Source organism: Helobdella robusta, assembly GCF_000326865.2.
Source record: "Helobdella robusta unplaced genomic scaffold HELROscaffold_12, whole genome shotgun sequence".
Taxonomy (NCBI): Eukaryota; Metazoa; Annelida; class Clitellata; order Rhynchobdellida; family Glossiphoniidae; genus Helobdella; species Helobdella robusta.
Genome location: NW_008703664.1, coordinates 1,413,730 through 1,482,574, shown reverse-complemented (window position 1 = coordinate 1,482,574; position 68,845 = coordinate 1,413,730). Strand labels below are relative to the sequence as shown.

Here is a 68,845-nt window from a genome sequence, read left to right as displayed (position 1 = left end):
TGTCGTTAAGTGTTTACATATTTCGAGTTTGTTTTGTACCTTATTGTTGTTGATGATGAGTTTTGATATTTGTGGAGAAGAATATCTAGTATTTAAAGCTTCTTTGATCAAGTTCCACTGTGATTTAGAATCATGAATTTTATCGAAGCGGTGAATGTAGAAATCACGCTCAGTCTTTCTTTTAATCCGGGTGAAGAAATTACGATACCTTTTATAAGCAGAAATGTTGCACTGCGACGGAATTTTAAGGCTTTTGATGTAGAGTTTATGTTTAATTTTGGATAAATGGATGATGTGTTTGTTGACCCACGTTTTTTTATAAATATAATTGACTGGAAGCAGAGGGGAAACGGAGTCCAGAATATAGAAAAGGAATTAAATTATATATATATATATATATACATACATACATAATCGCATTATTTAAGAACATGGTATGTTAAAGGTTAGGCTAGGCATACATGACACATAATAACAACATCACTAATTGTGAGATGAGCTGGACAATTTTCTTTATGCTATAACATGGGTTATGCATAAATTAAGCTGATCTTTGTGTACAGAATTTGGCGTATCACACAGCTTATTCATATATTTGAATTAATTAACTATTTGCTTGGTGTTATTTTTTGATGTTCAATATGTAGATAACCGTAAATGTGAGTATTTTTTCTAACGCTTGTAAAATGGTAACTAAAATCCAGCCCCGGCTCCGGCCCCGGCCGGTTTTTGAATTTTAAATCCGGCCAAGTCCGGCCCCTGCCGGATTTGAAAAACCTGAATCCGGTGCATCCCTAATAAAAATGGAGATAATTTTAATAATTGCGATATAATATTTACAAATTATTATCATTAGAAACGTTACAAAGGGTATTATAAAAGCCATTGAAACATGATCAAAACCATTCATGCTCATTAAACGCAAAAAATGCAGCGCTTGAACATTTTATTCAATTTTTAATTTTCTAAATGTTAACATTTATATATTGAAAACTTGAAGAAAAAAAAAATAAAAACGAAGCAATAATAATAATAATAAATAATAATCATCGGCGAGATCCACTTATGAAAGTCATTTGATACGTTCAAACTTCAATTAAATTTTGATTGGACTTGCACAGAAGAACGAGCGTACTTCAACGTACACACACAACAGCACATACAACGTACACACAAATCAGCACATACAACGTACACACACACAACAGCACATACAACGTACAAACAAATCAGCACATACAACGTACACACACTTCAGCACATACAACGTACACACATACAACAGCACATACAACGTACACACGCATCAGCACATACAACGTACGCACATATCAACAACATAATAACGCAACATCATCATGCGCACGCTATTTCATTTCAAATAACAAAACTTTTCACATACGTAAGAAGTTACGCATCTATCAAAATTAATTTTCTTTATTATTATTATTATACTTTCAAACGCAAAAGTACCTGTACTGTACAACATTTTTGGGTCTAACTAGTAAACCGGCCGGATATAAACATAAAAAAGATTAATTCTAATAATAACAATCTGATGATTAATAAAATAAATTAATTATTATAAAATCAAATGTTCAAACACGCAAGTAAAATCAATAATGTCAAGTGAACAATTATCTCAATCAAAAATGGACAAAATTATTTATTATTTACCTTTTTATTTTTTGTTATTTTTTAGAGAATTAAAATTGAGAGCCCTTCAAAAATAATTAAGTGCATAAACAAAATAAGGAAAAAAAGACAGTATTAATAATCTATGTGCTAAAAAAATGTATAAACTTTAAAACAGAACTAATGATCAAAGTAAAGTTACCAAAAATATTTTTTTCCACTAAATATAAATTTCGCTTTTTTGAATTGAATACTATTCGACTTATATAAATTTTTCATTACCATCATCATCCATTAGCTGGGTGCAGCCACTGATTTCCTTACGACATCTTTTCAACCATTTCTTCAAGTGTCAATCGGGATCCTCACTTTGTAACTCCATATTTGGACAGTCCTGCCTGCCCGTTGTAGATCTTCGTCCAAGCAGCTGATCCATCTTCGTGTTGGGTGGTCTTTTGCTTCTTCTTGCTCTTTGGGGTTTATGTGGTTAGGGTTGCATATATACATCATGTATACATTATAGTTTCATTAATGGGTCCATTTGAATTTATTTGCCACACGTGTCCTGTCCCTTTCATTCTGATAACCTCGGTTATGTAAGGCTGACCCGTTCTAAGTCTGATTTACTCAATTATAATATGGTTTTGAGAACTGACTTTATGGTTCTTTTCAGCGGCATTCAGTTTACCCTTCATAGTATGTGTAGAACTTCACGATTCTGCACTATGTAACAAAATGAACAACACACGCGCGTTGAAGACTCTCATCTTCAGCTTCGGGCTGAAGTCCTATCGTTTAAAAATCTTCCTATGCAGCTTTTTGAAGGCAGCTCTTGTGACAGTCATCTTTTCACTTCCCTATCAGATCTTTCCTGCGCATTTATCTCGCTTTCTACCTAGGTAGACAACATTGTCGACCATCCCTAGTAACCGCCAATTTTTTTGTTTTCTTTAGCCAGATGTTCTACCAAAATTTTAAATTTATCAAATGAGTGCTCTTAGACAAGTATCATCTGAATATTCTAAATCCTGACAGCATGAGGGAAAATATATATATATATATATATATATATATATATATATATATATATATATATATATATATATATATATATATAATTTTACTGTTTTCCTGATGTTAATAAGAAATAATTAATTAACTAAAAGATTTTTTGTTTCAGATTTGAGTATAAAAAAAATGATCCGTTAGATTGGAGAGAGCACATAATGTATGGTATGTGACTGACGTGAATGACTGCCTGATTATAGCCGCTCACCGCCTGTTTGTATGTAGGATGGGAGGCGCACTGACAATGTATTTGTCATGTATCAATAGAGTTAAATGCTAGATGCTTTCAGACTTGCACAAGAAAGCACGAGACATCTTTTATTATTTGGCGCGAAAACTTATCACCGATGAGAGAATACATCCCCTGCAATTGTTGCTCTGCGGACGTCTGTTTGTTTGTTTGTCTGTCTGTTGTTTATTTGTTGTTTGTCTGTTTGTTTGTTGTTTATTTGTTTGTTTGTTCGTTTGTCTGTTTTTTGAGCTCATGTTTTCTCTTTAAATTCATTTTGTGATTTTTGTCCGAATGTTTTGAAAAAATAATCCGCGTTATTTTCGTCACGTGTCCTCGCTGAGGTGAAAGTTAAATATTCATTTAATTGTGTGTTGGAACATCTGTTATCATCTATCTACATAAAACAAACAAATTTATTTGAAATTAAAAAAAATGCATTTGTTGTTAGACAAACATATGAGAAATGGTTTAGCAATTTAAATATAATTACAATATAACACATCCATCGTCAACCTCAGATATAAACCAAAATATTAATTGACAGATAACCAATGAAAAAACTAAAAGTTCATTTGGACACACATGTAGGCGGACTCACACACTTGCGCATGGCCTACTATCACATAAATATATGAAATGTTTGTTTTTATAGAAAGTTAAAGTAGTACAGTCACGAACTGGATTATAACCATGTTCGTTCTTTTATGTGTGTCCTACGTGTATGTGTGCTTACGTGTATGTATGCCTACGTGTATAATATATGTGTCGGCTTGTACAAATGTCTATGGCTTTCTGCAATGTGTATGTATGTGCGTGTATGAGTGGGTATGTTGCATGTATGTATGTATACATTCACCTAAATGGATTTGTATCCACGTGTGTGCACGCATGAATGCACGTTTATTTCAATTTGGTGCGCGTGATAATAATCGTAAAGGAAAAGTTAAGTGAATGGTGAGCAAATTCTTTTCTTCCTCTCTCTCTCTTTTTTTCTCACTATTGTTGTTCATTATTATCTTATATTTTTAATTCTTGTTATTTTTTCTTTTTATTTCGTTGACTTTTTTTAATCTGTTTATTTTACCTTTACATTTTTTTTTATTTTATCGTTATTTCGTTCTGTTTTTTTTTTCTTCTCCCTCTTTCATTTCAAGTTCTCTCTCTCATTTCATGTTTTCTCTCCTCCCTCCATGTTCTCTTTCTCTCTTTTTCTCTCTCTCTTTCTCTCTCCATGTTCTCTCTCCTCCCTACGCAACTTACGAGCAAAAAATTGCAATGCATAAATAAAATGGACGACTAATTAGATGTTCGGAGACGTTGATGAATGGAGAGTGAACAATAAATTGAAATTATTGAATAGTAAATTGAGATTATTAATCAATAAATTAAAATTATTAAACAGTAAATTGAGATTATTAATCAATAAATTGGGATTATTAATTAATAAGTTGAGATTATTGAATAAAAAAATTAAGATTATTGAATAATAAATTGCAAATCAAACATGAAAATGAATGCGAACAAAAATTTTCGAATCAAAGACCAGAAAATTTTAATAACCAATATTTTAAAGTTTTTATGCCTTGAAATTAAAACTTGAAACAAAAATATATCAAAATTTGTTACAATTTTCCTTAAATTTAAACATTATTGTAATTTATTTAAAAAAAAGTACTAATATTGAGCGGACTTGTGTTGATTGTGTTCATATTAAAAAGAGCCTAAACTTTGGGTTGTATTAAGGACAAACAATTAACGCAATTCGATTTTAGTACGAGTATAATCAAATTGACGATCGAATAAACATTTCAACAAAAATTGGAAAGAACCGCATTCAAACATAATATTAGACAAAAATAAATCATAGAAAATAAACAAGGATCGTTCATCATGCTTCTAAAGTTAAAAATTGAAGTTTCAAAATTGAAAAACACTAAACGTACAGAAACGAAGATAAATGGATACTGAGTATTTAACAGGACACCTTAGATAATCAACATTATCACAGCCAACAACGAAGGAACAGCAAAACATCTGACAACAAAGGAACAGCCAACAACAAGAAAAACAATTTGTACGACAACAGAAGCCCACGTCAGCGCTATGAAGATGAATAAATTATTATCATTACATGAAGTTGAATAAATTATTATCATTACATAAAGATGAATAAATTATTGTCATTACAAGAAAATGAATATATTATTATCATTCCATGAAGATGAATAAGTTACTATCAAATATATTTACAGAAATTATTTTCAACAGTTGATTGATATTGCATAAACAAGACGTTGATGTTTGACCTAAAGCAACAAAATTGAGTTGAAAATAACTTCAGACAAAATTACAAAATCGAAATTGATAAAAAATTATTTGCAGACCAAAAACGTTGATAAAACATTTGCATTATGCAATAACCAGCAAAACAAAACAAAAGCAAACAAAGTCAACAACAGCAAGACATTAAATGAAGCGCCAAAACAGGTTATCATGTAGAGAAATGTCAGCCCATGATTTTGACGTCACATCCATCCAACTTACAACATATTATTACCTCATTGCTTTCCAACTTTCAACATATTATTACCTCATTGCTTTCCAACTTTCAACATATCATGACGTCACATTCATACTATCGCCATCCAACTTTCCACATATTATGACGTCACATCCATCCAACGTTCCACATATCATGACCTTACATTCATCCAACTTTCTACATATCATGACGTCACAATCATCCAATTTTCCACATATCATGACGTCACATTCATCTAACTTTCCTCACCTGTCTCATTTGCATATTTTTTGCTACTGTTTGCGTTAATAAGAATTTATGTTTGCGTTACATTTAATTTGTTGTTGTTGCTGTTGATGTTGTTGTTGTTCGTGTCCATGTTGTTCGTGTCCATGTTGTTTATGGTTTTTTACTTACTAGTATAAATTGCCTATTAACTCATTAATTACTACTATTATTTGGTGTTAGTTGTTTGGCAGTGTGTGGTTAATATTGTGACCAGTGTTGTATCTTATGTCGTTGTTTTTGGTTGAGCCAGTAATGCTGTAAGTTAGCAAAGGACTGAAGATTGCTGTAGTTTTGAAGAATTACGTAGAGACCATCCTAAGCTGACTCATTCCAAGTATTCTTTTATGCAATTATATCAATTCGAGACATTATAGTTACGATAAAAGACAAAATTTTTGTATTGTATTTTTTATTTTGATACAAGACTTTTTGAAAGAATGCCTCGTTTGAATAACGATACGAAAAATCTTGTATCGTTAAAAAAAATTTTGATTGATAACGGAAATAACGGCTCGAGACGAAATGCTTAGCTTTTGGTTAACATGAGCACCTCCCAGATGCAATGAATGCAGGCTGCTCCGTGTGAATGAATAGCAATGAAGTATTCGTCAGTTTTTTCCGGCTGGCGTTTCCTTCCTTATCTTGCACATTTGGATGCTTAGTTGGGTTGCATTCATTATTAACAAAAACTCTTATTCTCTCCCACTTAATTAGCAAATGTTCATTGATACAACCGATAGATCTGTTTTATTCTGAGATGTCCAGGCAAACGTTACTAATTGAAACAGTCAAAAAATGACAAATTTGTCATTCATCCTCATTATTTAGGTAGAAATTGTTTTAAAAATCAGACGTACAATCTAAGAAAATAAGCAACTCACATGGCAACATGCACTTGACAAATGAAGCAATAACAAGTTTAACGTTTCTAAACATTGTATATGAAAAGTAATCTATAATACAAATAGTTAATAAAATAATTTTCGTTAAAATGTAGCCACAAAAACCTAAACAACATCCTAATCTACAAACACAACTTATACAAACTACATATGCTTCTAATCTAAACCTTTGTTCTTCTGAAGCAGACACGTCTAAGTTTTTGACAAGGTATTTTTTCTAAAAAATATATTTGATGTCAGATCTATCCTGCGTTTGCTCCGTAGTAATAAACAAGTGTAACGTTGTAAGAAAGAACAAGAACGTGCAAACACGTACAAACACATGTGTATGCGCGCACACACGCATAGGCTCACGGACACACCTACAAAGGCGAAACGAGGGCATTCCTGTATGCAGCGCACACAAAGACATGAGACATTGACACACATAGACAAGAAAACACAGAGGAACATTAATAATGCCCTCCTTTCTATTAACTACCCACCAGTCGTCAGTTTCATTTTTTTTATCTGGGTGAGGTCGTGACCTCGACGAACTTTTGGCCCGCCGTTGCATAATATAGGTCGTGGTGACACATTTAACATGTCCTCATTTATTCAGATTAGCACAATGTTGTTCATTCGTCTGTGTCGGTTAAACTGCGAGAGGTTCCTTCCCTTCCTGCTAGGCTATCTCCACTTTAGGTTTATGTTTATGATCATCGTAGGCTATCTGACGTTTATGTTTATGATGGCCTATCTCAATGCTTTCTATGTTCATACTTGTTTATGTTGCTTTTTGTAATAAAAAATTGAAAATTAACTATCAAATGTTTTGTTTCATTGTGATAATTGTTTATAAAAATTATAAATATTAATGTGTACAATTGATATTTATGAAATGATTCGTGTTTCATTTTATTACTTTGCAACGCTGAAACAATGGTTTAATGATATACATCTGTTGGATGGATGTCCATGTCCAAGCTACTTACTGGACAGATAACTTTCATCTTCTCTCGGATATGACGCATACCTACTCTATATACTTAAATCTTTCCATTTGAATTTCACTTCGTTTCATGTAGTTGAGTTGTTTATTTCAGTGGAAACAAGAACATTTGCTGCGTGTTGAAATAAAGCGATTACGTGTTGATGTGCGAGTATGTGTGAGTGAGTTTGTATGCGTGCGTGTGTGTGTGTGTGTGATCGAGTGCGTGCGTGTGCGTATGCTTCCTGTTTCCTAATGCTCAATGGTGCGAAAAAATAATTTTCGCCTCTGATAGATAAATTGATATGCACTCGTTGTTGAAAATTCAATGAACTCTACAACTTCTATCTTTTATAACTCGCATCTTATACACACACACACAAACACACACAAACAAACAATCAAACATTCACACACAAACACAAACGCACATACAAACTTTTATCTGTAAAAAAGCTGGAGTTAACGTTACAAAGAAGCATGTGTGTCATCATATTAGTTATTTCTTTTATTTTACATACACATAAATATTCATTGTCCAAGCTACAAAAAACGCTTGTGTCTATGTGTGAAAAATGTTTGGAAAATGTAGAGACACAAAATGTATGGGTTGTTAGGATTTTATAATAATTGAAGCAAAGAATTTAGAATGCTATGGTTTGATTTTGATAAAACACATCAACCAGCATTTTTGAGAAATAATTCAGCTATAAAATTTTTATGTGCGCTCATTAAAACCTTTAAACTTCATACAGTACAAACTTAAAAAAATAAAAATGTACCTGGTATGATATGAACTGCATGACAGAAATGCTAAACAAAGCATCTTGAATCACGAAATATACTGCCTTCAAATAGATTTCGCGTGATAAAATATAAGCAAACATAAAAACATACTTAAAGTCTCATGAATTTGGCAACATTTCGAAATTCTCACATACCCACTTCACTCACATAAGTGAAGTTGAAAAAAACGTGCGGAATCACAAAACCACTCCTGCGTTTTGCTGGTATGCATCGAGACATTACACGGAGAGAACCGCAGCTGAAAATAATGTAGGACCATTATCGGCACGCTAGGAAGGCTGCGACTAATTAAAAATTAAAGAAGACAAAAACATCGAATGTATTAGGTCTGGTCAAGAACAAACCACCACATCGCGAACCATCATCTCATAAGAAAACATATCATTAATAAAAGAAATTAACGATTGCGAAATCTTTTGATCTAGCAACGAAATCAACCACAACTACATCAAACAAAACGACGACATTAACCAAATCAACTACAACGACAACATGTAAGAAATATCTACCAGAACAACATCAACCAGTCAACATCAACAAACATCAATAAAATGCCAGAAAAATTAAAATATGACATTTTGAGAAACAAAAACGACAACCACATCAGCAACAACGAAAACGACAGCAACTCAACAGCTGCAGCAACAACAACAAATACAGCAACAACCACAGAAACAACAACAACCACAGCAACAACAACAGCAACAACAGTAAAAACAACGTCAACGAAAATGACACAACTATCTTGAGAACAATCAAACTGGCAATCATTTTACGTTACGCAGAAACAATCATTTTTTTAATTAAAAAGTTTGAAAATGTTGAAATAAACTACTTCTTCCTGGCAACAAAGCCCGATAATTGAAAGTTGTAATTGAAAAGAACCAATTTGAAAGCAATTTCACTTTGAAATAAAATATCTCCATTCTATATAATAACTTGGCATAATCACGTTATTCTCAAAACGTTTTCTTGACACTACGCTACGAGGAAAAGTTATTTTTATCTGAAATGAAAAAATGTTTTGATCAAAAGAGTTTAAATAAAAAAGCTTCTTGTTATAAATATTTTCATTCCAATCGTTAATATTCTACAAATTTCAACAGAGCATCAAGTTGGCTATAGAGAAACAAAAACGAATTCGTTTCTGTCATGTTTATATAATAATAACCTCCAGCCTTTTATTGCATGACTCGTTTAGAAAAACCAACTTGTGACGCCGTACAATGAACCAACAAATTCTTTCGCAAATGACAACAAATGAGAAAAATAACAACAAACGACAAATCTGCCAACAACAACAACAATAATAATACTAATACTAATAATAATAATAATAATAATAACAACGCCAGAACAAAAACATGAGCAACGCATTTCGTGACAGGAAACATCTGATGATATTTATTCAGCAAGCCCACAATCCATCTCTAACGTTACATTGTTGTTCTTCTGAAAATTATCACAAATTGTATTGTCGCCCTTGGATTATCTGATTCTATTCATTAAACTGCTTTGCGGTTACATTCTGGTTATTATTATTTATCTAAATAATATTTTTAACAATTTCATGCACCCACCAAAAACTGAAACACGCACATACATACAAACACACATACAGACAGGCATACAAACACACATACAAACACACATACAAACACACATACAAACACACATACAAACACACATACAAACACACATACAAATAAACACACATCCTCAAGCGTAGATTCCTGCAAGATTGAAATTTCTCCACCATTAAACTCTCTGTTCGTCCTGCCATCTGTCGCGCCTTTGTTCTCTTCACTGAACGGAATTGTATTACATGGCACACTGCCACATGTGACGTCATATTTCATACGTACGTCATGTTTCACGTGTATGTCATGTGATGTTATGTGTATGGCACAGAGTGCTGTATTTCGTGTGTGTGTTGGTGTGTGTGTGTGTGTGTGTGTGTGTGTGTGTGTGTGTGTGTGTGTGTGTGTGTGTGTGTGTACTGACATGTATGTTGTGCTGATGTGGTTCTGCAATTGTCAATTTTGCCTTCCCACTCCCCCATCACGCCCATACATCAAAGGATTCTTGCTTTGCGCTATTGTTAGGAATATTTTGAATTAATCCAACAAATTTTATTTCCGTTTTAATTTGAGTAAATGATTTATAATTTTCAAGATTTTAAACATTAAAAAAATTTAATGATAAAATGTTTAGGGGGTCATTATTAAAAATGCAAATGAGAGGCATACAACTGATGTTCAACGCCGCGGAAATGAATTAATTAAAAATTTAATACAAATTTTAATTGAAAATTTACTTTCCACATTGCAAGACATTTGCGAAACTTTTCAGAAATTTCGCTGCGTTCTCAGGATATTGAAAGAATGCAAGAGCCAAACAACCAAACACATCAGATTCCTTACGTGTATGTACACAAAGAGAACAAAATTCAGTTCCAAAGAATTTTTGGAAACAGAAACTTGCAGTTCTAAAAATAAATTTGCACGTTGTAAAATTATTTTGGCTCACCGACAGAATATTTCTTCCCAGTATACGTCCGAGGTATTGAAAACATTTACAAATAAATAAGCGTGAATACTAATACAGCACGCACACGCACACATAAATACCCACGCACACACATAAGCATGCACACGCACTCCAAACACACACACACACACATGCATGCATTCACAAACACACACACACATAAAGACATGTACAAGCACGTACAACATCACACGATAAACTAAACTAATTCAACGATGTTGTGAGTGAGTGAGTGAGTGAGTGAGAGTGAGTGAGAGTGAGTGAGTGAGTGAGTGAGTGAGTGAGTGAGTGAGTGAGTGAGTGAGTGAGTGAGTGAGTGAGTGAGTGAGTGAGTGAGTGAGTGAGTGAGTGAGTGAGTGAGTGAGTGAGTGAGTGAGTGAGTGAGTGAGTGAGTGAGTGAGTGAGTGAGTGAGTGAGTGAGTGAGTGAGTGAGTGAGTGAGTGAGTGAGTGAGTGAGTGAGTGAGTGAGTGAGTGAGTTAGAGAGAGTGTGTGAGTGTGGGTGTTATTGTGGTTCGTTATGAGGGCCATTAAGTTGAATTTATTTCAAATGTATGATAATGCTAATATAATATTTTTTTAAAAACTTTTGTTACAAAAGAAATAAAAATAATTTATTTGGTTGCGCCATGCTGCTGCCAATGTTAATAACGATGACAATAACGTCTGCTTATGATGTTTTTACGTGGTTTATTGTGCAGTGCGCTAAAAAATCATCCATGAACGAACTGTTGGTAATTTGCTGTTGCATTTGTTTTGCATTTGTCTTCAAATGATACGATACGATAAATTTTATTTGCTTCAAAAATAAGAAAAGAAGACAGGATGACCATGATCAAGTTATCAGGTAACTTATCTAGCATGGCCGCCATACAAATAGTTTTAAACAAAATGAAATTTGAACTAAAAGTTTCGTAAAAGAGAAATAATAATGTTCAGGAACTAAAATTGTTTCACGAATAATCCACTATATCCTTAAAAGTTCAAAATTAGAACTTTGAATTATGGTTCAGTAAATTGTTCTTCAGTTTGTTTTTAAATGTTGACAGAACTTTAGTACCTAAAACAGAATTCAAATCACAATTAATTATTAAGTTATTCCAAATCCGTGGTCCATTGCACAAAATATGAAAAAATAAAATATTCGTTTTTGATTTATTACATCGTATTATGTTTTTGTGCCGATTATTAAAAACAAAACAATAATAATTTGAAAAAATGGTTTTTAACAATCCAGCGTAATGCTTAAACACAAAATTTGCGCATAAATACACATGGAGATTCTTTTAGTTAAATTACACGTTGAAATAAACAGCTCCCCCGATGGAGCATTAAATTCTGAGCAGGTAATGGTCCTCAGTGTTTTTTTCATGAACCGTTGCAGCGGTTGTGTCAATGATGGATACGTCGATGCCAAATGATGTTACCGTAGACGAGGTGAGGAAGGCAAATTGAACTGTACAGAAGTCTTAAGGTACATCTTGGTAGAAAGAATTTTATTCTGCTGATTGCACCCAATGATTTGGATACTTTGTTTGTTACGCAGCCTATACGCTCTTTGAATGTTAATTTATTGTCAATTACGATTCCCAAGAATTTTGACGACTTAAATTCTGATATTGTTTCATCATCAACAATAATTTTATAAGGCTTTTTGTGATTTAAGTATTGGACGGGTCCAAAAACCATAAATTTAGTTTTTTCCTTGTTGTGGGTCAGCCTGTTATTTCTGAACCAATGGTTTGTTTTAAAAAAAATATGGTTTTGTTTATTTTATAAAATTCTTCATAGATAATTTTTTTTGTCATAAATATGTTTCTTTGAAAAAAACGGTTTGTATGTGCAGAAGAAGCACAGGTTTGCACGTGCAAATGTTTTCCCGCTCGTATGTATCGGAATCTTCTGTATATATGCGTGTGAGCAAGGCTGGAAATCAACAAATTGATGAAATGGAAAAATTTGTGCGTGCGTGTAATTGGCCAGAATTAGCATGCAGAAGCATCCAGGAGCTTGCAGAAGCAGGCACTCTACCAACGTCTCCTCATTTACAATGCTTAAGCAGTGTCAGTCTCTTTGATGTCCAGCATTAATTTCATTACCAGCAAGTTGTCAACGCGCCTGCATGCTGTCACGTTCGTTGCCCTTCATGGCTGTGTTTATGGAAACTTTCTTGCCGCGACAACCTCAAACAGTAATTTGCATTTCCCATTGGGAAAAATTAACCAACCTTTTGTTTGAATTTGTTTTTATTGGAATTAAGCGATGAGGGGAATGAAATTTTTATTTGAAATTATGACATCAACCAAGCTACTCAATCAATCAATCAATCAATCAATCAATCAATCAATCAATCAATCAATCAATCAATCAATCAATCAATCAATCAATCAATCAATCAATCAATCAATCAATCAATCAATCAATCAATCAATCAATCAATCAATCAATCAATCAATCAATCAATCAATCAATCAATCAATCAATCAATCAATCAATCAATCAATCAATCAATCAATCAATCAATCAATCAATCAATCAATCAATCAATCAATCAATCAATCAATCAATCAATCAATCAATCAATCAATCAATCAATCAATCAATCAATCAATCAATCAATCAATCAATCAATCAATCAATCAATCAATCAATCAATCAATCAATCAATCAATCAATCAATCAATCAATCAATCAATCAATCAATCAATCAATCAATCAATCAATCAATCAATCAATCAATCAATCAATCAATCAATCAATCAATCAATCAATCAATCAATCAATCAATCAATCAATCAATCAATCAATCAATCAATCAATCAATTTTGTGTTTGTATTTGTGTTTTTCAGTTTTTGTTGTTATTTTGTATAATGTATATGTCTGTATCTTTTGCTATAATGTGACGTTTGTAGTCAAGCATGTAATTATGTTGTTGTAATTTAGTGTTTGTGGGTGTGTTGTAATTTGTAATGTAATGTTGGTAGATACATGTTAACGTATGTTGATGGTTGGTTAGTAGATGCAAATGCAAGGCCAATAGGCATTCACAGCAGGAGTTTTCCTATCAGTTCACTTTGAAATATGTTTACTTTTAAACTGCTGTACGTTGCGTAATGATAAAATGTGGCGCTGCACTTAGACACGTGTGCGTATTAAAAGCCTTTCTGCCTTTTCAAGCCATTGTTTACTTAGGAGGTGAATATAAAGCCTTAATTGATGTTTATGTTAACGTATGTGCCACATTCACCTCTGCTCACTTATCTTCATTCATGCATCTATTTGAATGTTTGTTTGTTTGTGTGTGTGTTTGTGTGTGTGTTTGCGAGTGCGTGCGATTGCAAGAGATTAAGTGTGAGTGTGGCTGTGCGCGTGATATTCTGTGCGAATGATTGTATATCGATGCTGACTGATTTGTTTATTTGTTTCTTTATAAGTAGGTTTCTTGCGGTGCTAGGATTAATGATTGCACTCGATATGGATGGAGTTAATGTTGTGTGGGCATGGAAAATAATGATTGTTGTGGTCAGATTTTATGCTTGTTGATGGTTGGCTATCGTTGTTGGTGGTCGGTTGGTCGGTAGGTCGATTGATTGGTTAGTTGATAATTAGTTGTTGTTGTTGGATGTTATTCTATGTTTCAACTTAAATGTTCAGCAACTAATAAAAATTTACAAGAAATTGACACGGATGATGATGATAGTTGCAACAAGCGTTCAGATTGTAAGGATGATGATGATAATGATGACTCGGTCAGACTTGGCAATAATGTGTGGATGGATGGATGGAGGTATGCAGGAATAGGTTCATGGATGAATGGTTGGATGGACGGATGGACGGATGGATGAATGGATGAATGGATGGATAGATGGATGAATGGATGGATAGATAGATGGATGGATGGTTCAGATGTGAGAGCCTACATATACATTTAAATGCGTATAGTATGCAAAGGAATGGATAGATTTTTGAATAAGCAACTGAACAATTGGGAAAGGAAAATTTTTTCAATGGATTTGCAAGATCTGAATGTGAATAATTGTCGGGAAGGGACGGAAAATTACAAAATAAGCACAATATTTAATATATGCAATCTCCAAACATCTATTTTGATTAAAAAGTGGCTCAGCAAAAAAACAGCATCACAAACACACACGTAAACACACACACACTCTCGCAAACATACACGCGCAAACACACACTCACACAAACAAGCACATACACATTTACATACGTTGCTCAATTTTTGGAAATTTTCCCCTAAACTTTCAAACGTTGTTTTCACGCACGCCCGATTTAATCGTCTGGTTTTTGGCGCCAAGCAATAATAGGCGAACCAGTGACGTTTGTGTGACGTCAGAGAGCCGTGCTGAATGTTTTATTTCTTTCTTTTCATTTTATATTTTCATGTTTTTGAAATTTATCGCGACATTTTTTTTTTTTATTTGAAAATAAAATTCGTCACCGATGAAGATTGAGCAACTTGATTGATTCTATATAACTTATCGTAATTTTTTTAGAAAAAATATTTAATAGCTATTTTCTGAAATAACTTATCAAACTGCTGTGGAATGAATTACAGACACTAACTAACCCCTCACAAAATCTTTTTTCCATTGTTCTTTTAAAAATTATTTTAATGAATGTTAACTTAATTATCATCGTTATCGTCGTCGTCATCATCGTCTTCATCATCGTCAATGTCATTGCTTTTAATGTTATTTTTTGTGAATAAATAGAATTTAAAAAAAATGTTATAATCAAGAAAAAATAAAATGGTTTTTTCTTTCAAATTCGGGCTCATCTTCTTCAAAGTTCCAACAAAACGTACATATTATCGTTAACGTCGGCAACATTGTCATATTAATCGTTCTTATTAAGATCACCATCCTTCTCGTTCTATGGATCATTTTTTTTGTCTTTTTGTCATTTTCGTTTTTGTCTTTATCAACTTCAACTTATTTTCCTAGTCGTCATCATCATCATCATTATCATTATCATCATTATCATCACCTTCATTTTTCTCATCAACCCCATCAATATCATTAGCTAGACCACGCACACACACACACACACACACACACACACACACACACACACACACACACACACACACACACACACAAACATACACAGCACTAATCAGAGCAGACATGCGATGCCTCTATGTGGAGTGTAACGTCAGCACATTACAACATAACACCACACCCAAACATTACAACAAAACACACCAGACACCACACCCAAACATCAAAACACCATACACACACTCTGCAAACCATCACACTCCACAGCCCACTCAACACAAACCTCAACACTACACATAACATCCACACACTACACAACACTTACCACACAGACCCACCAAACTCCACTTCAACAAGATGGAGGCAGGAGCGTAGGATGTGGTTAGAGCAGTCGAGCGATTAAATTGTCGCCGTGCAGTTGCATCGAAATTAGACCAACGTATAATTATATGCTTTGTTTGTTTTTGTTCGTGTGCTTGCACGTTCGTATGTTTGTTTGCGTGTTTTTACGTATGTTTGTTTGTTTGCATGTTTGTTAGTATGTCTGTTTTTATTTTTCACATGTATTTTTTTCTATGATATTTTTTGTACGCTTGTGTAGTTGTGCCATTGTGTTTTTGTTTTCAGTCGGATATCTGCTTCATGCAAGTAGGGTATTTTACGGAAAGTTTAGCATTGATGATTTTTTAATATCTTTGTATTGTTTTGCATGTTGAGCGTGCATAAGTGTGCGTCCATTGTTTGTGTGCATTGTTTGTGTACAATGTTTGTGTGTTCATTGTTACGCCATGTTTAAAAATTGTTGGTATTTTTATATTTCATTAGATTCTGAACCTTTACAAAACGTTTTTATTCTTTTTATTAATTTTTTATTACTTATATTTATTTTATACTTGCAACTTTATTTAAAAGTATCATTTAAAAAGAGACGATGTGAACGTTTGCACCGACTTTGCAGAAATGTTGACGAAGAATTTTACAGTTCCTGTTACGCTTAGTTGTTCGGTGAAGTGTGATGACGTTTGTGGGCCATCCAGATGAACGCCTGCCTGTCTACGTTCTTTCGTATCGTCGTATGGTCATCATGGAGTTTGCGGGCCAGCATCCATCTCATTGGAGCATCTCCGTAAGGCTGCTTGTGAACATTTCAACATCGTTGGAATGAAGCATAAAGTGGAGGTGGAGAAGATGCTGCTGATGCAGGTGGAAACCAATTGAGTAGTAGGTCTGCCTTGCATTTTGATGCAAAACTCAAAGCAACGAAACAATAAAAAAATACAATAAACATACAAACAAACAATATACAATCAAAACACAAACAACATATAATCAACATATAATCAGCATACAAACAACATACATTTAGCATGCAAATAATACAATTAATATACATTCAACATACAAACTTCACACAAGCTACGACTACGACACTTCATGCATTTAGAAATACATACTCGGCGAATATTCGAGTAGTTTTGAACACGAGCTGCTTGTTGATTGCGTCAACATTTTTATTCGCGTAATTCTTCACATAATTCTTTACGTATTTGTTTACATTACATACAATTATATGCATACAAATACACACATGTACGCACATAAGCTGAATTATTCACACATCTCCACACATTGACATTTCAATCGCGCCATCTCACGACAGCAGAGCATCTTTGAACGTCTGCAAAAATTTTCTTCCATCACGAAATTACAAAGAAAGTTATTCAACTGGCTTCATAGACTGCAAATGAAACGTGGCAACATGCGTCCACCCACCTTCCTAGCGGCAGCAGAAACCCATGCATACATGCATCCCTCGCTTCCTGGAATTTAATCAAACTGGCGTTGATCAATTAAATTTTTTTGTCTTTCTTTCCTTCATCATTCCTTTTTTCCATTTTAAATTAAATTCATTTAATTCAATTTAAGTCAATTAATTAAGTTGCCACCGGCAGGTGATGAATGGTTCATTTAATGTTCTCTGCAATTAATTCGGCGAACATTTGTTTGCTTTCTCTCTGACTTACATAGAAGTTTTGTTTATGCTTTCCACAGTCTATTTTCATTTCTTCTTAAATTAAATCAATTGAAATTGAAAAGTTTCTCTGTCCGATCTTGAAGTTTAAATAAATGTTCTCAACCACTTTCATTTTGGACTGCAGATTAAAATGAATGGCAAACATAAAAAGAGATGGATGTAGAAAATAAATTCATATCCATGGAGCTGGATGAGATTCAAAAATATTCTGCCACTAAATTAACTTACTGGACAAAAACAGTGTCTCTATATTTTAGTTTGAGTAAATTTCTGTTCAATTCTGTCAGTTCATCCATTCAGTTAATTTTCACTGTTCATCTGCTTCTCAGGGTGTAAAAATAATGAGTAGCACTATAAACTCATTTAAAGGAAATGTTAAAAAATTTATTTTGTCACCTGAAACGATGCAGGCCAACCTCATTTGATCAACCGACCTATTCATGACCTGTTAATGTTATCATCAACGCTAATTAATGCAGTTGGTTTCCTCGTTAACTACTCATCATTCCCCCAATCTCCTCTCTTACAATTGATCAGATCTCATTCATTGTTCGTTCATTCCTCTACAGATCTTATTAAAAATCTTCAAAATGTTACATCATATATTTTAACGATGTTTGCATATAATTCTAATATTAATTCATAGTAATATATCCATTTACTATTTCTTTTCAATATTATGACCCAACAGTTGCAATTTAAAAACCAACAAAACATGATTAGTTTCTTGTCCCTTCTCAAAACATCATCACTGAATTCACAATTTTCATAAACAAGGTTATTTGTCCATCACTTGACAGATTCTTCACATCCATTCGCAATAATTTTCAGTGATTTTCGTTTCATTCACAGATTGGATCAGCCAATGAGTAGTAAGCCAATGAATTAGAAATATTTATTTTAAAAACACGAAATAATTAATTTGTCTAGAAGATAATGAAATTTAAACATCAAATTTTAAATATGACGAGACTGCACCTCTTGGTAATTCCAATTCAATTTTATGAACAAACAGTAGATAGTTGTTATTGTTTGTTTGCAAATTTTCTTCAGTTCCTCAACGAATTATTCTGTCCAGTTATCAATTGAAATATCAAATCATCCATCCATCAACCCATCCATAGACTGTTTGACATCTAACTCGGTCAGTTCATCGATTGAGTTTTTCAATCATTCATTCGTTTATTCATTTTTTTATGTTCATTTGTTCGTTCATTCATTCAGTCACTCGACCGTTCATTCGTACTTTCATTTGTTTTTTTTATTCATTCATTTGCTTCATTTCTTCATTCATTCACTTTAACATCTTCATTTATTCATTCATTCACTGTCCTCATCCCTACTCGTCATTCGATCATTGAAGATTTGGCGTTCGGCCGGAAAGAAAGCATGAAAAAATGAAAATAATAACGTAATAATTAAGATGATAAAAACAAAATAAAAAAAAAAATAATAATGGAAATAATAGGAGAAGGAAGTGTTGAGATTGCAGGGGAAGCATGTGCACAGGCGTCGTCAGCGATAATAAAAACGAAATAATTCTTTTTATTTGGCTATGAACAAAACGAAATAACCCGTTCCACTGACTTCCTGTGTGTTTGTATGCTGGCCGTCTTCGTTGTTTTTGACTTGATTGTGTGTGTGTGTTTGTGAGCGTGTGTGTGATCCTGTATGTGTACGTGTGTGTGTGTACGTGTGTGTGCGTGTTTGTGTGTGTGTGTACGTATGTGTGCTTGTGCTATCTAGCAATTTTAGTATTTCTATTTGTAGGACTTTCCGCTTGTAATTTTTAGTACTTATATTGCGTTGATTTGCATGATACAATGATATAGTATCCATCCAGGTTGCATGATATAACGATATGATATCCATTTACGTTGCATGATACACTGATATGATATCCACCAATGTTGCATGATATAATGATATTGATACATCCATGTTGTTAGTGTTAGTTGTAGATGGAGGTGGAGACTTGCAGCTTGGTGTTTATACTGACGTGCCAATCAAACCGATGCTCCTGTCATTAACACGGTTACCGCTAATTTGTTTTCATTCATCAATTCATCCATACATCAATTCATCCTTCCATCCATCAATCTTACTATTCCACTGGTTACGTCATTAGTTAGCAAGATGTTGTTGCGCAAATGGGTTGGCGGTTGTTTGTGCTATGGTCTGCGCTGTTGTTTGCGTTGTTGTGTAGTTTGTGTTGTTGTTTTTGTGGTTTGTGTTGTTGGTTGTTTTGTTGTTTTGTGTTGTATGCGTTTTGTGTTTTGTTTGCATTCGCGTTTGCGTTTTGTGTTGTTTTGTTTGTTGTCTGAGATATGATTTGGTGGATGGGTGGATGGATGGATGGATGGATGGATGGATGATTGGATGGATGGATGGATGGATGGATGGATGGATGGATGGATGGATGGATGGATGGATGGATGATTGGATGGATGATTGGATGGATGATTGGATGGATGTTAAGCAATCACGTTTGCATTACAAAATTTCTGGAAATAACGCAAACACAAACCGTTCCTATGTCATATTTGGCAATTCAAACAAATATTTATTTGCACAAATATCATATAACGTATCATCTATGAGCTCGCGCGCACATAACAGTAATCCACACACACACACACACACACACACACACACACCACAAACACACACAAACACAGACACAAACACACATACGAAGATACCCACAGAAAGATACATAAATAGATAGTTTGGAATTTACATTATTGAGGATGATGTATTGACGGGCGCGTTATCACGCTGCTAATTTTATTGTCGTTTTGCTAATGCGTGTCGCAATTAGATTTCAATAACGAGTTTATTCTGATCAAACGAAGGCAGTAATTTGTGGAAGTTTGCTTGTCCTTGTGTGTCAGTGTGTATGTGTGTGTGTGATTTGTATATGAATGTGTGCGTGTGTCTCAGTATGTGTGTGCAGTATATGCGTATGTGTGAATTTGTCTGTTTATCTGTCTGTGAGTGTATGTCACCTGATGATGATGATTGTTTTATCAAAATGTGTAGTGAAGATTGAAACATTTCTCTCTAAAATTGAATAGTGGTCTAAATTAAATAAACTCTCTGTCAACTTAAAAAAAAAACAAAATTCATGATTGTTCCATCCAAATAAAAGAAATACACCGATGCATAACATAACTTTAAAATTGAACACCGAGGAAAATAATAAACAGAGCATAACAAAAGTTGATAGCTTTAAACTTCTGGGTGTATGCATCGACAATAAACTTAACTTTAATGATCACATCGAACTAATTCTAACAAAAATTAATATAAGTTTTGGCATAATAATAAGATTTAAAAAAATTTTAAATAATAATACTAAAAGACAACTTTACCAATCATTAGTTTTTAGTCATTTTTACTATGGTAACCTAATATGGGGTAATACAAACATTTCAGCACTTAACAAATTATTTTGCGCACAAAAAAAGATAATTAATTTTCTATTTAAAATCGATTATAATCACTCCGATTACAATATATTTAATAATAATAATAATATTTTATCAATTTTTGAAATAAATCCCTATAAATCATCTTTATTAACATTTAAAATTATCAACAATATAACACCTACAACTGATATAATGTTAATTAATACGATTAAATTTATAGCTAACCCCAGGATTGACAAAACTAACAATACTAATATAATTAAGCCATTAATGAATTTAAATAAAATAACATCCATGAACTTTTGTTATTATGCACCTTATAAATGTAATAATCTGCCACAATATTTAAGATCAATTAATAATCTAACAGAATTTAAAAAAAAGTTGAGAACATTTTTAAATTGTTTAAGTTAAATGTATTAATATTTTACTCTTAATTTTATTCATTTTTTAAGTTTAAATGTATCGATGTTTTATCTCTAAGTTTATTCATGAAAATTTAAGAACATTGAAGAATTTAAAAGACATTTATTTTACTCATTTATGTTATTGTGTTTTTTTTGATTTTTTTGATTACTTACTATCTTATTTCTTGTTTTATGGGAGTTTATGCAATAAGTGATGGTAACAAAAGTACTGCACCTACCGATCATGAGAAACATTTTGAAGCTTCTGGTTTGTTGTAAACAAAAAAATCATATTATAAGGACGTTAATGGAGCCAATGTACTTTTGTAACGCATTCAACAATAACAGAATCTAGATAACAGGAAGAGGAAGCGTCAGAAATATTTGAAGGTATCAAAAAAAAGCTTGATAAGATGAGAACGATCTGCAAAATGAAATGACTAACAAACATTCGGTTAACTATCTTGAAATCTCTACCCTGCAACTTTCAAAACTCATGTAGAACTTTTCAGAACCTACAAAACAATAATTCAAAACGAAAGTAATAAAGTCAACTAAACGTAATAAAGTCAGCTAAAAATTTAACAACTAACAAACACAACATGTATGCAGATAAAAAAAAAAAATGAACGCATAAAAATTAACCGTACAAAGTTTTTGAAACAAATTAAGTTTTTAAAAAAAGCATCGCCATTTATAACGAAAGCAAAAAATTAACAGCCAACGACCATTACTATACATAATTTAAACCACAATTTCAGCAACAACAATGACACCCTCACCCACAAAACAAGACTACAACAAAAACAACAACAACAACAACATGATCACCAACAACAACCTAACAACACGAATAGCCCCAATATAAACAACAGCATCGACGAGAGCAACAACAATAGCACCCGTCAACAAAACTACAACATGCATCTAACAACAATCAGAGCCGGCAAATATACAAGGCTAATTACGTTCATCGACAAACTTCAGATTAAATTTCGACGTTGTCTGTCGCAGGTGCTCACAGTCATTTAATCTGCCCGCTTCCTCTTCCTCCCCTCATCATCATTCTCATCATTTCCATTATCTGTTTCTTCATCGTCACAATCGTTATTGTCTCCCTCATCATCATAATCATCGTCATAATTTTCTGAACGTTCACCGTTCCAACGTTATCATCTTAATCATCATTATTATCATCATCATTCTCAGTGTCATCATCATTATCATCATCATCGTCATCTTCATCGCCATTTTCAGTATCATCTTCATCATCATTATCATCTTAATCATCATTATTCATCATCATCGTCATCGTCATCTTCATCATTATCATCTTAATCATCATTATTCATCATCATCGTCATCTTCATCATCATCATTCTCATCATCATCTTCATCATCATCATTTTCATCTTCATCCCCCATTCCTTTCAAATTATTTTTCTTTTCTTTCTAAATTTCTTTCATCGTTGACGTTTTTTTCAACTTTTAATTTACAGTCTTCTAGCTGAAAATTAAATTTTTAAACAATTTCTTCCTTGATGTTTCGAAGCAAGTTGTATGTATTGTTTGCTGAATTCTAATGTACAAATTTCATCCCAACTATGTCTCACAATGTCGACTCTCATTTTAAACGTTAATTTTTATATTTTCGTTGTCATAATGTCAAAATCATCCGTAATTATTCCCATAATTCTTTATACTGCAATAACAAAATATTAATCCCAACTAATACCAACCTATTTGACGATGGCAAAAGTTTTAAGGCCCTGATAGGAAAATTTATTTAAAGTTTCATAATAACTCTTCAAGTATATATTTATAATCATTTTTTTAAATAACAGTGTCTCAGACAGGCAATCCGAATATAAACACTTACAAATAGACACGCAATAATTTTGAAAGTATAAAATGAATAATATTTTTAATGGTTCTGTAGTGAACGTTTTTTTCATGTAATTTTTTATGTTTGAATTTTGTTATCAATTTAATGATTTTTAAGAGTTTTAACTGCAACAGTAATTAAAAAAACTTTTAAAGAATAAAAATCAGTCAAAACGTTTTTAAAACATAAAATTTTAAAACAAAAACAAAAACTATTAATTTTATTTAAATTATTACGATGGAATGTTGCCACCAGCAAAAAAACACGACAATTACTTAATTAACTGTAAAATAAATATTTGATTTCAAGAATTGGTCTGTTAAATAACAACACAAAAATAACGTGAACATGAATTACATTTTATGTGCATATTTTTCAAAAATTGTTAAAATTGAAACCTTTTCTACACCGTTGTAACACAGTGCAGATAGAAAAATATTCTTACCTTGCGTAGAAAGTATGAAGAGAGCAAACAAATAAAAAGATGGGCTACGTCTTTTTGGCATTGTTGGGTTTTTGGTGATCGATTCGATGAATTGTCCTATTTTCTGCAGGGTGGCTGCGGTGGTTGTCGTTATGTTCGGCTGTTGTTGCTGTTGATGTGTTTTGTTGATGTTGTTGATGTGTTTAGTTGATGTCGTTGATGTGTTTAGTTGATGTTGTTGTTGATGATGTGTTTAGTTGATGGTGTTAATGTTGTTGATGTGTTTAGTTGATGGCGTTGTTGATGATGTTTCACATTTTTTAAATGTTGCCGTGGTCGTATGTTGGAAAAACTTATGTTATTATCGTTGTTGTTGTTGTTGTTTTTGTTGCAAGCATTATGGAAACAAGTTGTTTAAAAGTTAATGCAAATGTCAAAGATGTCAATTTGTTGGAACATCAGACGGATGCAAAGATTGGATGCTGCTGATGAGTTTCAGCAGCAGCAACAACAAAACATGGCGACAACCTATCTCATCATTTTTTTTCATTTAAACCTGTTTGAAAATTAAAAAAATTAATTCAATTTAAATTAATTTGATTTTAATTTTCCTAAGATATTATTTTGTACTGACAAGAAATTGTATTATAACATACGCATCGAGGCCTTGATGAATAATTAATTAGAGTTACACTACACAGTACTGATTGGATGGATGACTGTGCGCTCAAACAAATCAAATTAATTATGCATGATAATTAAGTATAAATTCATAAAAATTAATAACAAATTTGTGATATTTAATTACGAATTCATTTAAATTAATTAAACATTTATGATAATTGATTGTAAAGTCTTGAAAATTAATAAAACCATACAAATTTTTCAATGAGCATTAATTTATAGCATAATGAATGACACTTTATTACTGTAGAATAATCACCATTACATCACCATTGTCTCATTTTGTGCACCATTGTTTATATATGTACAACCATCAAACAGTTCATCATTATTTATCATTCTTATTGATTATCATATCTTCATAATAATCATCATATCTGAATCACAGATAAACTGATACGTTTATGGAATACGGTCTAATCTGTTACTAACTTCACAGTTGTGAACGAAAGTTTCAAACTAAACAGCCGACCAACCATCCAGATTTTAAAGCGTTTTATAATTTGGAATGAAGTTATATGATTGATTAAAGTTGAACTTAGGCCTAATTGACTTAATAGATCAAGAAGCAAGAAATGCACAACGACACTTGACATTGGACATGAGAAGAACATTAAAAACTACACAACAACACTCACATGATGAATTGAGAAATATTCCCAAAGTGATAGTTACAGCAATTTTAGAATAAAACCAACCAACAAACTTAAAAACAAATGACACAAAAACCAAAATAACAAAAAAGAGCAAAACGAAACACATAACTAAAACTGACAACAGATAAACAAGCATGCATGCATGCATGCATGCATGCATGCACTTAAGCATGAATGATTATGTATGTACGTATGTATTGATGTGTGTGTGTGTGTTTGTGTGTGAGTGTGTGTCTGTATTGTTATGCGTGCATGATTAGATCATGCACACGCACATGTAGAGATATTCATAATAATAATAACAACAACAACAATAATAATAATAATAATAATAACGAATGATATTTTGATGGATGGCGACATAGAAATTCCAACACCGTCATTAACAATCATTACTACTTCCATCACCGCCACTCACATGTCACATGTCATTGTCATCATCGTCGTCATCATCATCATCATCCTCACCATCGTCATCGAAGTCATCCCCACACTATATTATGTACTTTTTTGGATAAATACGAGAGAAGCATTCACTATGAAGGCGATGATTTATTATCATTATGTTGATGATGATGACGACGACGATGACGACGACGATGATGATGATGACGATGATGATGACGATGATAACCACCTTCACCATGACGCCGAAGAAGGCGATGATAGAATGTGCTTAAGAGAATGATGATGACGCAGGAGATGATGTTTCCATGACAACGACATGACATCGAGTCAAAAAATATTTTGGTTTCCAGATAAGAGAAGTTTGAAATGCTTTTTTGGAAATTGGTTGTTGGTATCTATGTCACATTGAATGTTGCTTCTAAAATTAAGCTCGCGCTAATTAAATTTATGAAAATTTCGAAAAGCTATTGAGAAAGTTTGATCAAATTTTTAAGAATTTTTCCTTGAAAAATTCTTAAAAAATTGTTATCCTTTTGAAAATTGGCTCAAAGACAATATTTTCAATTTGTTTACAGAACTTTGAATGCTTCGTCTGTTTCTTATTTTCACGTGTTGTTTTATATATTCACTTCAATAAAATGTCATTCACCATCTTTTCCACTCAACTGCACTCAATTGCACTCAATTGCACTCAACTGCACTCATGCTATCATCCTGAATCATCATTTGTTCATCGTCGTCATTGCCAATCATTCTTAAGTGACGGAGTTATCATTCTTCCGGCAAACGTTTGTGGACCGTCATCTTCTCCACGTCTGCATCATCCACACCACACAGGCAGCCAATTATTTTCGGTGCGTTTTTATCGGCGTGATTATTTTTACAACACCTACGTTACCAACCTTACTATCATCACCACACCACCATTCTCATCATTCATCATCATCCCATCATCACCATCCCCATCATTTATCATCACCACACCACCGTCTTTCATAATCCCCACCTGACCACCATCATCATTCATCATCATCAGCGCACCAGCCACATTTGCATCGACATCATTAACAATTCCGCATCGGTCACAATTTTCGTTCCTCATAAATTTTCATCAGCCGCTAAGAAGTCCGAGGCTTGTTGGACTAAATTAAATAAACTTCATTCCGTGTAGTCGCATGTAGTGAGCAGGCCACCGTCACGTGACTTGTCACGTCAGTTTTTCTACGTCATGTTGGATCCTGCCGTACGCTTGTATGTATGTTGTACGCGTATTAGCGTGTACGTGCGTGCGAGTGTGTTTGCGTTGCGCATTTATTGCGTATGTTTCCGGTTCTGAGGTCGTTGACATGTTTTTTTATAATAATAATACTTGGGAGAAGTGTCTTCGTCAACCATGAACTGCTTTCTAACAAACCACTCACAAACTTTAAATTGTGTTGGCCTTGTTTCAAATGTTACCTGGCCGACACAAATATTTAGTCTTAATCGCTGATATCTTAATTGATATTTATATCATCATCTCAAATCTTATCCCCTCCCCACCCACTACCGTCCCTACCACCATTACCATTACCACCATCGGTTTCACTGGCACCCTTGTAATCACAATAGTCCATATTTTTTCATTTTACTTGTCATCATCCCCATCGTCATCATCATATTCATGTTCATTATCATCATCATCGTCATCAATCTTATTTTACCACCGTCATCACAATCGACTTTTTTTCATCACCATCATCATTCTCTTCCTCATCATCATCCTCCTCTACCTTCCTTCACTGTTGTGGTACGTTGGAATAATTCATCTGAGCAACATCACGAGATGCGGCCAATCAAATTTCATCAACTGCCTACCAAATTCACGCAATTGTTTTTGTTGTTGTTGTTTGTGTTGTTGTGTTGTCTGTGTTGTTGTTGTTTATGTTTGTCTGCGCTGTTTGTGTTTTTTGTTGTTGCTGCTGCTGATAATGATTGTTGTTTTTATTTTGTTGTGTTTGTATTTTTTGTTATCTGCATTTGTTGATGTCGTGTCAAATTGTTGTTGTTGCTGGCATGGTAAGCAAGACCCATCATGACTAGCGAAGCAGGCCTCACATGTGCTCCTCCAACGACCTTCATGCGCACGCGCCTTCTCGCTCCACGCAATTTATCAATCGCCCATTATGCGCGTGTCGCTCGCCGAATTTTGCCGAACAATTATTAAATACTCCTCGATGGCATTCCATGCAGAATTTAAGGCGCGCATATTTGCTGGTTGTAGCACAGCATAGAACATTATTAACTGGAATAAATGCTCAATTGGTTCCACTATTCTGTTGTATAGGTATAAAATTGTTGAATTCTGTTTAAAATGATATGATAAAAAGCGAAATAAACATAATTTTTATAAAATTTCGCCAAAATTTGTTTGATTTCTGTTTTATATGACAAAGCATGAAAAATATTGAAAATTTAAACATTTAATTTAAATAGCAATCTATTTTTTTTAGTTATTTGACAAGAATGAATCAGAAAATATTTTCAATAAACAAATTGCATCTCGGCGCAGAGCTCTCTGTCTAAATGCTCACGCGATTGCATACTTCACTAATCCTTTTTTTAAATAAAATATTTTTTCTGGCTTCCGAACTTTTCCTCAGCTAACGGAAGCATATTTTTATTTATCTAGTTTAACATTTTCAAATTTGAAAAATTTGGTTGTGATTGTCTGTTGTTGATTTGAGCTGAAGAAACTTTATCTAACTTATGCAAGAAAAATATGAAAGCATTCACTTGCCTGCGTACATGAAATAAGTAAGCCTCGTGCAAATGAACTAACATTTGATATAAAACTTCTTTGAAATTAAATTAAATTCAATATTATTTGTCCGACTTGTAAGTTGAGAGATTTTTTTGAAGTGTAATTTATTTCGTGTTTCTCAATCCAAACGTTGTAAACCTGAGAAGATAAAATATATTGAGAGGATAGAGAAGGTACATTACGTAGAGACCGCAGGGGAAATTGCAATTTGATAATCTTCGTACCAACCAAACCAGGGATGGCAGTGAATATGTTTACATTAAAAAAAATTAAAAAATATGTATTCTCTGTTTATTTAGCAAACAAAATTTAAACTTTGAAATCAGTCTAGTTCATTGCACCAAAACTACTTTGTTTTGTTAATTTGTTCGTTCGTTCGTTCGCTCGTTTGTTCATTCAACTATGTGTTCATCTATCTGTCAATTAACCCATTCAACAAAAACATGGTTCAATAAATGCAAGCATTCATTATGCACATATACATGCACACATACATGCATGGGTACACGCAAACATACATGCACTGACACACGCATTGACACACATGTACATACATATATACACACACACGTACATAAACACATATACACACACTCGTATATGAACAGGAATACATACATTCATGCATATATATGCATCCACATATGCACACATACTTGCACATCTACCCCAACACATACATCCAACACATACATCCAACACATACGTCCACACATACATCCAACACATACATCCATACATACATCCATACACACGTGCACAAACAAGTAAAAACATAAAAAACTCGTGCAGACATGAGTGCACCTACGCAAACTTGGTTACCTGTGCTGTACACTTCGCACACATGCATTCATCCGCACATTGTCCTATTTTGCGGTTCACATACAAACAATAAACCAAACATACAAACATAAGCAATGTATGTGCAAACAGATATACATGCATGAACAAACAAAAAAAAAACAAAGCATTGGGACACGAAAAAAGAAAGGCAAACAAACACACATGCATGTATACCTGTACTCTGTGTGTGTACAACATTTTACATGTATATCACTGGTGTACAGGAGTACACAATTATTAATACAACCATTGTTTGTAGACACTCAATTGAATTCATTATTTCTTAACTAATTAATTATTACAATATCATCTAACTTGTTTATTGATATATATATATATATATATATATATATATATAAGTACATGTGTGTGTGCGTGTAATGGTATAATGTGTGTGTGTGTGTGTGTGTATGTGTGTGTGTGTGTGTGTGTGTGTGTGGTGTGTGCATGCATGAATGAGAGAAAGAGTACGTATGTGTGCATATTAAAATATAGGTCAAGAGAACATGAGTGTGTAGATATGATGAGTTGTAAGAGTTTTGTACGATGTTGGAGTTGATGATGTCAAATCTTACTATCTATCATTCTATTTGTCCATCCATCTATCTATCTATCCACCTATTCATCTACTCATCCATCTACCCATCCATCTATCCGTTCATCCATCCATCTATCTATATGTCTGTCTGTCTTTCTGTCGCTCTGTCTGTCCGTCTATCTATTCTTCGCAAGAACATTTATTGCATCAGCAACGTGACGTCATGATGTGCGTGGCATCTGACGTCATCAGGCATTTCAAGTTGACCAACGCTGAGGCAACAATCTGTTGTTAGTTATCCTCTAGGAAAGAGGACGATGGATGCTGTGGGGGACTAGCTCATAAACACCTTTCTAAGTTTTTCTATTTGATAAAGCGATAAACAAATTTAAAAAAAAAATAAGATTATTATTAGCAGTAGTAATGGTAAACAATCACCGCTGTTGTAATCTAAAAAAATGATGAATATGATAATGATGACGATGATGATGACGATAAATGATGATGATGGTGATTGGGATGATGAATTATGACGAATGTTAAAATGGCAATAGATAGGTGGTTCAGTGCTGATCATAGCAAAATAAAGTTTGCTTGGGCTGCTGTATTAAGATAGGATGATGATTGAAATTAACTTAAAAGAAACAATTAATTGGAAATATAAACTACAAAGAAACGCTTGTTCAGATGATCATAAAACCTTCAAAACTCAAATTGGTACTTGAAAAGTTTTTCAATCCGTTTGAAACAATGATGCAATGCAGAAGACATGGGCTCTGCATGAAATGTTATATAGTGTAGACAGATGTAAAACAGCACAAACATACTTACAAGCGCGTTAAGACGTTCATGAATGTTAAAAATTGTAAAAAAAATACGACAATATACAAACATATATACAAACATATACATGGATACAAACACACATACAATTACAAACATTTATATTTATATGCACTACACATTCAAGAATATACAAACATACTTGAAGCATTTACAACCATACATACAAACCAGCCATACACATGCATACAAAGAAGCACAAGCATATATATATATATATATATATGCACAAACAAGTAGCCCACTAACGTATACAAACACATTAGGAAGATGAGGCAGATGTTTGAATGCAAACGTTCGAAACAATGATTTTATTCGATTGTTTGTTCTCCGGTTTGCTCAGCGGATGAGTCTATTCTGCCCCATTATTCGTTGACAAACACAAATTATTTTTCTGACATGCATGACAAACGTGCATCCATTTCAAAGAAGGTTTGTGCTGCACTTCAAACAAATTAAAATGTTCTGCACATGTTAATTTTTTTATTTATGTGAACTCAAGAAAAAAAATTATACAAATATTGTTCATGACCTTTTTCCTTTAATGTCAATACTATTTATTTATCTGTTTAATTTTTTATTTTAAATTTATTTATTTGTTTAATCAGTTATCATGTTGATTTGAAACAATGCTCGTGCAAAACGTTCAAACGTTGAATTTCTATTCACCTTCATCAAAAAATTTATTCCCATAGAAATAGTAAATCTTTGAAGTCAGTTTTAACTTTCAATTAAATAAACAAACGACCAACAAACAAACAAACGAACGGACGAACGAACAAACCGACAAACAGACAGATAAACGAACTGCATGTTCATGCATGATTGATCAATTGAAATAATTTTTAAAGAAAAAAAACCCTTTCATCAGGCAATTAAAATTAAACGAACCTAAAAACATTTCAAGAATTTAAATAACGACTTGAAATAAATTATGTATAAAACAATATTTAAATACTAAAATATATTTATTTTTTAAACTACTTTTAAAAGACAAAAATCTGAAATAAGTCTCATCAACACATAAAAGTTTCTCATAAGACTGTATCAACCTTCTTGTTTGCCCATCGTGGCACGTTCATAGGCTGCAATATAAATAAACACACGCATGCACATACGCACGCACGCACAAGCATACACGCACAAGCATACACGCACACGCACACGCTCATACACGCACAAATATTGAAACTAAACGTTGATCTGATCATACGATGATAACAATTTATGCAAACGTATCGAACACCTCAGACTAAGTTATTGTATTTTATTTAAACATAAATGGCTTCAATGAGCGAGGTTCTTTTTCTAAATGCATCTGTACTTGGTAGCAGGGCATCTGTACTCGGTAGCAGTAGTACTAAAGTACTATGTGCATAAGTTCATCCCAATTACAAATAATTATGGACGATTTGTGGTATAATGATGACTGCAACGAAGAATTTGGTGGCGCATTCAATCATAAGATCACATCGGTACAGTTTAATGTGTTTTATATATCATTCCATTATCTTGTATTTTACTATTTAAATTTTGGACAAGATATCTTAAAAATACGCATATGAAACAGAAATTTTGCTTTAAACTCATAAAAAATCCTCTTAGTTATAACCAAATCTAATCCACACAAATCAATGGCAACAAAAATTGACAGAACGGTGAAATGTTAAAATAATAATTTTTATAATGAAACAAGCATGCTTCAACTCAATTGCCAGACCAAAAACTTGCAGCAGTTTATGTCATCAAATGCGTGTAACTGATACGGGCAAGTACACAAACTGCAACAAACACACGTTCAAACGTACCCACATATGCATACCCACACACGTACACAAATACACGCACGTACACAAATATGCACGAATATACATTCACTCAGAAACACACGCACGCACGCACGCATAAACAAACATGGCTTTCAGAACTTGGCTGAAGCCACAAAACGATAAAAAACAAATTGCAAATGAGCTGGTGAAAAGAACTCTTAACATCTCTCAAAACACATAATGCTGACACCTGTCACCATCATCATCATCATAACGATCACCACTATTATCAAAATTGTCATCAAATTAAATGTTATTATCATCATTAGCATTAATTCTAATAATTTTTTGAGTGAGTGAGTGAGTGAGTGAGTGAGTGAGTGAGTGAGTGAGTGAGTGAGTGAGTGAGTGAGTGAGTGAGTGAGTGAGTGAGTGAGTGAGTGAGTGAGTGAGTGAGTGAGTGAGTGAATGTGAATTTCAATGCAAGAAGATTGCAGTTTCGTATTAAGTGCTTCGGTAAACATGCACCTTCTCTGACACGATTCAAATTGGCCACGTCATCTTCTGCAGATGTGAATGTGTGTCGTGGCGTCATGTAATTTGCTCTGACGTCATGTAGAAAGTTCATGCGGCCTGCTGTGATGTGATGTTGATGTACTTTAATGTGATCTTTTACAATTTTAATGTAATTTGTAATGTAATTTGTAAGACGTACATTACTGCTACAATGTGACCCGATACTTCAGAATTTGAAATGCAATGTGTGAGTTGATGTCATGAGGTGCCTGATATGTAATGTAAGAATGACAAATGTATTGTTTGTAATTAATGCGATGTGATATAGATTGCATGTGCTTTGATGGGATCAAAATTCATTGTGGATGTTCTAGCTTGTCCGTCACCCATCCTGCTAGTTGCCTACAAACAAATTTAACTAAAATTCATTAATTAGTTGCACACATGTTGGTAAATGAAGCACAACAAAAAGTTTTAACGGTTGGTCATTTAATTAATGATTGATAAACTAGGAAAACCCACATTATGTTTCTCAGCTCTACAAACATTTCAGATGGTGAAAAATACTACAAGTGCGTTTAGAAAAATAACGCATAAATAAACATTAAAGCGAAATAATTCTTTAAAGTTATGATTTGATTTGTTTCAATAAACTAAGTTGTTTGAATGTAAGACAATGAAAATATTGGTAAAGCTTTTTAACTTTGCAAAACATTTTATAATGTTAACAATTTTCAAATAGAGAACTCAAAATTTGACTTGAATTCCGATGAGACGATGAGGTCACAAAAGTAGAAAGAGTTGATGAGGCACAGTTTTGTGGTAGGTAGCTTCATTGAGTCTGATGTGAAATAATGTTAATGAAGCAAAGGTGACAATGAATGATGTGATGAATGAAAAAGCGAGAGGATGATGATGGCGACAACGATGGTCGCGATGATTGTGGCGATGATGGTCGCGATGGTGGCTGTGATGATCGCGGCGATGATGGTTGCGAAGAGAGCGATTTCTTGTTAGCAGTCATCAGAGTTGGGGGTAACTTTTTAATCAAAGGTGCATATGACTCCTGAGATAAGAACAAAGAAGTGAAGTACTGAATGTGAATGTGTGTGCGTGTGTGTTTGTGTGCGTGCGTGTTTGTGTTTGTGTGTGTGCGTGTGTGTGCTGCTGCGGAAATGCGATTGTCATGATAACGACGAAGTTGAAAATGGAAGCATCGGAGTTGATAATGATGTGGACGATAAGAGAGATGGAAATGGAAAGGATGCATGGAAAAAATGCGAAGTAAGAAAACAAAGAAGGAAGATTTTAGACAGATGATACTCAGAATTGAAACGGTGGCAATAAAAAGAGTGATTAAAATATTAATAACTAACTAACATCAACTCTCATCATCAACATGTATTTATTATCACCATCATCGTGTGTTAATCATCATCATCATTACTTATAAATCATATAAATTAAACATCATCATCATCATTCACATGATTTAAAGAAAAAAAAACATACAATAGTGGCCACTTATTAGCAATAACAAGATTTCCCTTGCAATGCCAACACAACGACAAAGATGGTGAGGATGATGAATGAGAAGGTTTCACCGATGATAATGATGATGATGTTAATGTGATGACGAGTGCAATGATGATGGTGGTGATGCGATGAACAGGAGGACGATGACGACGGCGATGGTGGTGATGATCACTATCACCATTTCTAGAAGTTTCATTATCTCGTGTACCACTTAGATGCACAGTCGTTAACACTTAATTTTTATGTTGTTATTACAAACATTGCGCGTGCGTGTCTGGCCCTAACCTAGGCAGTAACCGTTTTCTTGCGCTTTCTTTAGGTTTCTCTGTCTCTTTCTCTACTTTTCGTTTTTTTTTCTCTCCCTCCCTCTCTTTCTCTCTCTCTCTCTCTCTCTCTATCTCTATCTCTCTCTCTTTCTTGTCAGTTTCTAGTGTTGTTTACTCAAATTCTAATTTAATTTACTGGTAATCTGAGAATTTCTTTCCATTGTTAAGTTTTTGAAACGTTGTTGAGAGTGAATATAGTGCATGGTTGAATGTCTATGGTTGAATGTCTATGGTTGAATGTCTATGGTTGAATGTCTATGGTTGAATGTCTATGGTTGAATGTCTATGGTTGAATATCTATGGTTGAATGTCTATGGTTGAATGTCTACGGTTGAGAGCTTATGTTTAATGAAAAATGTAAATAAAATTGAACAGAAACTGAAATAATTATAATTAGCATATGTGCAGTGCCTACAACACCACACCACACCACGCCACGCCACACCACACCAAACGTCTTGGCATCCTAACACTCCAATCATAGGCACACCCATTGAAACAAGTTATTAAGTTAATGTTCTTGCCATGTTATTGACTTTGCATCTTATTTTTCTTAATTTACCTCCGCATTACGATTCTTATTCTGAAATGTTTTTATAGCATTTTATGAGCGCATTTTATTTCTTCACTGCGTCTGTCTTTCCTTCTTCTCAGCCGCCTACATATATACGCGCAGATTGATTTTGTTGCTTCATGCCAGAAAGTTTACGCTGTTTGTGTGTTTGCGTCGAGGCATTGTTAATTCTACTTGCTACATACATAAAAATGTGCGGTTAAGCATGTTACATTCGGTGACAATTTTACGATTTTTTTTAATTCCAATAACATGTTGGTTAGAAATCACCACGAAGTTGTTTTTTGAGATGGCGTTCGTTTTCAATAAAAGTTTAGAGTTTTGCTGTGGGAAGAAGTGCTCTATGTTTAAATAAAGAAGGTCGAAATGTTGAATTAGGTAACAAAAATTACATGCTTCCAAGAAAGTGCAACTGAAGATAAAGATGAAGAAGAAGAGAAGGAAAAATATTCCACTAATGATTCGTCCTAAACTTATTTTTACAGCTCTCCGATTGACGAATACTCAGAAGGTTCCCACGGGCGTTGTAAACAAAATTTTTTAGAAAATTGAAAAGAAGCCAAGTATTTTTCTGGTATCTTTACATATTATTATTCTTCCTTTTTTATTCTGTCATTATTTTTATTATCTATTAGGCAACAAAATAAACGTTTTTATTCATTTATCAAGAAAATGTTTTAGCAGCTTGTTGTGTGGAAAAGACGTTTGTATCTTTCGCATGCTATCCAATCCTAATGTTTGCACATTTATCTGATTCAATTATTTTTCGTTGTGAAATTGATAATATGAATAAAAATTACAAAATTTAAAATATTTTAATATATATAATTGATGCAATATTTGATCAAATCTACCGAATTTTTAGCTTATAAAAGTTTTCGGTTGAGCTTTTCAATATTTTTAACAGTAATTTTATAGTTATTATCCAATTCAATAAAATTAATACGAAAATCATTTGTGTTCAGGGTGAAGTGTTATGGGCCATACTTCGATTTTACTCATCATCACCGATTATATATGAATAATTAAAAATTACAAATTTTAAAATTACTGTTAGAAATATTGAAAATTTTCATTATATATATATATATATATATATATACGATAATAAATTAATAATATATTGTTTATTATAAATAAATCTTTACGTGTGAAAAAAAAATTTCGTGTGCCAATCAAGCATAATTGGAATTAGCATTGGTTTCGGTTATTTTTTTTAATTTATAAAGGAAAATTGTGACAAAATAAATGAAAAGTACTAATTATTAGTTGAGGATTTTTTTTTTGAACATTTTTATTTCATTAATTTTACATTTTATTACTTTTTAATACGAAAATTTTTTTGTAATTTGTATTAGACGTTATTTTTCAAAAATCAAAATTTCACAGAATAACTAACCAACAAAATGCCTAACAAATGAACAATTCAGATTTAAATGTTTGGATGCAAAACTCACAAAATAATACCATAGCTCTTTCAAAGTTTCAAGTGCACAAACACTTCAGAAGATAAACAAACTGGTCAGCAGCCTTGAGGTAGCCTTCCATAATCTCTCGAATCTTCTCAACGTAAATATCGCTATCATAGATACCCATATCATAAACAAGGATATAGGAAGAGATATCAGATATCATTTACAACATTTATAAATTCGTTCAATTCTTCGTGTTTATATTTTAGTCATTGGAGCATATGCGGATGATTTTCAGCGTGTGGTCAAATAACAACTAAATGAGCTCCTTTGTGAGTTAGTTTGACTCCTATTAAATTATGTGTAGTTGCATAAACAACATTTTTTAACAACAATAAAGCCTCTAAATTAATTTAAATAAAAAAAGTTTGCTAGATTGTAGTTGAAATTATGAAAGACAAATTTACTCTTTGAACTTAAATATTCCACAATCGTGTAAGACGTCAAACGTGAACGTTGAATTGAAAACAAAACCAGAGACGAAATATAAAACATCAAAATAACATCAAGCTGACTAACTTCTCTGCCTGTTTATTCATTTTTTATTCTTGGTCATTAATTAAATTAAACAAAAAGCAACAAGTTTTTGTTTTATAAAAACGTTCAATATCAGTTTTTTTAAAGAGTAATACAAACAATTGACAAATATCATTTTAAAATAATTTAGAGCAGAAAAAATAACCAAAAATTTTTCTTTTTTTGTGTTTATTTACATAATTTAATTTGTTCTCAGTAACACATTGGTTAACAATAACAGTAAAAAATTAAAGGTGTAATAAATTGTTACTGTGCGATATTTCAAATAGAACTCACACCTCCCGTGACTCAAACAAATAGACTGAAAAAATTGAAGGTAACGTGCAACATATATAAATGCTTCTTACAACGCGCCTTCCATACGCAACTAACACGCGCAACTCTATCACGCCATCTTCCCCTTACTCTTCGTCACCATCTTTCTGTCATATCTCTCCTCCTCTTTCTCTTCAATATCTCTCCAAACATTTTCTTTCCAGATGCTTCACAATGCTTCATGTGCTGGACCAAGCCTGTCCCGCAAAATCACAAATAACATTCACACAAATATCTATACAACCTCCGTGCAAGCGCGATTGCATCACATTACAAAATCATAAACACCGATGAGGCCGCGAAGATATCGTATCTTGGGATACCACTAATGTATCTTTATATATGTATATATCTGTATGTATGTATATATACACGTAGACAAACATATATAGTATAAAAAGTTGTTGCAGAAATTATTGAAAACATTTGTATTAAAAAATGAAATTGATGTTCATTAGGGGATGAGTAATGGGGCTTGACGTTGCGGGGCCGATGATCTCTGCAACTCAGCATCACTGAGTATTTTTAATTTTTGCAATTGAAAAACCCCAAATTAAAAAATAGCTTACAAGAGATGGAAAAAACTTGTAAAAAAATTTCTAGAAAAAAAAATAAAACAATTTTTTGAAGAAATTATCAATTTATAATAAGCAGCTGTAAATATTTCAGGCATTTTCGCACGGTGTCAAGATGTAAACTTCCAAGAAAAATTCTTTTTCTGTCAAAAAATAAAAACAATTACTTCTTAATAAAAAGTATAGCAGCAGCTACAGAAATGTTATTTTTAGAAAATTAGCAGACGTTGAAAAAATTGATTTTCTAGTTATTAGTTTCAATTCCTGTGTTTTAAGTTCTGCTGAACAGCTAACTAATCCTGATGTGCCTGATGCCGTTTTCGGTCAAACAGATTAAATTGGATTTAAGCGTGTAACAATATAATTATTATCACCATCACCGACATTTAATAATATTTTGTATTCATTCTGTATGTTATAATTGTAGATTTATATAATTGCAGGTTTTTTTACAGACAAGAATGGCAAAACCACAAAACTGACAACGGGACTTGAGTCAAAATGTTGGGAAACTGGAATAATTACCTCTTTTTTTCCCACAGTATATTTCCGGCATTTTTGTGCCAGTCACTTTGACCTACCGTCCAATCTCCTCCCGGTAGCTAATAAGTACTTTAACAAGTTTTTTATAGCTATAAAGAGGTTCATGGTTGATTAAACAATTACATTTGTAAGTGCTGAAGACTCTCACAAATGTAGAAGTTCCCATTTAGCTTTGAAAGAATGAATGAAGTAACAAAATGTTCGAATTAGCTTAATTAAGTATGTAAAAACGTTAAGAATCAAATTTTAATTTTAGATTATTTTTCTTACGTATAACTAACTTTGCTGGATAAACTTGGAAAAATTGAAATTCATAAATGTGAGATAAAACCTGACGAGGATTAAAGTGGGGGGTAGGAGATCCCAGGACTGTAGCCCTTATTTACATACAAAGTTGACTGGCAAATAATAATTTAAAAAATAAGTTAAAAACACAAGCTTCAAATCCAAACGTAATTATCTCATTATAAATTATTTATGTGATTCGTGTTTTTGAAATTTTGTTTACGACTAAAATAATTGGATTTTTGTTGATCAATTGTTAAAAAGTCATTTTTAAAGATTTATGTTTCTTAGAGATAGTTTGTTTATTTTTCAGTAATTTATGTTTTTCTAAAAATTTGTGTCAATGTACCAATGGATCTCATATTTTAATACACTTATAATATAAACCACCTTTCCAATATTTCAATACTAATCCAGAAAACATAATTAGCGGAATTTATTAATTTAAATTTACTTTACAATGTGGTGAACATTGTATAAACCTTGCTATTTCGTGAGTGAGTTGTTGATAATTAGAAATTAAAATATGTTTTCACAATAAAAGCCTTGTCTTGTTCATTTTCGCCGTGATTTCAATTTCAACAGCAGTCGTATTTAATAAACACAAAAGTTATCTATATTTTCAAAATCCTGATGGGCAGTTTGAAGTATCAATTTAATTATTGATAGTTACAGCTAATAATACTATCATTGTCATTCATACAACCTTTGCATCTACCTTTTATTTATTTAAAAAAACAAAATAATTTATAATGAATGTGAAGAAGATGTAGGTAGCATTGTACTATACACGGAGCTAACAAACAACATGAGGGTGCCTGCAGAAACGCATCAACAACGTTCAACATACTCTCCCGCTGTTCGCAATCAAGTGTTTTGCACTCAACCGAAAAATTTATACAAACTGGAATCGTGAAAACATTTAGACCGCATTTTTAAATTCTCCATTTTTTATATTTCGACAAAAAAACAACGAAAACCTAATGGCAAACAAATTTATCAGCTGCAAACGAAGTTTAGCAACGTCGCAAATGAAATTTTACGCATCGAGACATTCAAGTAAACATGTTAAACATACAAAATTCTATATGCTCAGTATTCGAAACTTTGTATGTAAAAGATACAAAATTGTGTATACTCAACATAAAAAAGTTTGTCTGTTCAACATACAAAATTAAAATGCTCAATATACAAAACTTTGTATGTTTAATATAGAAAATTTTGTATGTTTGATATAGAAAACTTTGTATGTTTAATACAGGAAACCTTGTATGCTTAATATATAAAAATTTCTCCGAAGTAAAACAGTAAAACATTGTATTTGAATGTTGGAAAAACAAAGTGATGCGCCTTAGATGTATGAAGCGTTTATTGGAAACATGGATAAAACACGACAAAATCATAAATTTAAAATGGGAATTTATGATACACGATGCATGGGAACATTAAATGCTACGTGACCTGGATATGTATTCACATTCGGTTGTAGAATACAAAACAAAATTCGGCAAATAATCCGCGGTGTGTGGTCGTGAAAATCTAAAATTTCATCATTGCTGTGAAAGAACTTTTAGTTCGCGACCGTGAAATGTAAACAGCATTCAATTCTGTTGAATGGCTTCTAAACGGCGTAGAAACAGTCTTGATGTGCTTCTCATGCTCCTTATAAGTTTATAGGATAGATATATATTGCTGCTATTTATAATATTTATATATATATATATATATATATATATTATATATATATATATTATACATCAGTCATTCAGAAATTAAAAAAAGGGAGAAAACAATGACAACGATGTTAATGTAGATGAATCCGTAAAAGTTTTAATTATTATTTGAAGGATGTACCTACATCGCAGTTGTGTACCGTCAACACAAGACCGACCGAAATACCGGCCAAAATATTCCGCATAGCAATTCTAAGCATTCACCTGAATAAGTAACACACACACACATACAAACTCACTGAATCACATACACTTACACACATTCCTACGCTCGCAGATTATGCATGTCAAAGAACACAACCAGCAACTGGTGAACAGGCAAGTAAACGTATGCAAACGAGCAAACAGACAAACAAATGTGAAGTACGCATATGGAAGCACACATTTACACACACAAACATTTGCCACACACACATATGCACGCGTACAAACATGTACAGGTACACATACAAACATGTACACACAAACATTTACACACACAAACATGTACACATACAAACATACAAGCATTATTCGTGTCATGAACACACATGCATGCAAGCAAGCAGGCGGACAGGCACAGCAGACAGACCAGACACCTTGTTAATATTGTATGGAAACAAAATTGAAATATCGCACACGCTTGGTTGCGCGGACTGAATAATTACTGAAAGATTTGATTAACACCACCACACACATCTACCACACATCGACTTCACCACACACATTTGCCACACACATTCGCCTCACATCAACTTCACCACACACATTCGCCACACATCAACTTCACCACACACATTCGCCACACATCAACTTCACCACACACATTCGCCACACATCAACTTCACCACACACATGGATTAGATAGATGGATACCTTCTCAAATATCCACCAAACAAACTCTGCCTCACGTATTAATGTCATACTCATGACATTATATCACCGTGCATAAAATTACTGCTATTAAGGTTCCATCGTGTCAGTGTTGTTGCACTGAAAATCAATAAAGCGATGCATTTTTTAAAACTTCATCAGCGAGTTTATTAGTAAATGTGCGATTGCTAATCTGTTGCTCCCATTATAATTGTGATGCTGTTGTTGTTGCTGTTGTTGCAGTGGTTTTTCAGTTGTTGTTGTTGTTTGTTGTAATTGTTGTTTTTGCTATGTTGTAGTTGCGATTGTTGCTGTAGTTTGTATGCATTAACAGTTGACGATAACATTTATATCAATAATACATTTCAAGTTTTTTACGCGCAACTCTTAAACGAGCATCTACTAACGTACATTTAGACCGTTGCGGCAATGTTTGCAGAGACACCTGTCTAATGCTACTTAGACATGTAAATAATTGCAACATGGCATTCCAACTGAAAACGTATCGAGTATTGAACCAGCTTAATGCAGTCGCGTACACGTGTTCTCGGATATTTAATACAGCACTTTTCCATTAGAACTATTGTACGATCCATCCATCCACCCACTCATTCAGTCATTCGTCCGTCCATCCATACAACGATCAATCTATCTATTTATTCATCCATCCATTCATTCATCAATCCATTTATCCATCAATCCATTCATTCATTCGTACAACCATCTATTTATTCATCTATTCATTTATTCCGCCATCCTCCAAACCATTTTTCTATCCATCCGACTATTTGTTCATCCATCCAAGCATCGATCTATCCATCAGTCTATGCATCTATCTATTTATCCATCCATCCATCCATTCATCCATCCATCTATCTGAGAGTACTCATTCATCTTCATTTCAATCGGTCCGTTACTACTACGATATTTGGTTAAATAGTTGTTTACTCGTGTGGTTCTATTTTATGTTGTTGTTGCAACGGTAGCTAATGTTGTTGTTGTTGCTGCTGCTGCTGTTGTTGTTGTTGTTGCTGTTGTTGTTGCTGTTGTTGTCGCTGTTGCTGTTGTTGCAACATCTGCAACGGTTGCTAATGTTGTTGCCGCTCATGTTTTTGTAAACGTTCTTGACTATAATTTATTATTAATATTATTATTTAAGTTATTTTTCTGACTATTATTCTCCTAGTATAACTCTTTTCCTTTTAGTATAACTTTTTTTCTTCTTCTTATAAGCATCACTACCGTCAATATTGTTGTAAAAAAATTTGCGAAAAACGTTGAATCATTCCGATGACGGGTGGATGTTAGAGAGGGAAGGTGCGTGTAGCAGGAGTCTTTGTGCATTCGTTGGTTTCCTATCCACGCTGTTCCATCCCACTCCCTGCCTGTCACACTTCTCCATTGGGTCGGTTCGAATTAACTCGCCAACTTAACTCCCTATCAAAGTCATTTGAAACATGAAGCCACTCAATCACATCGCGTCATACGTCATAATCAACGATCATATTTTTCATCATTATTTTTTGCAGTTCTTACAAAATTTTGTTGGAATTCCAATCTGGAACGCGTCAAATACGACAACGCAATTTGCATAATATTTCACAGGTTGAAACGTTTTTATTATGCAACAAATAATACAGAATGCTATAAAGATTGACACAGTAGAACTTTAACAAATGCAGTGTGGGAACGTACACTGTTCAGTGTAAAATGTCTCTCTCTCTCCCTCTTTGTGTGTTGGAACCTGTCCATTTTGTGTTTTTTAGTTTTTTATGAGAATGTTTGTGCATATATATGTGTGTATATATATATATATATATATATATATATATATATATATATATATATATATATACCAGTGAGTTAGGGTTAGATAACCTGAGTTTAAAAGAGTTTCATATCAATTTTAATTCAAACTGTTGCAGCAACATTTCTTAAATATTTATATAAGAAATATTGGTTTAATTATGAAAAATATAGAAAATTATGCAAAAAATAAACGAGAAAAAAGTAGCCAACTTTTTCAGAAAATTCTAAGTCGTCGCCTCCCAAAATCTTTCCAGCCGCTGCAGTGGAGCACGTGTTTCGATAAGCGAACGTATAAATTGTTATGAAAAAATTATTAACATAGTAAAGGAATGCATAAAATATTCATCACGCTCGTGTTGCTGATGCGAAATGAAAATTAACGGAGACTGCCAAACAGCGAAACACACTTTCGAAATCCTACTTAGCCTTTTATATTCACTTCCAATTAATGTTAGTCTGCGAATGTGAACGATATGATCGTGTGTGTGTGTGATGGTGGTGGTGGTGGTGTGTGTGTGTGTGTGTGTGTGTGTGTGTGTGTGTGTGTGTGCGCGCGCGCGCGTTCGTCAACAAACGTTCATGTGTGAGGAGCTCGCGCACGAACGAACGAAAATTAAAGTTCAAGTACTAGACACTGGGTATCACTCCTTTTAAATTTCATGAAAACAAAAACTTCTTTGTTTATTTTTTGTTTTATTCCAAAAACCATACCATCATGCAAGCAGGTATAGAAAGACAAAGCGATGCAGATTCTTCGTGGTTTAGTAGGCCAAGAAAATGGATGGATCCTGAGTGCTTCCTCAACGTTCAATTTACTTCCAGGCGATCTTCGTTAATTACATGCGAATGTTGTGGCTACGTTTTTGCTGGATGCAGTGACGTTGGCGATTGTAATTAAATAAATGAAAGAGCGAGTGAGCGATCACATTAATAAGTGAGAAAGTGATTACATGGATGCTATAAAATCATGATGACGAATAATGTTTCATGATTTTAACAGTTGCAAACGTTAAAAGTTGAGATAATTATTGTCGAATGATAGTTCAAATGTTAAAACACAAAACCCAACAGGCAGCAGATTAATTAACTCCATTTGCATGCTACAAGTGGCAAGTTTAAGAGAAATGTGGAAAAAGATTTTTATTGTGGAAAAAATAAATGGCGGACAACATATTTGCTATTCTAGGGAGTGCAGCGAATTAAATGAGCCCCAAATAACAGCCTTTAACGTTGTAAAATTTAGAGCAAATTGGCTTCCTTTCCTTCTTCGTTCATCTCATTTTAACATTTCTCTACCTTTTTTTCTGTTTTGTAAGTTAGTTAGTTCCATCGCTCTTTATGTGCAGTGCATACTTCCATTCAAGTGTGTGTTGTTGAGTGGATGTGTATGTGTACATGTGCGAGCCAACTGTGGGATTTTTGTACTTATTTGATTTATTTTAATAATTTTCTAGTTGGCATATTTAAATATGCTTTAATCTGTGTACCATTTGAATAGTACAAAATTAAATGTTTTATATATTTTCATTGAAAGCCATTGTTAAATGAATTGAAAAAACTTTCACATTCAGACAAGCCTTTCAATATTTGTTTGTTTCTCCTAAATTTGGAGGGACTTAAAAAGGTGAATGATAAATAAACAATATTCTTCTTTATGTTTTTCAATTTGTCGAATTGGCTTCAGTGCGATAGGCGAAACGTGAACAGCATAATGTGGCAGGCAGTTTCTGACAATATTAGCCACACGCATGTCTGTCTCTCTACATATCTGTCTGTTTGTCTTTTTATTCATGTCTGTCTGTTTGTGCGTCTGTCTGTACACTTCCTTCTCTATTTTTTTTAAATTTTGTATCCTTTATACACACTGTTTTATGTTCTCGGCGTGTAGCAACAAACGAACGACAGTGCTGTCGAAAACACATGTTTGCACGTGCACTGCACATACATTCTTAGCCTGCCTGCCTGTCTGGAATTTTTGTTTTTTTATCTGTTTGTTTCTTCTTTTGTTTGTTTGTTTTTCTGTTTGTATGTTAGTGTTGAGTATTTTTTCATTTGTTGTACTCGTCTATACACTGTTCGCTGGTGTTTTTATGGATGCTAGTAGAATCTGTCTTCGTGCGTTCGTGTATTTTTGGAAATTCTAGGTTAAACTGCTTCTGTTTTTAAATTTTCAATAATTGATATTGAAAAATTAGAACTTCTTTGATTTTAATTAACAAGTTGTATCTTTCCAAAGTTCACAAATGTTCATTTTTATTTTCATCGTTTCTACATTATACTTTCCAAAAACTTAAGGAGAAATTCTTATATTTGTATTGAATTTTATAATGTCATTAAACCAATTAACGTTAGTTAAAAAACAACGCACGGAATATTTTTGAATTACGTTACAATTTCTTTTCTTTCAGTTTTAACTCACAAAACATGATCCAGCATTTTAACTCGCAGCTCTTAAATTTTGTAAGACATTATAATTATCTGAAATATTTACTGACTGCCCGGGAGGTTTTCCATTATGAAATCATGACAACGTTCAGACCACCTGCGGCTTGAAACGTTTTAAAGGAAAAAACTTAATTAAAGCACAATGCAGTGTAGCGAGCATTGAAAAAGAAAACAGAAATGTTGTAGCAAGTTGTTGTCATCCGAGCTCTTGTCATCATTATAAAAGTGAGCCCGCGAGCTTTATAATTTGCTTTGTGATTGCTTAATAGTAAAATAAAGCATGTGTAGAGATATATTGTAGATTATTACAATGTAACGAAAATTTCTTTTAACACGCTATTAAAGATTTCTCTAATCTATGAATAATTAATCGCGGCATCAGCAGTCGGGCAAACGATATAGACTAGACAACAAGCAGTTGCGCAAATAAACATTTAAATGAAAACAAACTCATGTTGGCAGGAATTTAATTACATTAAATACAACGAACGCGCGGACAAACCTGCATTTAAGCACAAAACATACCCGCAATGAAAGTTAGACAACTATCTTGGGAAAGTGCAAAACATTTTACAATAGGAAGCTGTTGAGTAGGTAGCTACTGATGCTCAGATAGGTAGGTGAGCATTCGGCAAGATGTTACTGGGAATTAGAAGTTACTGACGCACTAAATTAGTCGACCAGGTTGCATTTGTTAAACTCCTACTCCTCTCCACTAATGCCAAAATCTCAGTTAACACCTGTTAGTTTATGGGGATTTTTTTCGAATAGAAGCAGAACATCCAACCATTTTGTACGATGATTTTTACCGCATGAAAGATACAGAAGAGTGAGAAAGAGAGATAGCAAAGAATAAAATAAACAGGATTTAAAGTTAGATATATTGAGCTTTCCGAATAAGTACAGTCTTGTCGCAATGATTCGTTACGATCCCACGAAATAAATCAGAATTTTGCTTACAAGAAATTTTGAGTTAACCAAATATCGTCATCAACCTTTTAGAAAATTGTTAACTTATTGAAAAATTTATTTGATGGTGTACCAGTGATAGTGTACCAATCATGTATCCTATTCTATATATCTATCATGGGTGTTAGTTGCATCATGCCCTATATATTTTTAGTAACCCAAACCTAATTTTGACGATAGTGTTTTAATCAAATGGTCATAAACATTGTTTTTCTTGTAAGATTTAAAAAACTACTGCAAACCTTACAACCAGAACGGATCTCCGGTTTTACCATAATTTTTAGTAACTTTTGTAATTTTTAGTACGTGGTTTATTAAACAAAAATGATTTAGTTGTTTAGCAGATGTTTAGAACCGGATTTTTTTATAACGTAAATTAAGCGCCATGAAATATCGAAACGTTTTAAAAGTTAACTTATTTTTGCGGAAAGTTCACAATTTTATTTTAAAAAATAAATTTCTGATCTTATTTAACTGAAAAGTTGAATCAGTATGGATTTTGGTGAATACGACAATAGAAAAAATCGCAAAGTTGAAAGTGGTGTCCCAGATGTTTGTAAATCCGAGCCGTGTATGATGGGAATTGATGAAGCAGGAAGGGGACCTGTGCTTGGTAATTTTTTTAATAAACTAATTAAAAAGAAGTTACTATTTATTTATTTATTATAAGATTTACTAACTAATATAATACAGTACTCTACCAGAAAACTGGAGGAAAGATAATTATTGGTTGTTATGTTTACTCTAGTTGTTAATTGTTATGTTGTTTGTCCATTGCAGGAATCAATTTTTATTAGTAAAATCTAAAATGAAACTTATACTTGTTGTATGAATGACCTATTTAATGATTTGGCAATTAATTAAATGAATTTGCCATACTAAAAAAACACAGGCCATGTCAAACATTTCATTTAACAACCTTTTACCAGTTTATTGAATTAAATAAAAATTCAAGATTAGAGACTGTTTGTGTTTATTAATGGTTGTATGTATTTCTACTAAGATAAAAAATTGAAAGTTGGTTGAATAATAACAATAATAATATGCCTATATATAAAAGTAAAAGATTTAGCCTCATCATAATCTATTTATTTCTTCATTAATCCAATATTGTCAGATTGGTCAGTGAGAATAATATTACTGAGTTCATATATTCAGCAACTATTGAAAGAAAAAAGATTTGTAAAAGCAATCACAATTAGTTTGACCAAAGACATCATCAACTTCAAAATAACCTAATTTTGGTTTAAATGATTTTTTGTATAGTTTTCTAGGGAACTTAAGAAATTGTAAAATAAAAGACTTTTTCAGTGATCATCATTTTTTATTATCTTTCAACTCAAACTTTAAATAATGATATCTGTCATCACTAAGTTTATAAATTATAATGTTATTTATATTTTCATTTTATTTACTTGTACACAAGGTCCCATGGTTTATGGCACTTGTTATTGCCCTATAGCTAAAAGTAGCCTCCTGAAAACAATAGGTTTTGCAGGTGAGTTATAGTATAAACAGTTTAAAATATTAATTTAAAATTTTTTCTAGAACTTTCTATAAATTTTGGTTAATTTTAGATTCAAAGACCTTGACAGAAGAACAAAGAGACAATTTGTTTGTGAAGTTGGATGCAGAGAAAGCAAACATGGGATGGCTTATAAACATATTATCTCCAAACTACATTTCAAATAGTATGCTGAAAAGGTGAGCTAGTATTGCTGAGTAACTGTTATTGATAATTTTATTACTTATCAAGTAAACAATTTTTTTTTGCCAACTAGAAACAAGTACAACCTGAATTCTCTGTCTCATGATACTGCAATTGGATTGATATCAAGAGTTTTAGAACTGGGCATCAACTTAACAGAAGTGTGACTAAAATTTCAAAATTATTATTCACAATTGCTGTTTCAACATAAATTTGATATATATAATGACAAGCATTACAAGCAGAATGCATTAAGTTTTAAATATTTGAATCCATGTTGCCACATGAAAGCATGTTATTTTGATTCTAAACAGTTTACTTGACTTTGTGTTTTGTTGTAAGTAGATAATCATATTTCAGGTTTACGTAGATACAGTTGGTGACTTCAACAGCTATCAAGCCAAACTTAAATCAATATTTCCTAATATTGACATTGTTGTTTCAAAAAAGGCTGACTCTATATATCCCATTGTCAGTGCTGCTAGCATCTGTGCTAAGGTCAGTATGCTGTACATGAGTGTGTATGTTTAAATTATATTATGTGTGCGAGTGCATGTTGTATTCTTTAGGCTTCTATATAAACCAAATGGAAAATGGATACAACTAGTTATTATAATAACAGCCATTTATTTTAAAGAAATTATGAGCCATTAATTTTAATGGCTCATAATTTCTTTAAAATAAATGGCTCATAATTTCTTTAAAATAAATCTATTTTAATAGCGGGTGGCAACTTGGGTGCAGAGGATGGGCTAAGGTGTGGAAAATGAAGTTTGCTTATATGGTTTGGTTATGATGGTGACATTAAGAGTTAAGATGTGGAATTGTAATAATAAATGTTAAATTACAAGATGTATCATGTATTAGCTGTTACTTTGTTTAAAATATTTTATGAACTGTTTCTGGTTTTAAAATTATTGAATCAAGGTGGCAAGGGACAAAGCAATAAAAAACTGGAAGTTCATTGAAGGTGATTTGTTCCATCAGTTTGATTATGGCTCTGGTTACCCAGGAGGTAAGTTTTTAAAAATCTCAATCTGCTATGCCATTTGTTACATCTAACATTGTTGCATCATATAGCTAAAGAGCTGGCGGAAAATTGTTGTAACAATTTTAATATTTTTTTGTCTAAACAACTGAAACCTGCAGAAAACAATACATCACATAAGAACCATATTTTAATTTCACCAACGATACATGTATAACGTATATTAAGATGGTCGAGGTCTACCAATGTCTACAGGTGTGTTATACAACCGCTGTTGTTTAGAATGCAATCGCCTGGTCACAGCAATGTTGCTATCATGGAACATAATTAGATTTCCTACTAAATTATAGTCTTTTACTTTGTTTCATTTACCACAGCTTTAAGATTTATTTTTTGAAAAGTTTTTTAAATTATGAACAGATCCCAAGACAAAACAGTTTCTGAGTGAAAACATCGATCCAATCTTTGGTTTTCCACAATTTGTGAGATTTGGTTGGTCTACTGCCAGCAGCATATTGGATACTAAAGCTCTACCAGTTAAATGGTCAGTAAAACACAAAACTTGGACTTGTCAAATGTTGTCAACTCTAAAAAAATAATATTTCATATTTGATCGAATGAATTGAAATAATATTTTATAAATGAGTTATTGAAGATATATTTTATTAGACTTTTATTAAAATTATTCTCCTTCCTAGTCTATTTTCTTAGTCGTGTTATGAAAAAGTAGAAGTTGATAACGCGAAGAACAAGACTAGCCTCTTACAGCGTGTTGGTGGTTTGGGAGGCAATAGAAAAGTTAAAAATATGTAGGAAAATGTAAAAAAATCCTGATCGTGAGTAGTACAAGTCTGAATAACATCAGATCCACTATGAAAATGTAACTGAAAGGAGGAAATGTTCAAGATGTTCAAGACTCCATTACTAATGAGCACTGCTGGTCCACATTTTCAGTTGTTTTGTCAAGTTGATAAGTATTTTAAAAAAAGTCAATTGGTTCGTTTTAAGATAAATTTTTTAGACGTATCGCATATTTACTTGGAAGTGTTTTAAACGCTAATTGAAAACTATTTAATTTTTTAACCATTTCCGTGATTTTCGCCAAATTAGGGAAGATGATGAAGATCAAGCAGCAGTGCCCAACAAAAAGTCAAAGAAAGCCATCGAAAATTCAATCAAAACGCCTGTGATTTCAAATTTTTTTGGCGTACAAAAACAGGAGACCGTTAAAGAGAAAAGTCATAAATTTTTTTCAGAACGTTGCCTGAAAAGTGTAAAAAACTTATTTTAATGCATTTTTATTGTACTAAACCTTTTCACAAAATAAAATCATGTGTGTTAATAAATATAACACATTCGTAACCAACCTAGTATGTTATATAGTCTCATTGGAATAAAAAGATTGTCATGACCACAACAAAAATTGTTAAACAGCCGATGTGAATATTTAAAATCAGTTGCTACATATTGTGGACAAATGTGATTATTCCTGATTAAAAACATGTCTGTCAAATTACTTCGACAGCTTCACCCCAATCTCGTATATTCCAATAAAAAAATTTATAAATAGATTGACCACAAAATGAGAAATTATATTTTGTTCAACTGATTTGAATACATAAAATTACAACCGATAAAATCTAATACAATAACCTAGATACTGATACGTATGTGCTAAGGAGTTCAATCGTACATGCATATATTTATTTAAATGCATCCTGGTGCCAGGGCAGCGGCAGCATTCACGTTGGATATGACTGGACTGCATGGTCAGAGCTTGGACTTGTACATCGTAAGGTTGGATACAGGCAACGGGAAGAGTCCAAGATTTCTTTTGAATGACTGCACATCTTCGATCGGCTGGAACTGTATGGGTGTACGTGTGCATGTAGTTATATGGAAGTTGGAAGGTGTGTGTGTACACATACAGTTGCTACGTAAAGGAGGGTTTTTCCTAGTTCTAATTGGTTGTTGACAAATTTTTATGCAATTATGACTGAAGGAAACAGAGAATCAATAACATTTATCCTCAAATTTCATAATGTTGGTTAGGGTTATTTATCATTTAAAAATCATCTATTAAAAGACACTAAAAAAATACAAGGAGATACAAAAAATGAATACATGTGTTGTCAACGACAAATTACAAATAGAATCAACAGACCTCAAGAAATTGATTAGATCTTTTTTGTTAGTCTTTTATTTTATTAAGAAATTTTGATAATAAAATCAGGATAGAGCAGAATAAAAATTAAAGAACCTTAATATCGATGTTAGAATCTGTTTCGTCACCGTTGGTGATAACATTGGTCGACAGTGGCGATTTTGTAGGACTTGAATCAACGTTGGCGTCCACAGTTGGAGAAAGGGAAGGAGATGCCGTTGATACGACGTGAACTGACAACTTGTGACGCTTCGGAGCGTCGCTGGCAAACATTTCCTGTGCACGAGTTTCAGTTTAACATTATTATTAAAAAAGTCGTACAATGAAATCACATGCATTTGTTAACGTTTTGGGATCAGTAGCACAAAAAAATATGAACAAGAATCAACACACCCCATAGAAGTTGATGATGTCTTTCTTTGTCAGGGTCTTCAGATGACTTACTTCGACCTCATCTTCGATAAAATTGTCTCAATATTAACATTATTATTATTATTATATTATTATTGTTACTTTATAATAACATTCGCTTTATTATTGGTCATTGCTTTAAGCTTATGGCGACAAATTGTTAAAAATGTTATAAAACAGTCTTAACAAATTTGAAATCATATTTTAAGAAATGTGCACCTCTTTGAAAGTTATAGAACTGATTTGAAATTTCAGACCAATATCGATGGTTTTGAGCAGCCAACCTTTTGGGCTTTTCTAAACGTTTGGTGGCCACGGCATTAACATGCTTCTGAAAGATATCCTCTGTCATTTCTTCAATGTATTTCTGTTCAATTTTTATGATGATCTCTATTTATTTTTTCTACTTTAATGAACGTTGAGTATTACTTAGAAAATTGACTCTTTCCATATAAAATTCAGTACAATGACTGAACAAAAATGATTTATAAACGAGCAAAATATTGAAACAACTTTAAAACGAGGCAAAGTAATCTTAATTTCAAAGACGAGCAGCATATTAAAATAATTGCAACCTTCATCTTCAACATGAACAGTTCGATCCTTTGCTCCACATAAGCAGGTGAGCGATCAGATTGGACGATGATTCGAAGACCCTGCACTCCGTGCAGTCTTCTCACTCCACTGAACACGATGTAACCTATAGCAACAAACAATTTAACATCAAGCACCATGTAACATATGACAATAATAAACGCAATGTAACGTGCGACACGATACAATATATAACGAAGAATGTAAGTAGCAGTAACACGACGGAAGAAATTATTAATTATTCACAAACGATATGTGAAGCGTTTATATAAGAAAGTAGATTTGGTTCAAGTGTTCAACTTAAAAAAAGAAAGTGATCTGATGGACGGACCGAGTTGTTCCTGTGTCCTGAGAATGTCGTAGCACGGTTCCGAAATGATCTGGCAGAAGAGTTCGAGCAGCATGTTGCTGTGGGTCTCCTGCGGACAGCACTGGTAGTATATCTCCAGTGACGAACTCTTGTGCACGTCGTTCTCCCTGCAGTACCGGTAGCATCCACCTTGTTCGTTCAAACGAGAGTAGCATTTCGTTATTTACCAATTTGACGCAACATCGAAAAGTAACAAAATCTATTTAAATTTATTGATGATTTATCGTCGAATTAATCGAAAATTCTAAAAATATGAATTCAAAAATTAAAAAACCATCTGGCAGTTGAACTTCTCTGAATCGTCTCTGTTGGCTGGGTAAAAGAGGGCGGGTCTTGTAGGTGTCAATCAGGGCCTGCTCAATTAGATCCACCATAACCTTGGCTTTCTGTTACATGCAGAAATTTTATGATTTTGACAAATGTTTTGAAAAAGATTTGTCAAATTCCAAAAAAATGACGCCATAAACTAACAAATCAAGCAAAAAATAAAAGTATTGCTTATAAACAAAAATGTAACAAACGAACTTCTATTGAGACATTGCCATAAACAAAAGCTTCAAGGAAGACTTGTCCAAAAAGTTGAGGCACAAAATTCAGCAGCTTTTCAAACTTGGTTTCTACAGTTAATAATTAAATCTCTTTTAATACTTAATTAATACTGTATAGATATGCTGACATACTAACGCGTAAGTTCAATCCAAGAATAATATTTTACTTATAATACTTAAAATTGAATATGTTTGATATAATTGTTATTGCCTACAACAAATAGATAACAGCTAGTATAGCAACCACAAAAGGAACAATGAAAAAAGAGCATCTAAATTGATGCAAAAAAGAAAGAAAGAAAGAAAGCACCTTCAGTAGCTTCCAGCAACTCCTCCTTGGTCCACTGTTGTTCTGATATGAGCAGGCTTGTGTAGTAGATGGCGTGCTGGTGCGGCTGCTCGGCTCGAAAATTTTTCAGAGCCCTCACGTACTGAAGTGAAGTGAGAGTTTGCAAATTGAATCATTCCTCACTCGAGAAACAATTAATAACAACTTTAAACTTTCAACTAGCCATTCATTCCGGTTAGAGTTGTTAAGATTTACGTAGAACATTATGTAATATCAAATAAATAGCACAAAATAATGGTCATTGAATATATTACACAGAAATTACATTTTCAAGAAGAATATCAAATCGCTGCTTGTTAACATCGAATTGTAAGCCCTTTTCAACAATCTTCCTCAGCAAGTTTTGCTGCTTATCATTGTAACCTCCGATAGAAATCTGAAAAATTAAATTAGCAATTCGGGAGTAAATAAATAAAAAGTAGTTGGTCTGATTGACGAACTTGTAGGCCTTCACTGAATATGAACTGAAGCATGGTTTGAATGAATGAGTTACCAATGAGAGTTAATGTATAAACTTTTATACGATCAGTATAACCGAATGTATTATGATTTTGTCAATGACGGGACAACAACATGATTCATGGGGCAGCCAACAACAACATACAACCAACAACAAAACAAAAAGAAGAAACAAAAGAAAACATCTTCTAACAACTAAATAAACCGACCTGTAGACCATACGCATTGCAGTTGAGATCGTACTTGACTCCAGAAAGTTCAGCAGCATAGAGGTATTCATTGAGAATGTCTTTCAACATCTGTCCATACATGAAGGTCAGATTGGCTGACAGGGGATCCGAATAAGAAGAGGAACTGATTGGAGCATTTTTTAATTAAACCCGCTCAAGTTTTGTTGTCAGATAATTGTATAAGTATTTTATCTTCTACGAATATTCTAATTGTTAACAATGCTCTTACGAAAGCATTTGAATATTATTTGCAAATAAATATAAAAACCCAGTAAAGATAACAATAAAAATATTTTTAAAAGATAAAATTACTTTTAATAATTTCTACAATTATCTGACTACAAAATGTGAAAAATTAATTTTTATAACGAAACAATAAACTAATTAATTTCACGTTGAATATTTACAAAACTTTGGAAATATGATAAAACTTTAATCATAACTCAAAACTTCATTCATTCACATTTAACTCAGAGAAGTTTATATGAAAAACTAAAAAAAGATAGAAAAAACATTTAAAAAAATGTAAGTGAATGAAGTAAAATAAAACAAGTACAGTAGCTAATGTTGAATCCAATCAGAAGTAAATAAAACCACAAGAAAGCGAGTTTGTGAGACCAATGAACCTGAATATCTGGACAGTGAAGCAAGCCTTGGGTAACTTGAACTTGCTATCTTGGCAGTACCATATTCGAGATATGTTACTTTCGTGTATGATGCTGGGCAGCAGGATGGACTGGTGTGGTGGTTGTGGTGAGTGGTGGTTCATTTCATTTGAAAAAAAAACATTACATAGCACGATGTGTCAGTATGTGAAAAACAAAAAATAATAACCTAAGTAGCACAAGAAATGTAACATCGCGACGCTAACGTTAACGACTTCAGCAATATATACATGCATATGTTTTGATGATTTAATTTTAAAAAATAATCATGAATTAAATGAAGCCTTGATTTCAGGTATTTAATTTAACAAATAATTATAAATATGGTTCAAATTGAATAAAATTATTTGGATCAGTGGATAGTATGGCAGAATGAATGAATGACAAATCGAATGAATGAAAGACGCGATTGAAAGAATGAAAAACAACTGTGTAAATAACAAATGAAGGAAAAAATAAAAGGTAGATTGAATGAGTGAATAACACATAAATAAATGAATGAAACTACTTTAGGGGTAATAGGTAAAAGTTCAAAGTTCGTTGGTATAAAGTCGTTGACCTCTGGAAGAAGGAAACGTTCATTCAACTCTATGTTCCGCCAACCCTGTCAATGAAAGCCATGAAATATTTATATTTTGAAAAGAATAAAATAATGAAGGTGGATATGTGTATAAAATATTAAGGTAAACTATAAAGTGATTGTTAATAAAGCATAACTAACCTGAAAGTAACACAAATAAATAAAACCGGCACTTCATAAAATCTTGAGCAAACAACAATTGAAACATTGAAATTCTTAGAGAAATGGATATGAAGACAGCATAAACAGACCATCAAAACATCAATAAAAAAAACAACAACACGAATGACAACAACATATTTTAACAACAACACGAACAGCAACAACACCAGAGATGACTTACATCGATCACATCCTTCGGTATTTTAGTTATCGAATAATCAGTGCCATACCACTTTTCCTTCACGTTCGTAGTTCCGGCAAACTTCTTCCCAACAACGCATAACCTGTTTAATAAATGAATGAATATATGAATGAATGAATGAACGAATGAACAAACGAATGAACAAACGAACAAACCAATAAACTACAGCTACCAAGGCCGTAACAAATGAATTTTCGTTAGCAATTTATGTTAATGTTGTTTGTTGCGACGGACGCATTGATTTACTCATACTTGCTACTTGTTGATTCCACTTATGAATATTTAAGAGAATTGTATAAAAAACAAAATGACGTAATATTTTTAAAAAATTCATTTTTATCTTATACAGAAAAAGCTTATTTTCGGTAATCCTTTACCATTTTCAATGTAGTACGTCATCAAGAATTGATTGTATTTCATAAATACTTATATCTGTGCGTTCAAACTTTTTGGGTCCAAAAGATCCCTTTGCATTGATCCATTATTTCTTTTTATTATTAGTTTCTTAGTAAGTAGCAAAGTTACTCCATTTTGCTGGAGATTTATTACAGGGTTCTCTTTATTTATGTGCTTCTGCAATTTTAGATTTAACTGATTCCTGTTGCGATACAATACATCTGTGTTATTTCTCTAGCAATTGCTGTTCCATGGTTAACGATTAAATACCTTTGTACCGCACCTCTTTGTGTAAGCATAGTTAATCTTCATGTCAATGTGTCCGATATATTCTGAATTTCGATGCCCGCATTCACCGGTTGGACATTTAAAGGGATATATCAGGGGACTACTTTTCATTATTGACTCTTGCTTCTTATTACAGTCATTTTTAAGAACTAGGAAAAAGTTCTGTTCTTGGTATAATAAAATTCTAAGTTGTAATTTGTCATTACAATCGATTGTTTTGATTCAATTGATTCATGACTATGATTTTTAATGTTCCCTCATCTGTTTTATACGACGAGGACGTAAAGTTTTTCAATATTATTATATTAATATTTCCAGTGGTAAGGCTGCTAATTATTTTTTTTCATCAATAATTGCTTATATATATATATATATATATATATATATATATATATATATATATATATATGTGTGTGTGTGTGTGTGTGTGTGTGTGTGTGTGTGTGTGTGTGTGTGTGTGTGTGTACATAATATGTATACAATACATACACATACACGTGTATATAGAGTAAATACAAGCAAACAATGATGGTGATGAATCATTAGAATTCATCACTACACTGACATAGCATTTGTTCTTGAGTAATCAATATTTTTGTTTACATGTGTAACGTGAGAAGGCTTATTAAATATTTTGCTGGTCATATTTGAATGATCTGAACTTCATTATAAATAATATTTAACGTTATTTTATAGATAAAAAGCTTTTCCACCAATATTTACCACCAAATGCTCTTCATCATTATCACCATTCGATGAACAACCAAAATTATCTTCCATCTCTTATCACCATTTTTAATATCGTCATCACAACCAGCATCATCATCATTTTTTCTACCCTCATCCCCATTATCATCACCACCATCACAATTATTGAACCCCATTATCATCATCACCATCATAAATAGGTGCACTATCACCTTAGATGCTCTGGGGAGAGCTTGTCGAGGACCATGTCGATGAGTTCAGGTTTGAAGAGGTCGTAAAAATATCCCCCCGACAAAACTTCCTTCAGTGGAAAGATCTGCAAACATGGAATGACGGAATGAAAAATAAAGAAATGATAATATAAAAGAATGATAGGATAAATAAATAAAAAATGATGTAATGAAAGAATGAAAATAAATAGCACAACGAATGAGACTGTAAATTAAAAAATGATGGAATGAAAAAATGATAGAATGACAGAATGATAAAAAGATTGAGTGATTAGCAGGAAAAATGTTGCATGAGGAATAACAAAAAGGTTGAATAACAAATTTGGAAAAAGAACAAGTGTATACAACAGAAAAATAGAATGGAACAAAACCTGCATCTTAGATGCACATTTGCTTGTGTAATCACTTGGTTTTGTCTTGTCTTTAAATCTGAAAGACATTGCGCTGAGTTTCTGAAAAGAACAATAAAATAAACAAATTTTCCAAATAACTGAAACGAAGCAAGATGTATATAACAGAGTACAAAATAAACATGAAAGCAACATCAGAAGTGATGCAAGCAACAAGCATATTTCTCGTTCGTATTTGTTTGTCATTTTCCCGTCAACAAACAATAAAATTCTACATGACCAATGATTCTGTCCAAGAAAAGAAATAAACACTGAAAAATTATTCAAGTGGCGAGGCAACAACCTGGCATTCGCTGAATATCCACTCCTTAACTCCTTCCTTCTTTAGCATCTTCAGATACTGGAAGACCAATGATACGATATCTTCAACATGTTCTGCAATGGTTTGATTACATTTATTATGCCTTACGAGACTAAACAAAACACATTCCAACACAATACTAACGACAAAAAAATAAATTTTATTAAAAAAAATCCATATAATTTAATTTTTTGTGATTTTTAAATGTAAATCAGTAAATGTGTGAGAATACTCATTTTAATAAATGGCTTCAATCATCATATTTATTATCACATAATATCATAACCATTTTTTAAACCAAATCGTAATTATCAACTTCATCGTTTCCATCATCATCCTCACTCCCTCATCATCGTCATCACTACTAGCATCAGCAGCAGCAGTAGCTGCAGCATGCACTAACCAATGCCATCCTCAGTAAGATCGACCTGAACACTGAAGAACATGAAGCCCTTGCCACCCTCGCCCTCTCCAGCTGCCAGCGTGTTCACCCATCCTGTGTTCATGTTCATACGTCATTTCAAACTAATTAAGTGCCATCATTTAATTGGACATCATCAAATTTATATTATCACTCCATGGAATTATTCCTCAATATATTCTCCATCCATCTTTCCAATCCATCTATATAAATAAAGCCTCATTCAACCATCCATCTATCCATCCATTCGTTGAACGCCAGTACAAAAGTTGGTACCTCTCTTTTTGAGCTCGGACAGCAGACTTCCAGGCCCCTCGTGACCAATCAGGTGACCCAGGTAATGTCCAGGCTGCAAAGTTTTTGTGGTCATGTACTACTTATTTAAAACTAACTTATTAAGTGTAAGAAGATTCAAAAGATGAATGATGAGTCAAATAGTTATTGTTTATATATAAAATGTAAAAATTTAAAATTCATTAGATTAGAGCCAAATAAAAAAATTTCCAGATAAATAAATAAACAATTTCCAAATAAAAAAACATCCAGATATTACCATTTAATAATTAATCTTTATTTAGGTGTCAATTATTCAATGTAGCAGATTTTATAACCATCATAGATAGAAATTTCTGAAGTAAAATATGTAAGTAATCACAAAACCTACGTTGGATTTGTAGTAAGGATGAAGGTCCGGAGTGGGCCATGTTATATTCAAGCTTCTGACGTCCATTATAGGAACCACTGTCAATTTCGTCTGAAATCAATTTGATAGCATCATTTAAATCCATTCTGAAAACTATCTCCTTAATCTTCATTCAATAACATTTGTGAAAATAAAAATTTTAATTTGTTACATCTGTGAGCAGACAATTTTGTTTTATTCAAAGTAATATGAATAAAAAAAAGCAAATAGATCAAATAAATAGTTAAGGAAATAAATGTGAAAAGATTAATGAGACTTGTGCTTGTTCAGCTCCAAACGGGTGATCCAACCACTCAGGCACTGTCACATTTTTGTTCTCCACATCAGAAAATAACGAGGTGACCAAAGTTGTCAATTCATCCAAACTCTCTTTTTGATTTAACAATATTCAAAACAATTTTTGATTTGCTCTTATACAATTATTAAGATTTTCCAAAATAGAACTAAGAAATCAAATTAACTAAAGGCCACCGAATAATAAATTCTTCATATAACTTAAAAAGTGATGAAATGAGAGAACAAATGACCTTTTCCTAAAACAGCCAGAGCCATGATGTTGGATGAATAGAACTTGCCATGAAACTTCAACAGTTCCTCCCTCACATTCAATCCCAGCTGACGAGGTATGATGTCCAATGTCTCCTTATTGCCTGGCTCAAGCAATTGAACAAATTCTTAACTTACGCATCGAGCATCCAACATCCAACAACTCTACCCTTTTATTCAATTTATTTATTCAAATTCTATCTATTCATATTCTCACAATTCAAACAACATCAGCATACACATTAACACAATCATTGGCTTAAGAAGTACATTATATCAATCTCTAAGTAGATGATAACCTAGAAGCCACTGACTGACCAGTGCCAGATTATTATTAAAATTTATAATTTCGATTTTTTTTTCGACTTTTGAATATTTCTGAATTATTTGAGTGACTGACACAAATATTTAAATAATTATTATCATCACTTACATTATTGATTTAAAAGGTACCAATTAAAATGCTAATTTCAAAACTTAACTTAATTCAAAGTATTGTATAGACGATGTGACAGTAACATAAAAAACATTTGTTGTCATCTGCAACAAAATGAACCAGCATGCAAATTTAACATCATTAAAACTTACAAACACTCAATGTGGAACAACACAAATATAAATAACACCAAATTCATTCGTCGCAAGAAGAAAAATACCGGTTCCAAATTTAGAGTATGGATGTTTGGGATTGAACGTTGACTTTTCCAGCTGGTGCATGCGCCAACTATCATTTTGGATATTTTTATCATTTTCTGAATTGACAGCATTTAGTTCTCGGCTTGTGGCTGATTCAGTAAAGAGAGGGCAGACAAAAAATTGAGCAAATCTAAAGGTGCAACATTAAAAAATAATTATGAATAACAATAAAAACTTAAAGAAAAACTAAAATATAAGGTCACAAAAAATAGATTCAACAAGTGATCAACATTTTGTATTTTAATGTGAAAAACGAATGTTTGACCTATCGAGAGCCCCTGTTAAGTGATCAGGAGAGACATCAAAGTAGTAATTTGTGTTTTCACTGGAGGTGTATGCATTGCTCGATCCACCATGTTCACTTAGAAACTTTCAAATTTAGTTATTGTTTGTTACAATTTTGTTTAACTATCTTTAAAAAAACAAATATATTAAATTGATTTCTGCAATAAATTAAATACCTTGTTGTAGTTATTTTCTTCAGGATACTGAAATAATACAAATTAAAATAATTATCAGATTTTTTAGAAGAAAAAATAACAAAAACACTGTCAAACTGTGTGATACCTTCTTGGTTCCTAGGAATAACATGTGTTCACAAAAATGAGCCAAGCCAGGCAACTCATCAGGATCAGACATATTACCTATAATTTTTTTGGTTTGGTTATTACAGAACACCCATTAAAGAGCTGTAAAAAAGAATAAAGTGAAATATCTCCACCACCTCTAACCTATATTAACATCAAGGGCAGCTGATGACTTGTCTGTTGTTGAATCACTGATTAAAAGAACTTTCAATCCATTCTTAAACTGGATACCTCTATACAACCTGTTGTCTTCATCTGGTTTTGTGATGTCATTGACTATTTCCTTTATTTTGGGATTCATGATGAGACAAGGTCTGGTTGGAAATTTTTTAGAAAAAATTAATTAATGATTTTAACAAAATAAATAATGTTATTAATAGTTAACATGTAATTAATAACTCAAATTACTTGCCCATAAGTAAAAATTATCAATTAGTAAATTAACTTGTTGCTTGACTTATTTTAAAATAAAACCAGTCAAACAAAAGGTAAAAAGAAAGAGCTAACAAAACAAACAACTCAGGTTATTAATATATAAACAGCTGATATACTTTTATTTTAACATATGTCATATACATACTAATACATACTACAGCATACACATAAATTTTCAAATTGTTCGACTGAACTGAACTGAACGTGAACGAGTCAGTATGAGTATCAACGATATATATATATATATATATATGATATATATTATAAATTATTTATAGATATAATTTATTATTTGAAACCTGAAGGCTTGAAAATGAAATTGATTGAACATTGAATAGACATCAAATGAAAAAACGAAGATAAATGAAATTGGTACTTTAGTTTTGACACGATCGTGACACAAATTGCAATAAAACTAACGCAAGTTTAGACAAACGATCGACTTTTAGTCTTGCAGTATTGAACAATTTTGTAGAAACTCGATGAAGATTAATAACTTTAAAACACATCGAAATGATGAATTAAATGTAAAAGTAAAACTAAGTTAAAAACACCAAAACATTTCTTACCGATCTTATCGTTTGTATTCAATTTTGCAATCAAATGTTTAATTCACATATGAGCAGTGGCGTCACTAGGGGGGTGCGGGGGGTGCGGACCGCACCGGGTGACACCCTCACAGGGGGTGATACCAAAATATCACTGTACATGTTTTTATGTCCCTCCATGAAATTATTCTTATCATTAATTCAGCCTAACCCGCCCAGCGCCCAGAAATGTATTATGAATAAAATTTTTTTCGTTCAAATCATTTTTGTATTCGACATTTATACCATTCAAATTCGACGTCCGAATTATTAAGCGCCGCGGCCGAGCACAAATTCGACGTCCGAATTATTAAGCGCCGCGGCCGAGCACATTTAACTTGTTCGTGTTTATAAATTTTGCTAAGAATGCTGTATGTCTATGGGGTGTCATGAGAGGGGTGACACCATGAGTTACCGCACCGGGTGACACCAACCCTAGTGACGCCACTGCATATGAGTGATATATTATAAGGTATAAACAGGGGCGTCATTTCAGATTTTGGTTGGGGGGGTGAACTTATGTGGTCTATGACTTAGCATGTAACATATATATATAGCAGACTATTAAACTGAACTAAATAATTGGCCATTAAAAATTTTTAAAAAAATTTTTATTTAAAAAATCCTAATTCTGATACGTATCATCATGTCATCAACTAAACATCAAACAGCAATCCCCGTCGAGTCATTTGAAAGTATTGTGGCCAAAATACTAGATAAGTCAAACGATCACACTATGAAGTGCTTCGACAATCTGCTTAAGAAATCTAACGAAAACCTTGAAAAAGTCATAACTCTGTCCAACAGCAGTCTTGAAAAGATATTTGAAAAGTTTGACTCCAGCCTGACGTTGGTTATTGAAAAGTCAAACGAAAATCTACGCAAATCACTGGCTAACTCAGAGGGTTTAATGAGCAAACTTTTTGAATCAACATTGCTGCGAATGGAGGCCCTCAGTAATAGCTTCGAGCGAGCGGTCCGAAGTATGTCAGACGCCGTCAATGATTCGATGTGTCAACTTCACAATACTATGTCCACATTGTCCACCAGTGTCTCTGAGTGTCAGAAACAGGTATTGAAGCTTAACGAGACACCGATGATTGAGCAGATGACCAAGGCTTTGTGGATAGTTGAAAGAGAGCGTAAAGATGAGGAACGCCGAGCCAATAACGTGATCATTTCTGGTCTTGTGGAGCAATCAGGAATCAATGACAGAGATATTGTGCTGGATCTCTATGAGAAACATCTGGCGATCAAACCACAGGTCATTAAAACACGTCGTATTGGCAGCTCGAGGCTATGTGTTACCTTGTCCGGACCATCGGCAGTGGATGATTTAATATTCTCTTCCAGGATCCTACGTTCAAAGCCTGATACGAGGAATATTTTTATAAACTTTGATTTGTCAAAAAGACAGGCAGAACAAGCTTACATCAAGCGCCAGGCACGACGCCTTGCCAAATCAGTCGGTGACAAATCTAAAGCGGAGGAGACTGACAAAGGACAGCCCTTTCGTTAAAATCAGGCCTCTTCGGTTGGCCTTAACTAACGTCAGAAGCTTACAAAATAAAAAGAATGACTTAATTTTATTTCTATCGGATTATGATCCGGATATTTTTTCTGTTGTTGAGACATGGCTCTCTCCGGACGATTGCGACAGCTTGTTTTTACCTCCCGGATACGTTTTTGTTAGAAAAGATTGTTGATCACGTAGTGGAGGCGTGGGCTTTATCATTAAAAACTCAACATCTTTCAAAGAGGTCATAATACCAACTAAATACTCGCACATCGAAATAGTATCTATTGATATTACCATATCATCTACGCATCACCGCTTCATATCATACTATCGCCCTGGTGGTTTTGACAGGTCGGCTGATGATTATGCCACTGATAGCATACAATGCATTAGAGAGCTGTGTAGAGGTCATGTCAACTGTCTGTTAGGTGACTTCAATCTTCCACTCATCAACTGGACCAATTATTCTTCACCAAATAACTCAATTTATAATTCATTTATTCAACTTGGTCTGCAACAACTGGTTGATCAGCCCACTCGAGGTCAAAATATCCTCGACTTGGTACTTTCTGATGATTCCAGTTTACTGGCCGAGTTAGAGATTATCAGTCCGCTTGCCTCAAGTGATCACAACATCATCACTTTTCAAATCAACTGTTTCATCAACAACCCAACAGACGTCAACCCATTCATCAAAACGTACTCCTATGATTTTAACAGTGCTAATTATAATGATATAAATAATTATTTGTCTAATATAAATTGGAATTATCATTTTCAGCACTGTTTTAATGTCAATATGTGTTGGGACACATTTGAACAAATAATCAACCACGCAATATCGATTTTTGTTCCCGAAATTGGACGTAGTCAATCACCGTCTCAACATCAAGCTCCTAGGGCACTTCGCTTATTATACAAAACTAAACTTTATTTTTGGAGGAAATGGAGAGCAAGTTCAAATCCAATTGATAAAGAACAATATTTGAGGATTTCCTGTTACTGCTCTAACTTAGCCAATCTACACCGCAAAAATAAAGAAAACCAATTGCTGTCTAAAGCGAATGTTAAAAATTTTTATCGCTATGTCAATAACAAACTGTTTTCCAAACCCTTGATAGCCAGCCTCCAAATTAACAATAACAACAATACAAATAGTAATATCAGCAATAATAATAATAATTTTGTTGTGGTTAATAACAGTAATAATAGCGATGGTAAGGTTAATGATAGTGGCGAGAATAATAATATTAATAATAAAAATAGTGATGGTAATAATAGTGATAATAATAATGGTGATGTCAATATTAATAAAAATGGTAATAATAATGGTTATCATGATAATGGTAATAATGATAATAATAATGGTAATGATAATTATATTGATGGTATTAATAATATTGGTAATGGTACTGGTAATGATGATGATAATAAAAATGATAGTGGTGGTGATAATAATGATGGTGATAGTAATAATAATGCTAATAATAATAGTAATAGTAATTTCAGCAATGATGATCGTAATTGTTTTAGTAATAATAATTTATTAATAATTATTAATAAAAATAGTAATAATAATGATAATTATGATAATGTTAATAATGGTAATAATAATGGTAATGATAATTATATTGATAGTAATAATAATATTGGTAATGGTAATGGTACTGGTAATAATAATGATGATGATAATAATGGTGGTAATAATAATGATAATGGTAATGAAAACGATAATAATAGTAATAATGGTGATAATAATAGTAATAATAATAAAAACGGTAATGGTAATAATAATGGCAAAAATAATGGTGAAAATAATTGTAATGATAATGATAATAATAATGGTAATAAAAATACTGATAGCAATGTTGACAGTAATGGTGATGTTAGTAGTGGTGGTGTTAATGGTAATAGTGGTGGTGATTATAATAGTAATTGTAATAACAATAGTAATAATAACGATGGTATTAATAATGGTGTCCATAGTAGTTATAATAATAATAAATATGGTATTAATATTGACAATAATAGTAGTAAAAATATTAGTAATGTCAATGGTGATAATAATAATGGTAATGATAACAATAATAATAATGATAGTAATAATGACAATAACAGAGGTGATAATAATTATAAGTATAATATTAACATAAATAATAACAATGAATACAGTGATGTAGGTATTGGTATTGATATTTTTAAGGATAGAATTAGTTATAATAAAATTGTTGCTAATGGTAGTGATGAAAACAATGGTAGCATTAATAATAGTTACAACAATAACAACAATAACTGTTTAATAATTAACAATAATATTAATAATAATAATAGCAATGTAACTACTGATCCTGTTGTGATGGCAAATTTGTTCAATGAGTATTTTTCCTCTGTTTTCACCATCGATGATAAAAGCAACTGTTCTCTATCAAATCGTACAACAGAATCATTGAATGACGCTTGCTTCACTCCACAGATTGTGTATCTCACTCTGCGCAAATTAAAAAATACAACATCAGTGGGCCCGGATGGAATACCAAACAGGTTTCTCAAGATGTGTGCTTCAAGTCTGGCTCTTCCATTGTGTCACATATTTGATACGTCATTCAAAATTAACTCTCTACCAACAAAATGGAAAAAAGCAATTGTTACTCCAATCCATAAAAAGGGTCCAACCAATTACCCCAGCAGTTACAGACCAATATCACTTACCTGCTCATCTTGCCGGGTTATGGAAAAAATAGTCAAGAACAATATAATATCTTATTTATTAAACAACAATTTAATGTCAAAATTTCAGCACGGTTTTTTGCCTGCCAGATCAACAACTACTAACCTCCTCAAATTTCTAAGCGATCTGTTATTAATTCGCCAAAGAAAGGAAAGATGCGACACAGTCTATCTCGACTTTCAAAAGGCCTTCGACTCAGTCTCGCACACAAAGCTAATCTGTAAGCTAAAAGCATATGGCATTCGCGAAAATTTGCTCGGATGGATAACAGATTTTCTATATAACCGTTCACAGATAGTCAAGATTCAAAATAAACTGTCCAGTCCAGTTGCAGTAACAAGTGGGGTACCCCAAGGCAGCGTTCTGGGACCCACCCTGTTTCTCATCTTCATCAATGATATTGAAGACTGCCTTTCATCTCAACATGTCTCTATGCTGCTCTTTGCTGATGATATCAAATTGTATGCCGGTTCATCAAATTCATTCCAACTGCAACAGGTCCTTAACGATATTATCGCGTGGAGCATCAGATGGCAACTACCGCTTTCTCCTAACAAATGTTCGCTTTGCTCATTTCTACCATGTTCAAAAAATGTTACTGCCATAAATCAGTATGTGATAGAAAATCACATTCTGACACCTGTCGAATATTTTAAAGATCTAGGTGTAATATTCGATAATAAACTAAGTTTTAAACATCATATTAACAACATTTCGCATAGATCTTCTACCCGTGCTCGTCTTATTGTTAAATGTTTTACATCCAAGGATAAAGACTTGCTCAACAAGGCCTTTTGCACTTATGTCCGTCCTCTACTGGAATATTGCTCAACTGTCTGGTGTCGAAAAAGTTCAAAGGAGATTCACTAAGGCCATTGCTTCAATCCACCATCTTCCGTATCTGTCTCGTTTACACTTTGTCAAAATACAAACATTGGAACATCGCCGATTGATTCATGTTTGTTATACAAAATACTTAACAATCTCACTGTTCAACATTTGAAAGATAATTTTGTTCCATCTCATTATTTGTCAACTCGTGGTCATGGCAAGAGACTTCGTGAATGCAATTCAAGCGATAATACATATATATCTTCTTCAACAGAGTGGTTCGAGTGTGGAATGCACTACCGGATGAAGTTGTCTCATCTCATCTCCAACTTATGATGTTTTTAGACGCAAACTACTCTCCGTTGACTTGAAGGATTTTTTAACAAATGATCAATAAATTAATTTGTTATTTTTGTTTTCATATACCTATATTCAACAACCTATTATTTATGGAATATACTGTGTATTTTGTTTAATAATGGTTTTTTTAAACATTATTTGATGTTCGTATGTATTTCAACCGTTCGTTTTAAAAATTACCTATTTTTCGATCAATGCATTAATGACGGTGTTAGGAATAACTATGCAAATTTATGTTTAATATTTTCTTATTTTGTTTTTTTTATTTTGTTTTTTTTTGTGTGTGTTGACTTTTCATCTGTCTGCCAATTGCCTAACTTTATAACATTTCTTTTTCTCTTCCTGATTGGGTAAGTGGTCCGTTGGGCCCTCTGGTCAGTTGTGTTAAATAAAAAAAAAATAAATAAAAAAAAAATAAAAATATATATATATATATATATATATATATTATTAATAA

General features: G+C 32.8%; 3 protein-coding genes across 3 annotated transcripts; 2 read left to right on the top strand and 1 right to left on the bottom strand.

The window, feature by feature from the left end:
* Positions 1 to 47,704: 47,704 nt before the first annotated feature.
* On the top strand, positions 47,705 to 51,199 carry HELRODRAFT_73260 (hypothetical protein; the record flags this gene model as incomplete). The annotated part of the gene is made up of 8 exons (XM_009013536.1): positions 47,705 to 47,825; positions 48,639 to 48,710; positions 48,790 to 48,916; positions 48,994 to 49,081; positions 49,281 to 49,418; positions 49,848 to 49,935; positions 50,329 to 50,456; positions 51,059 to 51,199. 8 exons carry the CDS (start codon positions 47,705 to 47,707, stop codon positions 51,197 to 51,199), a joined length of 903 nt encoding a protein of 300 aa, XP_009011784.1.
* Positions 51,191 to 62,870, bottom strand: HELRODRAFT_109371 (hypothetical protein). The gene is made up of 28 exons (XM_009013535.1): positions 62,784 to 62,870; positions 62,073 to 62,242; positions 61,909 to 61,985; positions 61,803 to 61,829; positions 61,607 to 61,710; positions 61,302 to 61,471; positions 60,627 to 60,749; positions 60,356 to 60,468; positions 60,061 to 60,150; positions 59,673 to 59,745; positions 59,379 to 59,471; positions 58,958 to 59,049; positions 58,636 to 58,716; positions 58,247 to 58,350; positions 56,622 to 56,724; positions 56,207 to 56,302; positions 55,660 to 55,769; positions 55,013 to 55,157; positions 54,610 to 54,720; positions 54,306 to 54,426; positions 53,973 to 54,064; positions 53,722 to 53,833; positions 53,409 to 53,576; positions 53,059 to 53,183; positions 52,703 to 52,850; positions 52,468 to 52,527; positions 52,169 to 52,350; positions 51,191 to 51,774 (listed from the first exon to the last, which is right to left on the bottom strand). Exons 2-28 carry the CDS (start codon positions 62,227 to 62,229, stop codon positions 51,679 to 51,681), a joined length of 2,973 nt encoding a protein of 990 aa, XP_009011783.1. The 5' UTR covers positions 62,230 to 62,242; positions 62,784 to 62,870; the 3' UTR covers positions 51,191 to 51,678.
* Positions 62,871 to 63,596: 726 nt separating this feature from the next.
* On the top strand, positions 63,597 to 64,469 carry HELRODRAFT_167800 (hypothetical protein; the record flags this gene model as incomplete). Its single annotated transcript, XM_009013534.1, has 1 exon — positions 63,597 to 64,469. The coding sequence occupies one exon, from the start codon at positions 63,597 to 63,599 to the stop codon at positions 64,467 to 64,469; it is 873 nt and encodes a 290-aa protein (XP_009011782.1).
* Positions 64,470 to 68,845: the final 4,376 nt, after the last annotated feature.

Excerpts from the sequence above, each read along its gene's own strand:
- HELRODRAFT_109371 (XM_009013535.1), bottom strand. The coding sequence starts at position 62,229 with ATGAATCCCAAAATAAAGGAAATAGTCAATGACATCACAAAACCAGAT. Across the intron at positions 55,158-55,659 it reads TTCACTGTCCAGATATTCAG|TTCCTCTTCTTATTCGGATC; the intron begins GTTCATTGGTCT and ends TGCTCCAATCAG. Across the intron at positions 53,577-53,721 it reads AGAAGTTCAACTGCCAGATG|GTGGATGCTACCGGTACTGC; the intron begins GTTTTTTAATTT and ends TGAACGAACAAG.